At 31.9% G+C, this 62,702-nt stretch overlaps 1 protein-coding gene and 1 long non-coding RNA gene across 2 annotated transcripts; both read right to left on the bottom strand.

Moving 5' to 3' along the window:
* Positions 1 to 5,896: 5,896 nt before the first annotated feature.
* LOC126841615 (uncharacterized) lies at positions 5,897 to 12,326 on the bottom strand. Its single transcript, XM_050578199.1, has 6 exons — positions 12,196 to 12,326; positions 11,892 to 12,039; positions 11,270 to 11,328; positions 6,501 to 6,621; positions 6,063 to 6,172; positions 5,897 to 5,920 (listed from the first exon to the last, which is right to left on the bottom strand). Exons 1-5 carry the CDS (start codon positions 12,277 to 12,279, stop codon positions 6,084 to 6,086), a joined length of 501 nt encoding a protein of 166 aa, XP_050434156.1. The 5' UTR covers positions 12,280 to 12,326; the 3' UTR covers positions 5,897 to 5,920; positions 6,063 to 6,083.
* A 21,942-nt stretch (positions 12,327 to 34,268) lies between these two features.
* LOC126841618 (uncharacterized) lies at positions 34,269 to 35,538 on the bottom strand. Its single transcript, XR_007686213.1, has 4 exons — positions 35,528 to 35,538; positions 35,218 to 35,283; positions 34,964 to 34,996; positions 34,269 to 34,475 (listed from the first exon to the last, which is right to left on the bottom strand). It is a non-coding gene; the product is annotated as an uncharacterized LOC126841618 (long non-coding RNA).
* Between the last annotated feature and the right edge of the window lie 27,164 nt (positions 35,539 to 62,702).

Raw genomic sequence — 62,702 nt, 5'->3', positions numbered from 1 at the left:
GTCTAAGCAGTGTATGACATGTGGGGAGGAAGGACATCTCGCAAAAGATTGCCGAGCCTCACCGCATTGTGTCCTGTGTGAAGCCAGACAAAGAAACGCTGACCACTATCCCGGCAGCGGGAAATGCGAAGCGTATCGAACAGCGAAGGCCAAGATGAAGAAGTGAGACCTGGCGGCGTCTGAGACGCGGGGTAGAAGAGGAGCAGTCACCAGCCCGGCGGCATCTGCGATGCGGGGTGAAGACCAACCCAAATAACACAAGTCTTAACTTAGAAAATGTAATAATTGTCTAATTTAAGAGATGTATTGTAATTTCAAAACTTATTAGTAGAAATTGTTTGTGTAATAATTGTCTAATTTAAGAGATGTATTGTGTTTTTCATACTTGTACATATTTTGTATATATCGTGTTTGATTTCACAATAAACGATGTAAGCGGCCCCAAAGTAATGCTTAATAGGCGAGTTCTGGGGCCGTTTACGATTCAAACAGGGAAAAAAAAAAAAAAAAAAAAAGGTTAGATTAGGTTAGGTTAGGTTAGGTTCGAGGGCATATCGGACAGTATCCTATGAGGCAGTAACGCTCATAGCATCAATGCCTCCCATAACACTGCTAGCAAAGGAGCGCATAGCAATACGTAATGCCACAGACAAATGTCAGACTGCCAGAGATGCCCGAAAGGACACAATGAAGGAATGGCAAGAGAATGGCAAAAGGCGGAAAATGGCAGGTGGACGTACACGCTAATCAGCAATATAGAAAAATGGGCAAACAGGAAACATGGCGACTTGGACCACTTCCTCACGCAAGTTCTTACGAACCATGGATGTTTTAACGCCTACCTACATAGGATGAAAAAATCGGAAACTCCGAAATGCTCCTGGTGTGAGGCTGACACCGACGATGCCAATCACACACTGTTCGTGTGTGACGCATTCGAAAACTGGCGAAGGGTGCTCGTTGGAGAGATAGGCCACGATCTAACAGCGGCCAACATCGTGGACACCATGTTAGAGTGCAGGAGTCAAAGGAATTTGATTGTATACTACATCAATAAAGTGATGAGGCATAAATGCGATGCCGAAAGACAACAACAGTTATCGACGAGGAATACTCAACAAACAACTTAAAACGGGAAGTAAACGGAAAAACGGCAGCCGATAGGTGGCCCGGCGGCCTATACAAGGCGGGGCGAAGGAAAACAGGAAGCGCTTGGCGGCCTCTTCAAGGCGGAGCGGAAGAAAAGCGGAGGCAGGAATATTATAATTACTATAACTAGTATTCAGTTAATTTAGGTGAAATAAACCAGTGTCACTAAGCTACAATTCTGTCAACGATGAATAATTTTTTTGGGGGGTTTCAAATTTTGACAGTAGTAATAGATTTAATATCTACAAATTTAATGTATAATTTTAAAATATCAAAAAGTAATCATTTTTTTGAAAAATTCACTGTGTATTATAATAAGTTTTCTAAAGCTATGTTTTATAAAATAATGTTACGTACAAAATAATATGTCTTAACACACAGCTAAATTTAAAAATAATACCATACAATATTTTAGGGCACGTTGTTTATCAAAAACAAGTGTTTTATTAGCGTAGTTTGTATTTTTGTTTGTATAGTATGTATGGTTTGTATGGATACATATTCAAATGTTTGAACTATTTTTTATCATGACCGTAGAACCCTGATGTTCTAAGAGCTAATGCGAACAACTTCTTTGTATATTAAAACAAAATAGTATGTGATTAAATCGTCCTAATTTAAACATGTATAATTATTACTTAATATTACATTTAATAAATGTACAGCAATAATATTTTCTTAACTGCCATAAATTAAAGAATAAAGACGAATTCAATTAATATATTAGAGATATGAACACAATAACAAAAAATTGTCAACTAGAATACAAGACAGTGATGAAAAAATACTTGTGTAATCCTAACAGTTATTTGTCTTTCGTCTACATTACCAACCGTTTACAAACGATCAAAAGTCGTTGGGTTTTGAATAAATACTATAGACCTGTGACATCTACGTACCCACCATGCTTTGATCCATTATGCATTGACCCCACTGTACTGACTTACTTGGATATAATTACTTTTAAAAAACCCCTTTGATGCTAATTTTTAAACACTACACCTCACTTTAATACTTTCTTACTGTGCTTGGTTCGGACTTTACTGGTTTGAAAATACTAACTACATCGAAGCGTTTATTTGAAAGTGATGTTATCACTTACAGTTATAATAATTCTTGTTAACCTGAGACTTCCCCGTTCCTACTATACGCCGACGCCACTGTGCCCCAACTCCACTATGCCCCGACCACACTGTACTGGCTTTTTCGTGTTTCAACTCTAATATCGAAAATCGTACTTGAATGGAATTTTTTTTTTATATAATAATTAATAACCTTTATTGAATAATATAATGGCTCAACAAGAAGGTACTTTATTTGGCCAATAATAAAAAAATTCATCCCTTCCCCTAAAAAAAACACAAAATATGTACATATTTCTCAACTTATAGAAAACAATATTTTACCGGACTCACAATTTGGCTTTCGCCCCTCCCAAAACACAATCCATCAAGTTCATAGACTTATTGATGCCATTTCATTCTCTCTTGAGCAAAAATTATACTGCACGTGCGCTTTCCTAGATACAAGTCACCATTCAATAGGGTATGGTATGAAGGCGTATTATACTAACTAAAAAAATTTCTTTCTCCGTCATTCTAGCCTTGCAATTAAAGAGTCGTAATAAATAAAAAGATTTTTAAAATAGTAATTCCTCATTCCTTTGGTATGCCTGCACACGTCAGTTGTACCAAATTTAAATTATAACCATTTTCCACCCCCCTAGGGGGTTAGAGGTGACACGGCCTGCAAGTGCATGTTTCCGTTATTAGCGATTAAATGTGCGCCCGGTCGTGTTATCAACTGTCCACCGTCTCACCGCAGGTGGGAACGATAAACTACTATATCGGCCTGAGCCGGCCGTCGGTGTATGAAGAGGTCCGGGGGGTGTCATCTTTACAGCGAAACACGGCGGCGATGACCACTGTAGGCAATCCGATAATCAGTTATTGATTTAACATTGGTCCGGTTTGCCATCCGCCGCCGTCCCGCGTATTCACGTTTTACCACGTTTCTTTTCTAAGTTAAAAAAATTAAAAAAAAACCTTAACTCTTTTAAAATTCGGTTTTTTTTTTCGCTTCTATTTACTTCTACCCCCATTTCTACCGCGTCAGAGGTTAGGGGGTACAATTATTTTTTAGTTTCTTAGCCGTATTTTTAGGACCTTTAAATTGAAAATTTGTCAGTAGTTAGAACTCATATGTATCCATAATATATTAAACGGAAAAGGTTTATTAGGCACCGTATATTTCAATTCATAAATACATAAAAATATTTCAAATATTTAATTATTATAATATATCATAATTTCAAATATTGTTTAAGGTTGTGATTCATCAATATAGGAATTGAAACTTGATGTCATAGAGTATTCTACGCTATCATGTTCGTCAACAAACTATAGCATTTCCAAGAATTCCACAAAGTTTACGTTTTTAATAATAGGTTCTGCCGACTGTTCCATTGATTTTGAAATAGGGTTTAAGTATGCCTTGTTGTCGGCATACTCCTTAGGAGACAGTTCACCGTCTTTACTATCGTCAAACTCATTGAAGTCGTTTCTGGCATACATGACCTCGCTTGGACTTATCAATTATGCTAGCATTTTTTTTTTGACATTTTCATGTCTTAGCTCTGGCACATATCCAAAAAAATTATGACGAAAAAAGCGTTATCAAAAAAAGCGTTAACCCACGGGGATGGGGTTGGGGACGGGAGATAGGGGGTAGGAGATAGGGGTGAGAATTAGCCGGTACATAACCGAAAAAAAGTGCTACCAAAAAAAGGGTTACGGTGTTATCTGATATGAGATAAGATAAGATATGTTGTACGTTCAACGATCAAAATAGAAATGAATAATAAATTCAAAATAGTTTAATTCTCTATGTTAAGTTACTTTTGGCCAAATAATAAACACTACAATTTTAGCCAGAAACTTGATTGTACATAATTTTTTAATCTCCTTGGCTTATGTTGTAAGTGGAAGCTCCATGTAAATTTTTTTTTTAATTATAATTCCACAACTAATCTAAATTTATTCGGTACTTCAACGAGACATGAAAATGCTCTTTCGTGGTTGCAGACTCAGCTGAAAAACTTTTTTTTAGTTATAGGAAGAACATGAGGAAGGTGTCGCGTAAAAAATTTGCATTACCGCATATAAGCATTTTAGGAAAAATACAAATGTGCATAAAAGTATCAAGTATATTCATCATAAAATATATTTTATAATTTTATAGAATAAATCAGTATAGCTATATCAGATCTTTTGGTTTCGCTTTTATACAATGTGTAATAAAAGCATGATATTTTTTTTTTAAATCGATAAAATCTTATTTAGATAAGCTTCTCATTTGTTTAGTTTGATATGAAAACATGTTATTATTTGTTAAAAAATGTCTGCATATGTACTACAGCTTGATAATGGATTGCAATTCCTGACGCCTCATTTAAAAATAATTATAACATTAGATATATTATAACATGATTTAAAATATATATATTCGGTGTTAAATAAAACATGTTTATTTGTTAGTATCCTACCAAGAAGAATTCGTAAAGTATGTTTAGTTTGATTGGTATTGCTTTTATAAAATGTATACTAGTAATATAATATATGTTGAGTTTTTTTTTTTAAGTAGACATTGTTCGTATGACATGCATAACAATACAACACGACAACAAAACTACTGAGAGTATAGATAAAATGACAAAATAAAATAAATAAAATAAAATTACGTAATAAAGGGATTTTTTTTTTTTTTTTTACAAATCTATATCCAATTTCACCAACCAGGTTTTTTTAACAATACCCATGCATTATTTTTCTACTTATTTAATAATCTATTTAATATAACTATAACATCTTCATTTTTGATACCCTATTTCATATATATTAACACATAATTTACAAAGTGCGAAATAATATATATTTAAAATTCAAATAATAAATATTTTAAGATTATTGTAAGCAAATGAGACAATGTAATGCATTTATTTATAGTGTATTGACCAATAAATGTATGATACATTACAAAAATAATCTTGGCTACGGGCTACAAATCATAAACGCAGTAGTTGTTTTGCCGATTGACAAAACCAAAATATGTATTACTTGTTAACACAACCGTCTTATAATAAAATGTTAATGTACCTACAGTGTTACAACTACTACTTTTGAGGCATCAAAACTAATAGTTTTTAACGGTTAAGTAGGTTATTAGGTTAATACAGTTAAATACGTTGTTTCTTTTTGAATTTGAGCATTGATTTGATTTGATTTGATATTTGTGTCCTCGTTTTCAATGTATCAAGTATTTTTTGATCGATGTAATATAAATAAACACATATTCAGATTAGACTATAACTCCAGTCTAATTTTCAGCTCTTAAATTTTGAAAGAGTAACCTAACCTAACCTTTCTCGATTTTGACACTACTCTCAACTCTACAGATACAATCAAATGTTATATATATTTATTTATTATCAAAAACTAAGACGGAGCAGATAAGGTTAATTTATAATTTTAATATGCTGAAAACTAGTTATTTAACATTTTTATAAATTTATAATATTTAAAAATACAATTTTCAAATCACCCAAATAGTACAGTATTCAATTAACACAAAAAAACACACACCCTCTAAATTTTTAAAAAATTAATACATAAACCTTGAATTTTTATTTAAATAAACTTAATTGAATAATTTAAAAAGTTTAATTTTATTATTACAGCGAACGGCGATAGAAAGTTGCAGTAAATTTGTAGCCCTATAATATTAACACAAAAAAAAATTAACAATGCGATAATATTATTATCGCAATATCGCAGATTACAATATGTGAAATTATATCAAATTTAATATCCTTCAGTTGAAGAAAAACAAAAAATGTGTAAGAGTGAACATATTACTTGCTTGGGGGTTGCAAATGTTTAAATCCGCAACTGGTCGGTGTTGTAGCGTATAGATAAACTTTTAAAAACCATTAATGTATAAAACTCGTTCCATGACATATCAGTTTCTAGAAATCAATTAAAAAGTATTCACATTAAAATTTATCAAACTATACAATGCTGTAACGAATCGAGTGGTTGCAATTATTATTATTGCGTTTTTATGTACAAAGTTTGGCCATGACGGGTGTTATAAAAAGCCATCTTAAATCAATAATTTAGTTTTTCAATAATTTAAAATCATGTCGAAAAAAATTTCATGAGCAATGTTATAAAATTAATATTTTAATGTTAAATAAAACCAGTCCAACAGTCATAAAATTGTTTTGTAACATATTTCGTCGAAAAAGAAGATAAAAGCGTTTTACATTTCTAAAACTTGTTCTTTCTACGTACCTTTCAATGCTGTTGTCAGTTCGTTTTCAACCAGCTTTAGTTTCTCCCGTAAATACTCTTTAACTGCGCTCTTGGTAACTGGACGGTTTTTGACGATTCCGTTATAAATATCTTGGAGATCCTAAAATCATAAAATTGTTTTTAAAATCAGGGGAACATATTTTGTTACGGGCCAAGGAACCCCAGACGACCTCCAGCTCTTACTGGCGGAAAGCTCTAAACGAGCGAATTCAGTAAGTACGTTTTGTAACGATCATATTTCACTTGACCGTTACTTCGCGTCCCAAACCAACTGACACAGCACCCCCGACTATAGGTAGGGGAACGGTCGCACACACAGGACAATGCACGTCGCGTATCATCTAATTAACCAGTTGACTTTACCATCACGGACCGCCAATATCCTCGACCTTGCGCTCTATATTTTTGCCGTTTTACTACAAGCCGCCCATCCGACTATCTTTTGTGTGCGTCCGTTTCAACTCCGCTTTGACCAACCATTTCATCGTCCAACCCAGGTCAGAGTGTATATATATATATATATTGTATAATTTTGTATTTTATTTAGAAACCCTAATTTAGAATAAAACATCTTGTAGCCTGCAGCTGAGAGTTAGATTATTTAACAGTGTGACCGCCCGTTCTAGCTCCTCGGGCGATATATTAAGTTAATAAGGGAGACTTTAAGGCCAATTAGACGTAGACAACGGCCTAGCCAACCGTTTTCCCGTGGGGATCCGTCTATTTTAGCTTTATCGACGGCCACTTTGCCTAGTCTAGCCAGCTAGACAAGTAGGTCCGTTACAACTTGGTGGAGGCGCCGATTGCCGTTAGTTTTATTTTTTATCTTGGGGGAGAACCCATTTTGCAAGTGAATAAACTACGGCCACGACCCCATAAAACTGCATTGATTAATTTATTCGCTCTCAGTTTGTGTTAAGGTGTTTTATTTTACGGTACAAATTGCTCTGGAATTTTAAAGGATATTTTATTTAACTTAAATTGCATTATTTTTATTCAATTAAAAATTAATTATGAATATCACTCCGCAATGCTTTTCCGGTCAATTGACCGAAGATATTAATGATTATCTAGAAACTTACGATAGGATATCGGCTGCGAACGACTGGAGTGAGGCGCAAAGGCTAATAAGGTTTCCGCTATATTTAAGAGAACAAGCGAAAAAGTTGTATAAAAGAATAGAATCTAAAAGCGCAGATTTAAAATGGGCAGATTTGAAAAAGGAATTTTTAGAGTATTATAATTCAGAGGAGCAACGTTGCACACTTGAGAGTTAAGTTATTTAGAGGTACGATCGCCTGTTAAGCTCCTCAGGCGATATAGCAAATATACAAAGGAGACTTTAGGGATATTTAAGTGTAGATACGGCCTAGCCATCCGTCCCGTCTTAGGGTCCACTAATTTAACCCTATCGACTGTCGTTTCAGCCTAGCCTAGCCAACTAGCCACGCAGACACGTTACAATTAAGTCCGTTAAGTTGTAACGGACCTACTTGTCTAGCTGGCTAGACTAGGCAAAGTGGCCGTCGATAAAGCTAAAATAGACGGATCCCCACGGGAAACGGTTGGCTAGGCCGTTGTCTACGTCTAATTGGCCTTAAAGTCTCCCTTATTAACTTAATATATCGCCCGAGGAGCTCTAATTCTCATTAGATACATATGGAACTCTAGTAAAATAGGGCTTTTGACTGTTAAAACTACTACAAGTAGACCTATTATTATTGTTACTGGCATAATTAAAGTTAATATTTCTGGTACCGTTATAGCGATTTTGGGTTGTCTTATAATTCCTATTGAATACATCCCTAACCTTATTATTATTTATCCCATTCTTATAAGTAATATTATTGTTATTAATATTATTATTAGACTTGCGAGCACTATGCATAGAATTGTTAAAATTCGTACCGTGATTTGTCCTAGTATCCTGATAATTATTTTGGTTTGCTCTATGAGTCTTATATTTAAAGTTATCAACATGTCTTTTATAGTTGAAACACCTGGTATCACGATAATTATTTTGGCTACCCCTATTACTCATATTATTTTGAGTCCTATAGATATTATAGTTATTATTTCCAATTGTGTTTATACTAAATCTATTATGTTTATTTTTCAAAAAATGTATAACCATCTCTTCGTCATTTACTCTAAGAGATAACTGCAATTTACGTAAATTGATTATACCTTCATAGATTGTTAAAAAATCCATGCCTAAAAGACTATTACCTTTCAAATTTTTTACCACTGCACATTCTATTTCAAACGGCACATTGTTAAAATACACTATAATATTTGTTTTTCCTACAAAATGTAGTTGCGAACCTATCGCAGTATATAATTTTGTTTGCCCAAATGAATTAATATATTGATTTTTTGGAAGTAAAGATTCATTAATAACGCTTACACTTGCTCCTGAGTCAATAGTGAACTTATAACCAACATTATTTAAAATACCTCTAATTACTAGGTTATTACTTAGACCATTTTTGTTATTCATAAAACAGCTACTTATATTTTCTACTAACGGTGGTGGTCTTTGACTATTATCATTAGACCATGCATTATAATTATTACCATTAGGATTCATATACCCTTGTTGATTGTATAGATTTCTATTATTAATATTACGACCATCGTCGTAACTATTAATGTTATAATTACCATTATTATGCCTATTTATGCCGTTATTAAAACTATCCTTAAAATTATTGTTGTTTCTATTAACTGTTCGAATATGATTTATTCCATAGGGGGTTTGAGTTAAAGTGGACTCTGCGATTTGTTTTGTGAGTGTCTCTACTTGAATTCTTAAGGCTTCTACCTCGGGGTTGGTTGGGGTATTAAATAAATTTCGGGCTCCTTCGGCCTTTCTTAAATTAGATTCTAATTTTTTCATAGTAGAATTGTCTTGCATACAAATCATACTAAAATACTCGGGTGGTAATTTACGCATTACTTGTGTTATTTTGGATTCTTCAGACATGTCAGGGTCAATTTCATCAGAAAGGCGGTTAAAGTCACATATAAACTCATTAACTGTTTCGTCAAGATTCAGTTTTCTTTGAGTTAATTTAACTTTAAGCATGTTTTTACGGGTTACTGTATTAAACGCTTTTTTAAATTCATCTTTAATATTGGCCCAAGTTAAATTGGTATTTCTTTTTTCAAATAAAAAATAGAAAGATTCTGCAGTGCCTTTTAAATAAAATGGAAAGTACAATAAGGTTTGTTCATCCGTCTAATTATTTAATTTTTTTATCCTATCGAATTTGGTAATGAAATCGTAGACAGATTCGTCGCTTGTACCGTGAAAAGTGTCTAGGGCAAGAGGTGATAAGTTTGCTATCATAGGGGCTGTCATATTGAATTCTTGATCGTAATATTCAATAAAATATAATAAGAATTTAAAAGAAAAATGTTAACCAAATATTATAAAATAAATTAATAAATTTCAATATTAAATGCAATTTGATACTTAATAAAAAAAAAATGTACTTTACTACAACCTGAGAGTTAATTAAAAATAGCAGGTACAATTATATGGGGTCGTGTCCGTCGTCTATTCCCTTAAAAATATTGGGGTCCCTCCCTGAGGTAAGACTAACGAATATCGGCGCCTCCACCAAATTGTAAAGTGTCTGCGTGGCTAGTTGGCTAGGCTAGGCTGAAACGACAGTCGATAGGGTTAAATTAGTGGACCCGAAGACGGGACGGATGGCTAGGCCGTATCTACACTTAAATATCCCTAAAGTCTCCTTTGTATATTTGCTATATCGCCTGAGGAGCTTAACAGGCGATCGTACCTCTAAATAACTTAACTCTCAAGTGTGCAACGAAACGAAAACAGGTTTATTAAATAAGTAAAGCTATGTACATATATATTACACCTCTACCTGGATCCTAAAGCGTTCTCTGTAGTTAGTCCAGGTAATGGCGGAGTTGAACGGACACACGAGTACGGGTAAAGTTAAAAGAAATATAAAATAGTAATGTAACGTGAAATATAGGTAATGGCTTTAGAATAATTAGGTCGCGGTCCGAAGATGGTAGTATGTCAACTAACTGGGCATCGGTGCCCCTGGCATTGTCCCGTGTGTCTGTTGTCTCCCCTACCTATAATGGCTTACATGCTAATCGGGGTAAACTGCTAATAATGCATATTTGGAGGCGAGTGGTAACGGGCGGCTAAATGTGACCGTTACAGTTTATTCCCTAATGGGGATTAAACACCTGATGGAGGGCAGCAGTAACCATCAGTACTGAAACGAGGCGGAAGAAGAACCGTCTGGTACTGCTCGTTATCAGATTATTCAGAATATTATTATCAGAATACTGCGATGAGGAAAGTAAGGGGAGACTACCACATGATACTCCCATGTCTTAAGACCAGAAAAAACATTGCCAAAAGCTACGTATGGAGTGTTTTGTTGTATAGTTGTAAAACTGGACCTTGACAGTACGAGATACAAAAAACTTGAAACAATAGAAATGTGGACCTGGAGAAGATTACTTCGTATTAGTCGGACTGAAAGAAAGAGCAATGAAGAAATTCTCCAAATAGTAGAGGAAACGAGAGTATTGCTATCCATCATTAGATGATTGGAATGGCTGGATGCAACGGGTATTCACATATGAAGACTCTAGCATTAAAGAGAGAAGAGTGGAAGTCTATATTTTCGCTATGACAAGGCTTAGTCTTTAGAAAATAAAGATCCTATATTAGGATAGAAAAAAATCATAATTACCCAAAAAGTAAATTTTGATGTTATTACTGCTATAAATTCGTTCGGTGACATTTTAGTACCTAGAAAGCATTATAAAAGTGTTCACATTAAAATTTACTAAACTACAATATGCTGTAAGGGATGGAGTTGTTGCAATTTTTGATATTGCGTTTTTATAAAGTAACGTCATTAAGGGTACTACACATTAAAATGACCTAAAAACAATAGTTTTATTTGTCCCCTTGTTTAGTTTTAAAACAATCGCGTTTAAAACAAAATTCTTGGGGAATGTCGTTAAATAAATATTTCAATATTAATTACAGATTGTGTAACTTTTACAAAACGTTTCACATTCTGACACGATTTGTAAGAAACAATATAAAAGCGTTTTATATTTTTATAGTAACTTGATCTACCCAACTACCTTTACAGACATCTTCTGCATTTTTTTTTTACCCCCCGACGCCTTTTTCATAAAAGTATAAATACCCCTTAGAAATGTTGGAAAAAACGCACTACCCAATATTCCAACATACCCAACTATCGATATTTATTTATGTATAACATCGAAGTGAATATTAGTTTTCACATTTCACACATATATTTTACAATATACATTAATTATTATTATTGTTCAACGTACTCCACACTGAACAAAGTATCTTATTGATATCGAATATAGAAATATCAAAATCTCTCATCACGTTTTGTTGTTTTATGTACTCTATTACTGTTTCCTTGGTAACATCGTTGCCTTGTTCTAAAATCTTTGTATGAAGTCTGGTTAGAATCTAAAATTATTAACATTTTTAATAAACAATGTGAATACTGTTTTTTAGAATTGATGTGTCTCGAACTTTTTACTATTATATTAATCAATAGATTTATGGAGAATTGCATTTTTTTTTAATGAATCATATAATTAGATAGAAAATATTTTAAATTACCGACGGATCTTCGCAAAGCCCAGGATTTGCTTTAGACAAATGAACAAACAAAGATAAAAACAGAATACAATTTTTAAAATTCATGATTGTCTGTTTTTTTTCAACGCCTAAGATATTCGAATACTGTTCTGCCGTTGTTTAAAACTTAAATGATTCTTATTCTTTTAAATGGCTTCTGTTGTAGCGATTTCAGTGTAAAACTTATAAGACTTGTATAAACGCATATGTATTTTGTTTGTTCAATGTAGTTTAAAATTCTATTTTGAAATAAATAATCGTGGCTATAGCCTATGAATCGTAAAAAAATAGTAGTTGTTTTGCCGCTTGACAAACACTAACAATTTAGCTATTACTTGTTTACTCATCCGTCTTTAAACTTTTTGTAGAATAAACGTATTATAGAAAAATTATTGTTTTTCAAATTACTTCCAAATTGATATTGTAATTTTAGACGTTTTATTATTTGTATTATGTTTGTTTCATATGATTACAATAGGAAACTTAACCAAGTTAGGAATCCAGGATTTTAATTCTATATTTGAAACGAATGAAGCAAGGTTCGAACATACTATCTTTGAACAATAGTTTAGTATTGTACTGGTAAAAAGATATACGAAAAGTCTCTCAGAATTTTCCATCTCAATTTACCCCAAACGAGTTTTATCATTACACCGAATTTTATATTATTTTAATAAATTTCAATTTCTGAAGATTCATTTTGACACTTTAAGAACCGTTTTCATATATGTAGTTGTATACACGATTACTCAATCACTCTTTTACTCAGTTCTAGCCTGGCAGAGATGTTATTGCGATTTCAGTGTAAAACTTAACAAAATGTATATGTACAATTCTTTCAATATATTTTGAAATTGTATATTGAATTTTGAAATTGTGGCTACAGTCTATGAATCGTATAAAAACAGTAGTGTTTTTGCCGTTTAATAAAAACAAAAATGTATCTAATACCTATTTACAAAACCGTCACATAGCAATATATTAGTACTTTTTAGCTTGTCGTGAACTAACCGTTTTATAGGAAAAATATTTGTTTTCAAATCACTCACATTGATATTATTAATTTAGACGTTTTATTATTTGTATTAGGTTTCTTTCGTATGATTAAACTGGTAAATTTACTTAAGTTTAGTTAGGAATCCTTCATTTTATTTCTACTGTTGTAAAACTTTTTTTTTTAAATGAATGACATAATATCATTGAATAATAGTGTGGTATTATATTGGTGACATCATACATTGTTATTTTAGACGTTCTATTATTTGTATTATGTTTCTTTCATATGATTACAATGGGACACTTAACCAAGTTAGGAATCCAGGATTTTAATTCTATATTTTAAACAAATGAAGCAAAGTTTCGGGTTCAAACATACAATCTTTAAACAATAGTTTAGTATTGTACTGGTAAAAAGATATACGAAAAGTCTCTCAGAATTTTCCATCTCAATTTACCTCAAACGAGTTTTTTCATTACACCGAATTTGATATTATTTTAACCCTTCACTGAATGAATTTTTTTTAACCATATGCTATAATGTACTTAGTACTACTTAAAAAAATAAAAATAAATTTTTTTTTAGTTTTGGTTTCATGAAAAGTACTAATTAAAGAATTGTTCCAATTATGAAACATTGTGCATACAAAGATGTATAGCAAGAACAGATGTAAACAATACATACAATAGTTCCATATATGGAACATTGTGCAGTAAAGGGTTAATAGATATCAATTTCTGAAGATTCATTTTAATACTTTAAGAACCGTCTTCATGTAGTTGTGTACATGATTACTCAATCACTCTAATTATTTCAAAATTATAAGTATGAGCTTGTAAAAAAAGTAAATTTAAAACAAGTTATCGTTTAGTTATATCATTTGGGACGATATTAATCATTCGTTTCAGGAACAATATTACTATTTACTATACAACACATACGGTTTGAAATATATTTCATAGTATTCAACATTTCTGATACCCCATTTCTATATATATATATATATATATATTCTTTAAAATTATCACATTATTTATAAAGTGCGAAATCAAAATATTTGAAATTCAAGTAGTATATTATATGATAAGATTATTCAAGTTTTTATTTTAGAAACAACCTTCGATAATGACAATGTTTTTTATTCTTAAAAAATAATATTTTTGATTAAGACACTTAGGTCATAAATAAACAACAACAGTTGTAAAATAACCAAAATTTTATTTCAAAAAAGGACTGTAATTTTGTATTTTGGTCGATAAGACATATTATTATTTGTTTTCAGCTGAGAACAGAAAATGTTACACAGCTAAAAATGTCATTACCTACTCATTATTTATTTTTACTAAAAATAATGTTAGTATTCCAACGATAAGTATTCGTATTGTACATTAGATAAGATAATTTGGTATCGCTTCAAACTAAAAAAATCGTATTTAGTTAACTTCATACATGTTTTGCTTAATACAAAAACATATTATTATTTGAATAATACACGTGCAAAATATTTTTCTGCTCTAGCCTGGCTGTGGTGTTATTGCGATTTTATGCATATTGTTTTTTCAGTATAGGTTGAAATTTTAAAATTAATAATCGTGGCTACAGCCTATGAATCGTAAAAACAAGTAGTTGTTTTCAAATATTATGTAGCCTTAATATTTTTTTTTGTCTTAAGCACAAAAACATGTTTTTATTATTTGAACAATTCTTATGCACGCTATTTTTTACACATTTAGATCTTTAAGAAGTCTATTCAAAATAATTATAAACTCTTCAAAATTGCTGAAAACCCATTTGCTATATTTAATCTTAAATTTTAACACATTATATATAATGTACGAAATCAATACATATAAAATTTAATTAGTATATTATATGATAGGATTATTAATTAATTAAAATTTTTATTATACAAATAACCATTTGATAATAAAAATATAGTTTTCAATTCTCGAAATAATATCTTAGATATGAACACTTCGGTCATAAATAAACAACAACAGTTATAAAATAACCAAAATGTTATTTCAAAAAAACTGTAGTTTTGAATTTTTTTAATAAGACATTTTATTTGTTTCTGGCCGAGTATCGAAAATCTTACAAAGTTAAAACATACATTTTTTATAATAGCTACAAACAATTTTGGTATCCTAATGTAAAACGAGATTCATCAATACACCAACTTTTAATTATTTTTATATATTTCAAGGGAAGTTCTAGTGATTTAGGTTTGCTTATTTTTCTGTTTATGTACTATAACATTAGATCTGTAAGAGGCATCTGTATTGGAATTTTCCATCGCAATTTACTCTAAACAAGTTTCATCCATACGTAGAATTTCAATTATATTAACAGATTTCCATTCCTAACGAGTCCTTTAAAACTTTAATAGCCATGTTTATATAATTGTACCTAAATACAATTACTCTATTATTTTATTGCTTAATTCTAGCCTTGCACTTAAAGATTCATAAAAAATAAAAAGATTTTTTATTTAGTAATTTCTCATGTGACACCTGTTAATTGGCATCAAAGTAAATGAAGGATGTCTTCGGTATGCCCGCACACGTCAGTTGTTTCAAATTTTAATTACACCCATTTTCCACCCACCTAGGGGTTAGGTTAGGGGGTACAAGTTTTTTTGTTTTTTTAGTTTTTTAACCATAATTTTAGGACCTTTAAGTAGAAAATTTACCAATAGTTAGAACTCATATGTATCCATAACATATTAAACGAAAAAGGTTTATTAGACACCGTATACTTCAATTCGTAAATCCATAAAAATATTTCAAATATTTAATTATTATTAAATATTTCGATTGACATCGAATCAAATTTTTCATTATATAATCACTCATAGTTGTATTTATTTTTGAACACAATTTACTTTCTTAACTAAGTTTAAATCAACGTAAATTCAAATCAGATGATTTTTACTTTTATAAATGTGTAGGCATTCCTACAGTTTCTGTTGTTTTTCAAACCGATATATTTATACATGAGTTACCTAAATATGTTTTGCATTAAATACAAAACTGATTTTTTCCAATATTTTAACAATACCCATGCACATTATTTTTCTATTTATTTACTACACCTTTAGGTATTTAAAAGGCCCATGTCTCTAGGGAGACTTACATTTCAGCTTTAAAATAATATTGTTATTATTCATATTGAAATTTGGTTTTCATTATATTATAGAGAATATAAAACAAAAGCTACAGTAGTGCCTAGGTAAGGTTTACTTTTATAATATGAGTTGTTTAAAACTCGAAAAAATAGTTGACTGTTATGGTGGTACATTATGTTCAGGTCGCAAACTTTTACTGTAATGGAAGTATATAACATGTATTTTCTATATAATAAAATATTATTTATGTTGAGTACAAATGATTGTAGCATAAATCATTGACCATTCCAACATAATTTAACAAGTGATAAACAAATGTAACTCAGTGTTACACAAGTTTTAAAATAAAATAGTTCAGTGGTTTTTTTTTTATATAGGCCAAACTGTATAGTATGCATATACTATGAGTTCAAACAGACATTTTATTTAGCATCAACAGTAAAAGATAAAGTATCTTTGTATAAAAAAAAAGCTGGTGCGGTGGGGATGGATTATATTAGGGTTGGGAGGTTACAAATCTATATGAATTAGTACAGCTGAAAGTGTTAAAATTACTTTCGAATAAACACTCCGATGCGAATCTATAATGGTATAGCACCGTCTATACTTGTATTTAAGTATCAATAAAATAATTGTACCTAAAGACAATAATGTGCTAAAAAATGTGTTTTTTTGTAATAGGGTCAATACGATTAGGGATTTGATCGTTTGTCTGTAACAATTTACTGCTATAGCTACTCATATATCGTACCTAATTAACAATATAATAGAAATATTTTCCAATACACGTTAACTGTTGATTAACATACACATTGCAACCTAATGATTGACAATGGTCAATGTGTAAATTTTTCCCCTTTTTAGGTTTTCCTTATTAAAAAGTTGAAAAAAGTTGAATAGTAAAAGACCCAATAATTGCTAACCGAAGAAACTGGTTCAGTGACCGAGTTCAAATCCCTTCTAAGCTTTTAGATTTTTACTGGTTTTTATAAGTTCTATTACTTTAAATATACTCCATGATATTCTCTATAATTTGTGAAACCCATCATGTAGACCGAAAAAGTGCTTCTTGAGAAAACCCTTTACAAAAATGATATTTTCACACTTTTATATTGTCTAAAATATATATATTTATTTATAGATTAATTACAGTCTAATATGTAATTTTTTTAACTTCGGTAATTTTAAATTTGGGTTTTTCCTTAAACAAAATACTGGCTAAAACCATTGTTTTAATTTAGGTGAATTTAGCTGAGTATCACTCAGCTACAAGTCTGACAAAGATGAATAATTTTTTGGGGGGTTTCAAGTTTTGACTATAGTAATAGATTTCATATTTAAAAATTTAATGTATAATTTTAAAATATCACAAAAGTAACCATTTTTTTGAAAAATTCACTGATGTTTTATAAAAAATGTTACGTACATAATAATATGTCTTAACACACAGCTAAATTTAAAAATAATACCATACAAAATTTTAGGGCACGTTGGTTATCAAAAACAAGTGTTTTATTAGCGTATTTTGTTTGGTTGTTTGTACCTATTCAAATGTTTGAATTATTTTTTATCATGACCCTGATGTTCTAAGAGCTAATGCGAACAACTATTTTTTATATTAAAACAAAATATTATTTAATTAAATCGTCCTAATGTAAACATGTATAATTATTATTTAATATTACATTTAATAAATATATAACAATAATATTTTCTTAACTGCCACAAATTAAAGAATAAAGACGAATTCAATTAATATATTAGAGATATGAACACAATAACAAAAAATTGTCAATTAGAATACAAGACAGTGATGAAAAAAGACTTGTGTAATCCCAACAGTTATTTGTCTTTTGTCTACATTACCAACCGTATACAAACGAGTCGTTGGGTTTTGAATAAATACTATAGACCTGTAACATCTACGTACCCACCATGCTTTGATCCATTATGCATTGACTCCACTGTACTGACTTACTTGCCTATAATCACTTTTAAAAAAACCCTTTGATCCTAGTTTCTAACTACATCGAAGCGTTTATTTGAAAGTGATGTTATCACTGAGTTATACTTGTCAACAAAAAGGTACTTAATTTGGACAATAATAAAAAAATGTACCGCTTCTCTTCAAAATACCCAAAGTATCTCTCAACTTAAAATCGCGAAGCTCTATAAATTTTTTAAAAATATTCGTTTCAGTTTCAACTTTGTATGGTATATTCTTTAATCATAGTAGAATATATCATAAACCCAAAATTTGTATACTTTGTGATCTTACACCGTGGCGTTTCTGGTCCCCGGTTTTTTACCTTTATGTGTATCACCCATTAAATATTAAGAGTTCTACTTTCTAGGTAGGTAATTGTATGCATTCAATTCAGATAATATGATGTGACTTTTTCTAAAATGAGTAGGCGTTTTTTTTTCTAACCGATTTATTTGTTTATAAGTAACCTTATTATTTTTGTTTTTTGTGTTTAGTACAAAAACACGTTTTTTATTATTTAAAAAATACTTATGCGCGTTATTTTTCTACTTTTTTTGCACACCTTTATATCTTTAAGAGGCCCCTGTCCCTAGGAGAATTTCAATTCCTAACGAAGTTTATTAATAAAAATTATAAACTCTTAAACATTTCTGATAACCCATTTCATATATTTAATCTTTAAATTTAACGCGTTATTTATAATGTACGGATTTAATACATTTGAAATTCAAGTAGTATATTATATGATAGGATTATAAAACTTTTTATTTTACTAATAACCATCGATAATGACGATAACGTTTTTAATTTTCGAAATAATATTTTAAATATAAATACTTCGGTTATAAATTAACAACGATAGTTGTTAAACAACCAAAAAATTATTCAAAAAAAACTGTAGTTTTTAATTTGGTTAATAAGACATATTATTATTTTTTCCAGCCAAGAATCAAAAATCTTAAAAAAAGCTAAAAATGTCATTACTCATTATTTATTTTAACTAGAAAAAATGTTAGTATTTAAACGAGAAGTATTCGTATTGTTTATTAAATAAGATAATTATTGGTATCGCTTCAAACTAATATATTCATATTTATTGAATATAATTTATATCAACTTCATACGTTTTTAGTTTAATACAAAAATATTTTATTATTGAACAATACACGCGCAAAATATTGTTCTGCTCTAGCCTGGCTGTGATTTTTTTGCGATTTTATGCATATATATGTATATTGTTATTTCAATATAGGTTGAAATTTTAGAATTAATAATCTTGGCTACAGCCTACGAATGATAAAAAACAAGTTGTTGTTTTCAAGTACTATGTAACCTTAATATTTTTTTTGTCTTATGTACAAAAACAATACTTAATCACGTATTTTTTCTACTTATTTTTTAGACTTTTAGATCTTTAAGAAGTCTATTCAAAATAATTATAAACTCTTAAACATTTCTGATATATATATATATATATATATATATTTATAGATTAATTATAGCCTAATATGTAATTTTTTTTAATTTCAGTAATTCAAAATTTGGGTCTTCCCTTAAACCAAATATTGGTTATCTGTCTTGATATCTACGTACCCACCATGCTTTGATCCATTACGCATTGACCCCACTGTACTGACCTACTTGGTGTACTTTGCACACCTTTATAGCTTTAAGTCCCTAAAAGAGGATTTCATTTCCTAACTAAGTCTATTTAAAATGATTATAACATATTCAACATTGCTGATAACCCATTTTATATATTTAATCTTTAAGTTTAACACCTTATTTATAATGTACGAAATTAATACATTTGAAATTCAAGTAGTATATTATATGATATGATTATTAAAGTTTTTATTTTACTAATAACCATCGATAATGACAATAACATTTTTAATTTTCGTAATAATACCTTAGATTTGAACACAAAGTTGTAGTAGGTACAATTATTTATCTACACCAGACGGTGTAAAAAAGGTCATATAATAACGTGTACACTATGACTCATTTTTTCATGTTTCAAATAGACATTTGGTTCCTTGGCTATTTCTGAGAACATTCATTTAATTAATAATTATTCAAATTAAGTAACAGTAAGTAAATTGCCATTAAATGTACAAGTATTAAGAACTTGTTTTTTTAATACACGAATTGTAAAATTAACAGTTAGTGCTACAAGTTGTAAGTGAGTACAGTAGAAAACAATTTCCAGACTGCAAAAATGAAACTTTATTAAAATAATAGTTATAATGTATTTGGAGACTTTAACAATATTTTTCACTTATAAACAGACAGTTCGTAGTCATTAATATACGTAATTGACAAAATAAGGACATTTTTGAAATGCTTACAATATTTCATAAGTGCAATGTGAAGTCCCAAAAATTTCAATTCTATGGCTAAAAACTAATATCTTTCGAAAATTACAGTTTCACCCGATTTCAGACAATTATGCATGAATTATTATTTTTAGTTATTGGAAAAAAATGAGGGAGGGGGTCGCGCAAAAAAAATTGCATTATCGCATATAAGCATTTTATGAAATTACACTTGTGCATATAAGTATCAAGTATATTCATCATAAAATATATATTTATAATTTTATAGAATAAATCAGTAAAGCTAAATCAGATCTTTTGGTATCGCTTTTATAAAATGTGTACTAGAAGCATGATATTTTTTTTTAAATTGATAGAATCTTTTTTAGAGAAGCTTCTCATTTTTTTTTAGTTTCATATGAAAACATGTTATTATTTGAACAATACACGTGTAAAAAAACTGAAAAATTACAATTATTTTGAAAGTGAATTAATGCAGGGCTCAACCGATAAAATAATAAATACATTTTCCTACAATATACCTATAGTTATAAGGAATTGGTGTAAAATAATATTTTATAAAATAAAACACAATTTTTTTCATACAATTTATGGGTTGGAAATTAATCTTAGAAGATAAGTCTAACATATACGATTACGGCACTCAAAAAAGAAAAAGTAACACATATGTTATTTAAAAACATATTATATACTTATTTATATGCTGGCAAATACTCTAAATATAGGTACATATGTATTAAAAACGGCTTGTTTATATCGTAACTGTTATTATTGATGTTAATATTACATTTGTATCTCCGCACCATTTCAGTGTAAAACAACATATTTCTCCGAACCGTTTTTTCTAATTTTTCCTGTTTCGAAGGATTTCTAACAACTAATACAATATGTATAAATTGTATTATACGGTTTTTGTGTTGATGATCGTTGTGTTGATTGGAACAATGAGCCAATCAGGACTACATAAAGTCATTTGGAATTTGACGATGGACAGCCGCCATTTGCACTGCAGTATAGATATAATTTCCTACCCGGGTTTTGGCATGGTGTTGCCCGAAGTCAAAAACCTTGACGGAACTTCACTTATTGAATTTGGAAAACAAAATTTGCCGATCCTGCAGGTCGACACACAGGTAATAAACTTCTCATAGAAATTTAAATATTTTGTGCTTAAAAGTTTTTCCGAAATCTATTAAAATATAAAATACCTATCTCAAAAAGTTATATAAGGAAGAACAAGTCAATTGGAATTTGACGATGGACAGCCGCCATTTGCACTGCAGTGTAGATATGATTTCCTACCCGGGTTTTGGCATCGTGTTGCCCAAAGTCAAAAACCTTGACAGAACTTCACTTATTGAATTTGGAAAACCAAATTTGTCGATCCTGCAGGTCGACACACAGGTAATAAACTTCTCATAGAAATTTTAATATTTTGCGCTTAAAAGTTTTTCCGAAATCTATTAAAATATAAAATACCTATCTCAAAAAGTTATATAAGGAAGAACAAGTCAGTTGGAATTTGACGATGGACAGCCGCCATTTGCACTGCAGTGTAGATATGATTTCCTACCCGGGTTTTGGCATGGTGTTGCCCGAAGTCAAAAACCTTGACAGAACTTCACTTATTGAATTTGGAAAACCAAATTTGTCGATCCTGCAGGTCGACACACAGGTAATAAACTTCTCATAGAAATTTACATATTATTTTGTTTTTAACAGTTATATACCTACCCCACCGACCAGAACTTGTAAGTTTAAAATTAATTGTTGAATTTAACTCTATCGCTGTATTCTTCAAATGTATTTAACAGGTTGTTGGAACGACCTTTCTGACTGGCATCCGAGAAATGGGCAAAGGCCTATTCGCAAAGGTGTGTTACGGAGTTGTGGTCAGTGCAGTAGCTATTGTGCTGATTTTTGCTAGTATTGTCATACTGGTACTCTTACTCACGGCTATTGCACCGTGGCTACTTGTATTGACTTCTTATGCACTGTTGCTGAAACTTCTGACTATCATGGTATTTCTGCCGATGTTTCTAGTATGGATAATCGTCAGTGTCATTGTAATTTATATTGTTATTCATTTGAAACGTTCACATATCATATAATGTTATCATACATTAACAATTTTCCCATAACTTATATTATTATTGTATAAACTAATTGTATATACTTCAAGCAGCTGTACGCCACAGCCATGGTGCGTAACCCGTCTTATACCAACTTGGAACACAAACTACATAATATTGTAAAATAATATGATTTTGTATTTCAAAAGTTTACTGGTTCATTTTTTTATGCAAATATATTTTGTAGAAATATCGCATGTTATCGGATCGTTTTTATTAATACCGTCATACAACAGAACATATGTAGTGAAGCTATTTTTAGATACCGTCGACAATTACTTTTAGCTTTAACTCAATACTTTTACTGACATTTGAAAAAAACTACGCTTTTACATTCGTCCCGCTTAACCCTACCTGTACCACGTGGTGGCGGTTAGGTTAGTATTAATACCGTACATTAAAAAACATCTTGCCCTGTTTATATTAAAGATTTGAGTAGAAAACAACTCTATGCAAACGAAACTCGATTTGTTACAACAACTTTTTAAATCGTTGTTTACCCAAAGTAATTGCTTTTGCAGTGTGGGTCACAATATTCTTTCAGCTGTGCGGTAGTACGCGACGGCCCATGGTCTTAAGATTGTCTTAAGATACGTGATAGTAATATTATTATAAGGAAATATTGTTTAGAGGATTTTACGCTATCATCGCCGACACGACGACGTCGTGGTGTTTTTTTATGTGCTGATCGATTTTTTAAAAACAAATCGTTGTATACGTTAACTCTTCACAGGTCTTGTGCAAGTACTTATATACTTGGAAATATATATACATAAGGTTAGGTTAGGTAGGTTAGGTAGGCTAGGTTAGGTTAGGTTTACATACAAGTCTACGCGGGGAAGCCGTAAAGTCACGGAAAATATTGTCACGGACCGTACAAATACGGAAAAAAAAAGTATAGTCACGGACCGTACAAATTCGCAAAAAATAATGCTACGGACAGTAATGTGGCAGACCGTATTTTTACGGTCGTGCGCCGGTTGAATTGCCTGCCAAATATACCTTCTTAGGGACGAAAGTATACGCAGCCCTGTTTTACTTCGTATATTTGTTATTCTTTATTAGTATTAAGTAAAATTATATTATTATTTATTAAAAAATGGTCTTAACAAGGGCGGTTCTAAAAAAAAATATGAAATAACATTTAACCACTTTTTGTATCCATTGCATTTTTTTTTATAAATATATTCATTTAAAAGTTTGTTATGCGGGCCTAGGGCTCCAAGGTGACCAAAGTAAATAAGTTGAAACAACACTCGTTTCCGTATGAATTAGAATTGATTTAATAGAATTAACGCAACAAAAATAATGTTAGTTACACGATAGACATAGAATAACATTAGACAACAATATTAAATAGTATGGTTTAACTTAAGATGTAGGACTAAGACGTAGAACAACACAAGTGAATAGTAGAATTACGACTAACGACAGGGCACCGGATAACGGGGGACTTTAGTCGGGTCTCACGCTAAAACCCTTTGGTCAGCACATTCCTGTCGGCCGACAGTAATCGGACGACCATATGTGTGTTTTATACACCATACAATAATACACAAGAAATATTAAGGGGTTCTTAACAAGTATTCTTATTTTTGCGTACATATTAGTTTTAAAATTTTAACATAAGAACATTGAGAAAATTAAAAAGTAAGGGGAAAAAAATGACTAATTAGTTCTTGTGCGTGTACATTTTGTTTTTGTAAAGTCAGTCGGCCGAATGGATTTGGGAACAATGACCTCGCTACACCCTTGGCCAGAAATTAAGTTAATTTGTTGTGTGTGAATTTTATTCACAATTGTATTTTGTTTAGTTAACTGTTTGTTGCACCGGTGAGGCAATTCTAGTTTAAGTACTAATGATAACCGAAAAAGGAACTTTTTTGAATTATTAAAGTTTTCAAATTATCAACATTATACATACATTACACATTTGACACTACAGTAACTCTTTGGTATTACTAGGCAACCCCATTCATCCCTTTTGAGCTACTGTATACACCATTACACTTCCTTTGCTTTACAGCGTAATCGTTAAAGCTGATAGAATTAAATTCCGATAGTAAATATACAGTAGTACAGTGGATATAAAAAAGTAATATAATATATTTTGTAAAATATTTCAAGATTATCCTATTATACAAAGAAGTATTTTATTGGGAGGCTATAAAAAAGCCGAAAATATTTTAGCCGAAAGTATTTGGTCCGACCATAATTTTACCGAAAATTATTATAGCTGAAAAACATTAACGCCGAAAATAATAGTTCCGAAAATATTTTCATCGAACAATTTTTAAGCCGAAACATGCATTAACCGAAAATAATGTCTCCGAAAATTTTGCCGCCCAGTGCCGATCCACCGGTGACCGGCCACCGCGTCCGCGGTATGTTTATTCTTCTACCTGCAGTGGTACCGTACGGTGACTTGCTTATTCGGGTTTTTTTTAATTATTTATTTTTTTTTTTTAATATTTTTATATTTATTAGTTGGGAAAAATTTAATATATTTTTATTCACTCGACTAATCTGTTTTTTCCCTAGTTCGAGCGCATAAAAGATACAATACGTCAATACAAATAATTTGATACCAAAATCTAATTTTCAAAAAAAAATTTACATTGATCTTTTTTCCCGCAGCCCTTTATATTAATATATATACCATACTATTTATATTCGTTGGTAGGCATAATATTTGATTTTTACGAGTATGAATGTTCATTTAAAAAAAAACTTATTTATCATTATACAACACTTCCAAAATTATATGGCGTATAATAAGTTTATATGTACATTTTTTTATATTATACGTTTACATATAGGCGGAACTACAAAAAAAAAACATTTATTTTAAAATATATATTTTTGTAGTCATATTATCATTAAATGGCCATTTTTATCGATCAATTCAAACATGCGCCTTAATGGTGGGAAGAAAGAGAGTGAAATATTCATTGATACCATTTTTTAAAACTAATTAGTGTACACGTATATTTTATTTTGTATGTTTTTTATTTAACCGGGGTCACACCGTCCAACGCTCTGGAAAATACGCATGGTAAATAAATACACAGCTAAAATTATAAAAGATGGTAAATTTACTTAACACAAATGCCACTTTAAAAATTGTGTTATATGATGTTAAGGAATTAGTCACTAAGATTTTTCAAAAATAATAATATATTTTTTTTTTGCATTTTAAAGTAAATTTGTTTTATTTAATAGCCTCTGGGTTATTATAGCAACGATAACCACTTTAAAATGCGATAACTGTAAAACGATTAGAGACAAAATCTACTATATTTACGGTTGATTAAGTATATCAATTAATTTCTTCGTCGATGATTCAGCGTTTGTTCAATTTTATAAAAGTTTAGTAATTTTTTTAAAATGGAAATCAATACAAATGGTAAGTTTAATTATAAAATTTAGTTTTTAAATTTAATTCATACATATTTTTCTAATGAATACATACTGTATATATATTGCATCACTAATAAAAATCTTTTTTAGTAGTGGCTTTACATTTTAAAAGACATTATATAAGAAGAAATCTAAAATGATCATATAAAAATATATAGGTATTATTCAAAAACTTCTTATCTTTTCAATGACATAATTTTAATTTGCGTCGAGTTGCGTCTGTGATTAGCAGGGCTCGGGACTTAAAGCTCTTAAAATCATCAAAATAAGCGCTAAAAAACTTCATTTTAAGGACTCAAAAAAGCACTTAAAAACATTCAAATAAGCAAAAAAAAAGCAATCTCAAAAATGTTAACCCTCCTCCTTTCCCTAAAAATTAAAAAAAAACCGTATTCCGTAAAAAAATGTCCCCTTATAATTATAAATACTAGATATTTGTCATTTGTGCCAATTTTCCAAGACTACAATAAAACCATTAACAAAAACAGAATTGAATACAAACCCGCGACCGAGATGGACAAATCATTAATCAATATTACGTTATCCCTTACCTTTCGTGTTTATCACATTACGATGCTCTTTAGATAATATATTATGATGTATTAATACCACCGAAATACCAGGAAGAAAAAAAAACCTTCAAATAAGCAAAAAAAAGCACTTTCAAATTGTATGTGATAAGTTCCGAGCCCTGGTGATAAGCATATTTGTTATTTCCCTATAAATGTTGTTTGTTTAACGGTTATTATAACACATTTTGGTTATTGATGAAGATAACAAAATCGTGTACAATGATTTGTCTGTATTTTTAAGAACAAAAGGGCCTCTGAATTCTTAATAAATAATAATGTCTGTTTACTGTAAAAATAAAAATAAAATTTGTAATAATTTAAATTTAAATTTATTAACATTAGGAACACATATTGTAAATAAAATAATTTTGTCCGCCTTAAGTTGGATTTCCGACCACTGTGCGGCGACTAAAAGAAAAAACTGTAGCTTGCTTCTATATTATCACAAATGTGAATGGTCAATTATTTACAATACATTTAAGTATTTACAAAGAAATACGGGAAAGTCCGTTGATATGAGATATGAAACGTTTATTTTCCATTTCTTAATCATAATGTGTAAATGTAGAGTAAATCTGGCACTAAATTGTCTTACAAAATGTACAACATTGGTCGTAATTTTGTTTTATTTTTGTACAGTTATAATTTGCAAACATTAATATTGCGGTATACGCCTGTATATCTTGGTGGAAGTTAGTATTTAAGTAGAAAATAAAACACAACAATAATATGTTTGAACACAATACTATTAAACATAAAAACACACTGTATAAATATAGAGAAAAATTTATTCAACGTACGTTACAGTTATAACAGCAGCCGTAATAGAATGGTAAATCCAACACCTTAATACTATGTCTTATATATGATATAATCTAGGTTAAAAATGTAATTGGTCCTTGTTTAAAAAAACTTTTAAATATTACTCAATGATTTCTATAGTGTTCACATATAATACCATATAAGGTTATATTATATTTATTACTTATAACATACTTATATTCCATGACCCAAATAAACAATATCAATTATATTCAATAATTAAATTTTAATATATTATATTATAATTTACAATAATAAATTGAAAGTCATTGCATATGCTTGATGGCATATGTATATTATACATGTATATTTTCATAGACAATACTAGTGTTGTAAATTTGTATAAAATGGTATAACTTAAACTTATGGTAATATGCCTACATTAATAATATTTGCCAATTCAACTGTTCATAAATTTCATTATTATATTGAACAGTTGAATATTATGCCGTATAATATGGAGCTTATATAGAAAAATGCTTGTGCTTTGTTACCTACGTGTCATGAGAAGAATAATAGCGTTAATTTTGATAATAACTAAAATTATAGGTTTTGATTCAGGGACGTCATTTGGAGTAAATTCATGGGGTAGCAAGCATCTTGAATATTATTTTTAATTTAGTTGTAGTCTAAAGAAGGGAGTGAGCAGTCGGTATATCGGTGAATCCTGGTTAATTGTTCATAAAAATTAGGTAAAAATATATCATAAATCTCATAATTTATTTTTTTTAATTAAACATTTATTTACATTAATTTATCACACAAATATACAATTTCTGATTTCATATATTGTTGTAAGTTAAAATTTATTTTTCAATTTAGTGAAGAATCATGCGTCGTCCATTCTCTGTGGCATCAAATTCTTTTATAACATCGTCCTTGTTTGACTTCTTGATCTCGATGCACATAGAGTATTGCTAAATCATTTAAACGATCTTGCCCAGTAGTACATCTAAGTTAAGTTTTTATACGTTTTAATATGGAAAAACTTCTTTCGCATGTTGCAGTATTTGTCGGTAATGTTAAAAATAATTTTAAAATTTGGGAATACAGTGGGAATCCGACCTGTATATTGTTGGATAAAATATATGATATCCGACTGTTTTCTTTGTTACACATATTTTTTCATTGTTAATTAAATGATTACTTCATCATTGCAGGCGAAATGAAAACCACTGCTTCGCCAGCTTCTACACCTCCATCTATGTAGCCCCTATACAACTCCTCGTTGCTAGACGTTAAAAATAGATGCCGGTACCTCGGGTCGGACAAATTGCCCGCATATCCCAAGAGAGTCTGGGGTATCGATGGCTGAGTCTCGGCCCTGGCCCGTTCCATAGTTCGCAATAAGCTGGTGTACGCCAATTGAGTGTTAACATGGTTTAATCTAAGTATAGAATATGTAAGTCTTGAACTACTAAATAATTATGCTTATGCTGAGCTGATTGATTTGAGAACTTAATTTTAATATTAAGTGTTCTTATATTTAAAAACGGTAGGACTTTCATTAAGTATTAAATACTTTCTGTTCAATAATAATAAAACAAATTTTGTTTTATTATTATTGAACAAAAAGGCTTACGAAATACGTTTATAGGTATACAGTTATTTAGTGTTCTATGAAAATATACTAATAAGATGTATAAAATAACTTTTTAATATGCATTTTAATGACCACAAGCGTTTGCGGGCTTCAATTACAGGGGAGGCAATATATAATGTTATTTTTAAATGTAGTGACATCGGCCCAGTGCAACAATGAATACACGCATGTACGTTCGGTTGCCTATCTCTTTTAGTTACATAGTTACATACAAACATACATACATACAAGTGAAGCTAATATAAGCGTGTTAAAAAAACCTTGTCTTTTTAGTAGTTTGTAAATAATTAATAATGGTAGTCTAAAACTCTTACAACATGCTTAAATTAACCTACTTCTATTAAATTAAGAGGAATATACGGACATTTTTAAATGAACGTAGTTTACAGCATGACTTAGTTTTCAAAAGTGTACTAAGACGTACACCTATTTTATCAATTTACTGATTCAACATAAATACTTAAATTATAATTAACTACGCAATTATTTACGCCTATTTAGGTTAAACAATTTTTTAGGCTTGCTAGATTTTTTAGTTACAAATATATATTATGTAAATAACTTATGGATAAACCAAACGATCACAGATCACTATGCAACAAAATAGGTTTAAGTGAGGCAGCTCAGCTGCCACAGTTGCCTCCGCCTGTGTTTGTGAGACATCAAGTTTTAAATACAATTAATCAGCTCAGTTTAAATAATGTAATAAATAATGCCGTCATTGATATTAATTTTTAAATTATTATTAAAGGTAGGTATTACTGTGTTATTTTTTCATCATAAATGGCTTTAAGACTGGTCAATTCTGTTGAACAACGATGAAGAATTTGGCTTTTTACACGTACAGCGGACAAATATTCCATATCAGGATCATGATTATGAAGTCCGATCACCTCAAATCTATCATTCCTGATAAGTCCTTTATATAATAAAAAAAATTACAATATTGTATTAAGAAGAGTTTAATGTTATAAACTGTTTTCAGCCTTAAGAGGATTAAAAGCGGACTGGTTTTTTCGAAGTTTTAGACCTAAGATCCTGACAAAATTACGCCTACGTAGAATGTCCAATTTGAATTTTATATAAAAAATGTCAAGTTAATCGTCCTCTTTTCAAGGTTATTGTGTAAATAATTTTATATTTCAATTAAAATTGTGTTTAAATCCTATTTTAATTTCTTAAGTTTTTAGTATCCTTTATATTGTTTTATTAATCCGACTTCCACGGTAACCTAGGGAAAAAGCTCATGAGCCCAAATATTTATACAGAATTAAAATTCAATCATATTAAGTAGGCATAATTTTGTCAAGATTTTAGGTCTTAAGGGGGGATTACATGCGGTCAATTTTTTCAGTCAAAACATCATTTTTATTCAATTGCATAAGCCAACACGGTGATCCGATAAACAATCTAAAAACAGATTTGAATTCGTCATGAAGTTTACTTAGGATCGTTCAGGGCACACTTTCGGTTTTTAATTTAAACCCTTTACCTTTACCCTTTTAAAATTTGAAATTTTTTATAATATTCAAACTGGTTTTGTACATAGTAGGAATAAGATATCAAAAAAGTGCCCTGACCGATGAAGTAAACTTCATGGCAAATTCAAATATATTTTCAGATAAATTATCGGACCACTGGTTCAGCCTGTGCGATGGAACAAAAAATGTATACTATATTAACTAAAGTGGCTTTACTCATAGACAAAATGATTTAAATTAAAAATAACACCATGAAGCTTATACAAATTAACCGGTAAATTAATTGACATGGTCAAAATTTATTAAAACCATTTTTCCTAAATATTGCCTATACAAAATTCCTTAAAAACCGACCGTATGCAATACCCTTAATTAATTTCTTGTACGTACAAAATGGCATTTACTCGGAGAATAAATTGTAAAAGTTAAAAATGATGCCTCTAGCTTTTACAAAGTAACCTGTAACTAAATAAAATGTTCGAAAAGTTGCTTTTTTCTTAAATATTGCCTTTTATAAAACCCCTTAAAAATCGTCCGCTTTCAATCCCTTTAATCATTGTTATGTTTTATACCAAATCGGATTATAAATAATTATTATGAATATAAATACTAATTGCCACAAAATATTCATGATAGTTAACCCATTGATCAATTTTTGTAAATTATCATATTAAAATCTATAAATTGTGTACTAGGGCAACTCATGGTGCTGGCCTTTTTTCTTTGAAAAATAGTGTTATTTTCTAAAAAAAATCAAATAAAACGGTTTTTATTTCAAGCCTTTTAAAAGATATTTTTCTAATTAAGTGGAGTATTACCTAATTAAAAAAAATCTTCTGTTGAGTTATACTTAAATGGTACACTGCTTTATTGTGTATTCGTAAAATAAGTAAGATTACGTCTAACTACTTATTGCTTCAGTTTTCCATTTACAATCGGGTTACAAATAGTTCATATTGAGAAAAAAGATTAATTTTCTAAAATAATATATAGCAATAAATCATACCTCTCGCAGTGCAGTTGGGTTTTATACAACTTAGTGAGGTAGACGATAGCCTCACTTTCTTTACGCGGTAAAAAAAGCCATCATTACTATGATGTAGCTTACTATTTTTACGAAATCCGTCGACAACTTCGTATTCCATTTTTAACCAACGAAAAGTACAAGAAGAAAAAAAGGACAGATGTGTTGTCTGAGCTCTCGATAAAAACCGAATGAACCCAATGTAAGTATGAACTTGGTTGGTTGGTACTTTTTTTATTTTTTATTTATATATATATATATATACATATATATATATATAAAAAAGTAGGTATGTATGTTACACAATCTTTAAACATTAAAACACAAAATGTTAACAAATGGCTAACCAAACACCTTCACTCAATGGCACCTCATTATGAAGCGGAAGAACTATCAATAATTTTAAATGCTTTAACATTTACAACCATATATGGACTACAGAAAAAAGATACTTTACATGAGTTTATCACATATTAACATAATTAACCTTGAAGATATTGTTTGTCCTCGCATAGATCAATTACACTCTGATGATGGATACCCAACGTGTTTATTTCACATGATTTAAGCCCTAAACAACACTGTACTTTTTATAAAATGTTTACATTACGCAATTGGTTTTAAACATTGCATTACCTTGTATATTATTATCAATGTATTTTAGTTAAATAAAAAACATTTTTTTTTGTTTAGCAATTAGTACTGTATTTATTAACATTACGGTTATTGTATACGTATTATTATACACACATTATCAAGAATAATATGATTTTAACCAGATGGTTTTACATAATATTTTTTTTTACATTAGATATTATAACAATTTTTATTAAAAAAAAAATTATAATGTTAACTTTGAAGTTATTACAATTCAATGGGGTGGAGTTTGTATTTAAATGGCTTTTATTCATCTATTTACACCACATCACATCAGAAGTGGGAGGGTTTGCCTGCGCAAAACTGAAGGTGTGGTGCAATAGGTACGACAATACAAAAATGCTTAAAGGGACAAAAAAAAGAATACATGTATATTGTAGTATGATATTGGCAGTAATGCCCTTCAAACGGCAGTGTTGGGCGTAACCGATTAATTTATTATTGGATTACGTAATCGATTACAACATTGTAATCATGATTAAATTAATCATTAATCATTTTATCATTTTGTAAAAGTAATCAGTAATCATGATTATATTTTCAATTGTAATCATGAAAACATTATAAAAAAAAATTGTTTAACCGCCCCAGGCTTATTACAAAATAATAATAATTGTCTAGATGATATTGCAAAGGTCAAATCGTCTTAGACATCCCATATATTTTTTTTTATATATGTATTATGTAATACATAAAACCTATGGCGGTTAAAAAATATAATCATTAATCATTTCATGATCACATTTGAAAGATTAATGTAATCATAAATGTAATCATGATTACATTTATATGATTGTATTAATCTAACACGATGATTACTGATTACTATTATTAATCGTAATAATTAAACAGATTACATTTGCCCAACACTGTCAAACGGTAGTCGGTAGCCGAAATGTCGCCGGCTCTTCACACTGGCCCGGCCAGTGACATGCGAGTAAGGTTCATGAGCAACTTGTGGAATGGAGCGAGGTTGATAGGAGATCGCCACAAGAGTGTCTGCGCCACTTCTCAATGCGCCAACAAGAGGCGGCCGGAGGAGAGTGACGGCGGATGAGCTAAAGGGTCAAGTACCCAGGACATAAGCAGTGGTGGTTGGACCGATAAAACCGGAGAACTGGAGATTAAAAGCATTTGGCGGACTAGAGGTAGAGTGGTAGGAGGTATCGAAGTCGGAGAAGATGCGGCTAGAGTGGGAACCCCGGCGACCAAAATAAGGGCCTAGTCGGCTTTGATGTGCCGGTATCAAAGCCAGGCCAAAAAGTACATGCACCATTTTATACCCTGTTCGCTAAGAGAGCATGCTGGGTTTGCGCATGTAGACTGAAGACTAAGCCTGGCAGACAGGGCGGACTTCGGGGGAAACGTTAGTCACACTTGGTGCCACGGGGGGGTGCGCAGAACGGCCAATTTTCGTTGGGTTGCGGCATGTGACTAACGTTCCCCCGTAAGTCCGCTCTGTCTGCCTGCCTTAGTCTTGCTACTTAGTCTTCAGTCTACACGTGCAAACCCGGCATCAGTGTTGGGCGTAATCGTAATCATAATTACGATTATAATCATAAAATTTTAAGGTGTGATTACGATTACAATTATAATCACAGGCCCGGAGATATAATTACGATTACGATTGCAATCACAGATACCGGAGATATGATTACGATTACGATTACATTCATAATCCCGAATTTAATTATGATTACACTTGTAATCACAGAAAAAAGTATAAATACGACTGTAATCACAGAGGAAATCTGTGTATACGGCCGTAATCATAGAAAAAGGTTGTGATTACGAGTGTAATAGTAATCGTTACCATAATCATAAGTGTAATCGTAATCACACCTTAAAATTTTCATGATTATAAACGTAATGGTAATTATGATTACGATTTTGCCCAACACTGCCCGGCATGCTCTCTTAGCGAACAGGGTATAGAACGGTGCATGTACTGAGATCACTAGAGTGATCTCTAACGCCTACGGCGCCCCCTGGTTCTTCTTGCATAATGTTCGGGACTTTCTTTGGACTCCACCCAGGGCAGATGGCACTGGTGCCCGAGGTGCCCGAACTCCTTGCACCTCATACAAGCATGCTTCCTCCTCTGAAAATTATCAAAAAATTGTTTTATTAACAACTTACCAGGGTGTAATCAACTCTTAAAACTCAGGTTCCATGTATAAATATTTGATAAACTTTTTAGATAAGCGATAATTTGCTTAAAAATTTTTGAAATAACAATAAATATGTAATAAATATGGAGAGGGGAAGGAGAATTTTACAACTTTACCGCACTTAACTAATTAAAAGAGCCAATAAAATATACATAGATGTTACCATTTAAATTTTAAAAGTTGATAGAGCTCTGAGAGAAAATCAGAAAGATACATATTTGAATACGACCTCATATTGTAAAATAACATAAACAAAAGTTTTCAATTGAAAAACTACAAAATTCGAAATAGTTTAATAGAAATTGATTGTCTTATCCATAATGAATCTTCCAGTATAGTCGATTAAATGTCCATGCATTCTAGGGTCGTATTCCCATAGTATCTCATTAAACGACAAATTTTTATTTTTGGTACTTACCTCTTCTCTAACCAACATTTCCATATAACGTCGCTGAAAAAACAAAATAAAGAAAAAATTGATATAATTGTATATTTTAAATTTACCTGTGGTCTAATTTTCAGATTTTTTAAACCCCAAAAACTTCAATTTAAAAACAAAATAAAGAAAAATTATCCAACCCTTTTAAGAAAATTAGTTAATAAGCATTTATGGATTGTAAAAAGAGGGGGAAAAAAATTGACTATAGTAAACTTCTAGTATATTAGACTTACCAAATCCGGCCTTGGTCCTTGTGGGACCTCTTCGTCCTCCATATCAACTCTTCTCTGTTCTTCTCCCTAAACGCAAACAAAGCTAATTAATACATTATTTAACTATATGCAAAAAAAAGACACAAGGTAATAATATTTCTCTACTCCAGTTTTGGCATATTTATTTTTATATTACAACTATAATACAGTACCCAGCTGTGAGTACCACAGCTTATAAGGCGAACAGTCGCCAAAAGTTTATATTCCACGTAGGGATGCAATCGATAAGGCTTTAAGTTCATACAATATATTTCTAGTATTTCAGACTTACTGTGATTGGTTTTGGTTCATTTGGGTGCGGTTCCAAATTATGTTCCTCTCCCTAAACGCAAACAAAACTAATTAATACAATATTTAATTAAATGTAAAAAAAAAACCCAAGGTATTATTATTTCTCTACTCCAGTTTTGGCATTTTTAGTTATTTTTTATCACAACTGTAATAGACTACCACAGCTCATGGGGAGTACAATCGTAAAAAATTGTATTTCACGTAGGAAAGCGATTGATAAGGCTACTAGTCTGTAAGTTGTAAATTTAGGATAGTTTTAGTTCAATAGAACGAAGTGTGGTACCAGGAAAGCCAGTGGCAAGAAAAATTATCCAACCCTTTTAAGGAAATTAGTCTATAAGCATTTATAGATTGTAAAAAAGGGGGAATAAAATTTGGCCATAGTCAATTTCTAGTATTTTAGACTTACCAAATCCGGCGTTGGTCCACGTGGGACCTCTTCGGCTTCGTCTTCGTCTACTCTGTGTTCTGTTGTTAATATAGGTTCATTTGGGTGCGGTTCTACATTATGTTCCTCTCCCTAAACGCAAACAAAACTAATTAATACAATATTTAAATATATGTTAAAAAAAAAACCCAAGGTATTAACATTTTTCTTCTCCAGTTTTGGCATTTTTAGTTATTTTTTATCACAACTGTAATAGACTACCACAGCTCATGGGGAGTACAATCGTAAAAAATTGTATTTCACGTAGGAAAGCGATTGATAAGGCTACTAGTCTGTAAGTTGTAAATTTAGGATATTTTTAGTTCAATAGAACGAAGTGTGGTACCAGGAAAGCCAGTGGCAAGAAAAATTATCCAACCCTTTTAAGGAAATTAGTCTATAAGCATTTATGGATTGTAAAAAAGGGGGAATAAAATTTGGCCATAGTCAATTTCTAGTATTTTAGACTTACCAAATCCGGCGTTGGTCCACGTGGGACCTCTTCGGCTTCGTCTTCGTCTACTCTGTGTTCTGTTGTTAATATAGGTTCATTTGGGTGCGGTTCTACATTATGTTCCTCTCCCTAAACGCAAACAAAACTAATTAATACAATATTTAAATATATGTTAAAAAAAAACCCAAGGTATTAACATTTTTCTTCTCCAGTTTTGGCATTTTTAGTTATTTTTTATCACAACTGTAATAGACTACCACAGCTCATGGGGAGTACAATCGTAAAAAATTGTATTTCACGTAGGAAAGCGATTGATAAGGCTACTAGTCTGTAAGTTGTAAATTTAGGATATTTTTAGTTCAATAGAACGAAGTGTGGTACCAGGAAAGCCAGTGGCAAGAAAAATTATCCAACCCTTTTAAGGAAATTAGTCTATAAGCATTTATAGATTGTAAAAAAGGGGGAATAAAATTTGGCCATAGTCAATTTCTAGTATTTTAGACTTACCAAATCCGGCGTTGGTCCACGTGGGACCTCTTCGGCTTCGTCTTCGTCTACTCTGTGTTCTGTTGTTAATATAGGTTCATTTGGGTGCGGTTCTACATTATGTTCCTCTCCCTAAACGCAAACAAAACTAATTAATACAATATTTAAATATATGTTAAAAAAAAACCCAAGGTATTAACATTTTTCTTCTCCAGTTTTGGCATTTTTAGTTATTTTTTATCACAACTGTAATAGACTACCACAGCTCATGGGGAGTACAATCGTAAAAAATTGTATTTCACGTAGGAAAGCGATTGATAAGGCTACTAGTCTGTAAGTTGTAAATTTAGGATAGTTTTAGTTCAATAGAACGAAGTGTGGTACCAGGAAAGCCAGTGGCAAGAAAAATTATCCAACCCTTTTAAGGAAATTAGTCTATAAGCATTTATAGATTGTAAAAAAGGGGGAATAAAATTTGGCCATAGTCAATTTCTAGTATTTTAGACTTACCAAATCCGGCGTTGGTCCACGTGGGACCTCTTCGGCTTCGTCTTCGTCTACTCTGTGTTCTGTTGTTAATATAGGTTCATTTGGGTGCGGTTCCACATTATGTTCCTCTCCCTAAACGCAAACAAAACTAATTAATACAATATTTATATGTAAAAAAAAAAACCCAATGTATGCATATTTCTCTACTCTAGATTTGGCATATTAAGTTATTTTTTATTACAACTGTAATAGACTACCACAGCTTATAGGGCGTACAATTGTCAACAAATTTTATTTCACGTAGGGAAGTGATAGATAAAGCTACTAAACTGTAACCTGGAAATTTAGGATATTTTTAGTTCAATGTAACGCCAGCACTGTGCTATTACTGCCCTCATTATTTTTATAATGTATGACTGATTTCTGTACACAACTAATTTTTATGTCGACTAATAATAATACTAAGGACGAAGAAGGTTGATAGTTTTCTGTTGAGTCTTTAACTAGGGATTGTGTTGGTTTCTCTTTAGGTTGAACATTTGATGTTCGCTTAATTGCATCATAATGCAGCAAAGTATGATGGCGAGCTGAACAAGTGCGACAGTTGCTTGACGAACAACTCTTTGTATTGTGGTTAGGTGACAAACAATTAAAACAGATGCGCGATCCCTTTGCTACTTCATATTATTCAGAAACCTTTATACTCCGGAACTTGTAACATCGATGAAACAAGTGATCACCGCGACATAATGGACATTGTGAGGGAGAACTTTGAGTAATAAACACAATTTATTCTTTGAGCCGGTAGATTTGTGCTCGTCGGATTTTCTGTTAAACACAACAAGTCCTCGCTGACCACTTTCAAACGCGTCAAGTAACCTAATACGAGAGTTGAGAAAAATTTCAAACTGGGAAAATGGAACTACATCAGTTGTGCCCAACGACAGTTCCCATTGTTGTAGAGTCAACTTGTCCAATTTGCTTAACGCTAGCTCAATCAATACTGCATCCCATTTATCTACTGCCTGACCAAGGTTGTTTAATGCTTGTCGATGCTTAATAGAGATGTTATAAAACAGTTTAGCGACACAGAACAGGAAGTATTAAACACAGGTGCCTTAACGGCTGTAAAATTGGCAATTTTATGTGCTCCGTGTAGCCTAGTTTAAACGCCTTGAATAAACAAAAAAGAACCAAAGAATGTAATTTTGGTTAGGTTGAAGTAAAAAAAAAAGCAAAAGTACAATTAATAATTTTCATTGTTTACCAGTGCCGAAACTACCGGGGGCGGGCAGGGCGACGCCCTGCTAAAAGGGCACTATAAGATGAATTTTGGGGCACAATTTCTAACTTAGATACCTTCAGTCTAGGTCCTGATTAAAGAACAAAAGCAGTTATAAAAATAAATTTTTTTAAATATTTATCTATTTGTCAAACAGTTCTTATCGATTTTAAAATAGTAGATATTTATAGTAGTTCTCTGAAAATCGATATGCAGCCTAATAACACTGATATTAGTGATTGCTCTGTAGTTAAACCATGGTTACTGTATTTAAAACTGTTAAGACTAACTGAGAAAGTGATAGTAAATTACTAGCAGATTTTGATCCAGTTCTACACCAGTTGTTAAATGAAGACAGGTATAAAATAAATAACAATATATACCTTTCAGGATACGCACAGTATTAGCTTAGTTCTACCCACGCGACCACTCTGAGGCCTGCAAGTTATAGGGACTACAATTTTTGGGGTGAACAGCAGTGTAGCGACTCAATACTGTGCATACCTGTTTTTCTCCGCAAGGAATAATTATTACAAACGCTAGAGGCCGGCACGACAATCCTCAAACAATGAATCAACAACATTTGAAACCGACACAAATCTAACGACTAACCTAAAAATCAACAAACCAATTTAATATAATTTTACTGTACCCTGCTAGAACGACACCAACTTAACGTTCCCCGGACTCACTAACGCGTTGTTAGAGTTCAGCGTCTGATGATGAAAATGTATTTTAAACGTATCGGCGCGAGGGTAACTTTTAAGGGTAAAAATGTACTCTGTAGTAGTAAAATATAACTATTTTATAAGTGTTTAGACTTCTTGCAATATAAATTACCATAAGAGTTGAAAAAAAGTTTTAAAAAAATGCAAAAAGTATTATTAGGAGTGGAGGAACGGGAATTGAACCCAATACCCCCTCACTATTGGGACCGATCACGCCCAACCGCACCAAATATAGATTATGCTGAAGTCGAGAAAATAGGTCGATTTAAGATACATGAAAAAATGTGTACATTTCAAAGTAATTCTCCATGTTAGAAAATGGCTGCTGTTTTTCGTTTACACAATCAGCCAATCAGAAGGTGCCATTTGAGCGCACGCACGTGATAGACGGGCGTGCGCCATTTTGTACGACAACATCAATTAATGTTAGGTATAATAAAATACGTTTAGATTTTTTTATTATTTCTGCACGGCATTTCTCTAATAAAATAAAATGTAATAAACTCTAAATGTCAAACTTAATATTTGTACTACCTATTATTTTATTATACCAAATAGTGGATACATTTTTTGTAATTAGATCCGAAAAATAAATCTATAATAATATGTTTTTATGTATAATTATCTCTCTTATCTCTTGCAGATTAAAAGTTCTCAACCCGACCTAAAACGCTCGTAAATATATGAATATATATATATATATTCGTACATTCGTACCTAAATACAGGGGCGAAGGTGGTTCAGTAATATTTCTACTTAAGCATTGAACTAACCCCCCCCCCTCCCTTTTTAATATCACTGTTTATAAGTTATAGTCAATACTCGAGCCATTTTGTTGGATATGTCTAATCCACGATTGCGTTAAATGAAAGCGACGTCCGTTTATCTTCATCCGAGGCCAAATATTAATATTTCTGCGATTGTATTGATTCGGGCGCTGTTTGCATTTCATACCGACGATAAGAAGCTGGGCGCAGCTTGTAACATGTAACCTTTTTTAAACCAAATTATAAACGGGACGCAGTTTACCTAAAGCAAGGTAATTTGGGCGCAGTGGCGCAAAAATTCAATGGATAATCGTTTTCTTGCACCCGGACAGATCCCGGCTCGGACCCGACCTTAACACGTGAAGATTGTCAAGCGGAGTTGTGTGTGCGACCGTTTCCTTAAGTACGACAGTGAAATATTTTTTTAATTCATACGTACCGTCAATCGTGAGCTGCGCCACCAACCCACCGCATATTGCACCAGGCCGTAAGTTCCAGCTCCTGCCACGAACCCTCCGGCCACTAGCGCTGAATTTAACACCATCTTTTCCATATTTTCGCAAAATCAGTTGGATTCTTCAAGTCAATCAAACGGATAAGTTCTTGAGACTTGCTGACAAAAAATAACTGAATACTGTTATAAATAATAGATAACAACAATACCTAATAATAAACAATGATTTCTAAAAGCCAATTTAATTATTTATTCTATTCGGATAGCTTATAAATCATCTGGTAAAATTCCGAGCTTTTTAAATATCCAAAAATGTTTTTTTTTTTAATAGATTTCGTCTATTAACGAGAGTAATTGAGTCAACGGGTCGCAATAGAAGATGCCGTGTTACACTACAAGACCGAAAAAGGCCGATGGATAAATTAAAAAAATGGCCTACTGCGAGATAGTGTCGTCGAACCAATACTCTTTAATGTGTCTATACAAATGACCAGCCCATTATGGAAACTACTCGCCGTTTCCTGTATGCCGACGATTTAGCGATAACTGCGCAGGGCAAAACTTTCAGTGAAGTGGAACAGACACTCACACATGCGCTGGAGAACTTGGACAGATTCTATACACAGAACTCACTAAAACCCAACCCAGCGAAAACGGAAGTAAGTGTATTCCACCACAAACAAAACAGGCAAAACAAAATTTTATTTTACTCGTTTAGTTTTGTATCGAAATTTCTGTAAAAATTCAAATTATTCCATGGTACTATTTAACGTCAAAAAAAAAACATTGGTTTAAATCATACGATATTGAAAAAGAAAGTAAAAAAACTATGTTATAAGTACTATACTCGTCACTTTTATATAAAAAAAAACTGGTTCGTGTCGCGCGAGACACGCGTTTGGAACGAAGTCCCTTTCGTATGCAGGCTTGGCATATTTAATCATTAACGTGTATTAATAGACCTACAACTTTACAGGTTGAATTCTAAAATAGTGAAAATATACAAAAAAATATACCAAAAGATATGTAAATTTGAAAGTTGATTATCTCTGGATTTAGGACGCATTGGCACAAACGCTCAAATAAGGGTGTTTTTATTTCTCAAAAATAACATTTATTCGCAATTTGAAGAAAATCCGTCACGCCTTTACTGTGACCCCCCCTTCGCAAACTTGTCAAACCGTGTGCCGTGCACAAGCACGGTTGAGTGTACCTACACTTCTCTAAAAATATTGTTGTGTTACTTACGTTTTGTCGACCTGTATTTGTTTCAAATCACTGTCGCTCGCATCACTCTCCATATATATTATATTACAATAACACACTGGCACATATACATATTTAAACTGAACTGAAAATACAGATTGCAAATTTAATGGTCGAGAACGTTAGCGTCAAAGAGTCAGTGTTTCAAGCATCTCAGTAGATAATTGTAAAATAATTTATTAATAATTAATTAATTTAAATAATTTGGGAATAGATTCTAAATGTATATAATAATTTTCTTATTATGCTATATGTTTTTCTCCGATGGTTTAACAAACATATATCAATAATTACATAGTATTGAAGTTATGGTGTCACGACTTACGGATAATGTAGAAATAAAAAATAAATATATATATCGTCTGTCCCAACGAAAAGGGTCGCATTTCGTTTTTTACAACTTTTCAGGATGAACCAAACAAACATTCAAATTTAAATTCTTATTCTGTTTTAACATATCAGTTAATTGTCTATTATTATTAAAATCACACATTTTTGTTGTGTTTTAGGATTTTTTTCAAGATTCTATCGTTTTAGATCCCGATACTTTTCTGAGCAAGTTTTTTCATTCTTTTTTTTATGTTTACTTATTAGTTGTTACGGCTTGGACAACAATATGATGAGTACTTTAGCTAGATTTAATTTTAACAAATGTTTGACGTTTGTGTTCCATATGACATAGTACCTAATAGTATTTGTATTCAATATTTTATAAAATCTATTGCAATTAGAGGGAGACCGATTTGTCATGTCATATTATCTAGTTATATATAAATAAAATAAAAATATAGTACAAGAAATGTTATTATGGCATTAAACATGCTTTACTTTTACTAGTAGTGACTACTATATTATCAAGTCATTGGCACACGATATATTCAATCTAAATGTATTTACACCATTTCAATTATGTAGAGTACTAATTTGTCTGTATAAAATTATACAATAGGTATATAGTAGTATGACCTATTATACATCGTATAGTATAGTATGAAAAATAATAATTTTCCATTGTAGAAGACAATGTGGCAAAGGTGAAAATAGAAGAAGTTCCGTGTACAGTTACACGTCGATGGCTTCTTTCGACAGGCTATTGGATCCGCAAAACAATGTGGTCTGCAACGGTCAGGACAAAGAAGACAATCATTTAATACGGCTATGTATGGAAGATTACAAAAATGGAATCTGTACAACCAATAATTTGAAAACGGTATCTATAAAATTGTCAGATGACACTGGGTTCGACCAAATCTATTAACAAACACTTACTAACGTAATGCATTACTGTTACACTTTAAAAAAAAAAAAACATACCACGTTAAAATTACAAAATTTCGTATAGGGTTGAAAAAATGTCAGATTCTAAACAACCGTCGGTTGCGTCGAGAGTTTACAGAGTGGTTGCCCTTAATTCAAACAACACGCATTAATATTTCCCAAGGCGCATACAGAGTCTGCAGATTATAGTTTTGCATACTTAACGGTATATGCCAAAACTCGGACACGGTAGCGTTACTTGTTCACAACGTTGGAAGTACAATTTATGTTTAGAACAAACATTTTTTTTGATTAGATACACGAAGAAAAATTGTTAAAATATCAATTAACTGCTATTATATTGACGCACTGTTCGAAGTAGACGGTATTACAGTTAAATGAAAAATTAATTATCAATCTTTGTTGTGTTAAATATACGAGTTTACAAATGTCGGCTTATTGTTATATGTTTTATTGAAAAATTGCGACTAAAAAACGGACAAATTATTTTATTATTATTTGCACATAATTATTACAACTATTTTGATTATCTCAGCTTTTTGAAAGAAATATTAGAAAAAATGTTTAAAAAAAATCTTTATTTTACACAAAAAAATGCAGCAATCATTGGATATATAATATTGTCGAAAAAAATATCAGTAATTATTGATAAATTGCACAAGCACACGTCGTAAGTTCAAACTAATGGGAACTGAATACATTGTTTTAAAATGTGAATAGAACAAAACTTATAAAACTATGGCATTAGATAGTAATATCTATCGGTTTTATTTTTGTAAATCTAGATTTTAAAGGTTCTAATCCAACTAGTTGCTGCTTTCGATAACAAGCCCCAGTTAGATACACAATCAAATAGGGGTGAGAAGCTTCAGATCACTAAGGAATCCCCGCTCCCTAATTGCACCACTGCCAATAAAAATAGTACAATAAACAAAGTTGTGTACATGATTTTATTTTAGTAAATTCAGAAATGATAAGACAATTAATACAAAATGAGTTGTTTGTCGAATGAGACTCTGGCAAACGCTTGTATTGAAACTATACTATTTCAAGGTTAAATAAGCCAATAGGCATATTAGACGCAGCGCTTAGGATGAAAGAAAAAACACAAGACTTTACTCTATTGACACTACGCATATAATTGTTGGAGGTTGGGTTGAATATTTTTCCTATTGCAATTATTTATCAAATAATTAAAAAACTAGTTTCCATTAACAGTATAACAATGTGAGTATAATGTTATTTATGATAAACTTATTTGTGAAAACATTTAAGATAGATTAGTAGGTAAATTACAAAAGTGGATAACTAAACTTTTACAGTACGTTTACTATATTTTTCAATGGACAAAATATAAAATAAATATATTTGTTTATAATAAATTCATAATAAAACTGTGTTCTTTTTTCTGAATAAAGATTCTGATTAAACAGCATTTAATTGAATTTCTTCACATTTAGCTTACAGCTCAAGCAAACATATATAACATGCGATCTGACGAACTACGGAAAACACAGTTACACAACATAATATTGCACAACAATATGTTAATTATACATACTACATAAATATATTTGAAATCGGTATGTAACATAGCTGTAATGATATGTGTTTTTTTTTTAAATAAGAAATCGCGAAAATATGCATGAACGAAATAAAAAAAAAATTCTACGATTTCACTAAAGTTTCACTCCATTAGGAAACTTTTTTTTTTTTTAAGCAGAATTGATTAGATGATTTAATTAAAAGTGTTGATCAGCTACGAGTGACTTTCTTTTTTTTAAAACTTATCGTTTCAAAGCCAACAGAAGAAAGGTAAAATATAATAGTATGTAAACATGACATTTATTGTACACAAATATGTTTAACCGACAACCGGTTATGCTGAAAATAGTTACTGACTCAATTATTGTGGATTCATCATCGGCTCTTACCGCAAGTTAAGTACACGTAGGTCGTCGTCGTCGAATAAACAAAATGGCGTCACTTAAAACCCTTATGTGTAGTAGTTTCAGAGTTTAGTTATTATCGAAGACACGGTTGTTCTTATTAATGATCTTACACCGCTATCAATAAATCGTGATAGTATTATTTAAACTGGTATAATATTCTATCTTTAATATTGCGCATCTTGCCAGATACAGGCAATATTGGTTCTTATACAAGAGCTCAGTAAAGACTGGAAAACATTAAAGCTAATTTGAGAATCTAAGATTTTCAAAGCCTCCTCAACTCACACAAGTTATTCGACCCATATTTATAGCATTTGTTTCAATTCAATATCAATACCGGACGATACACGTTACATTTTTTATACTAAGAAAACACCATTTTTTTTTTATTTGTTCTTTTTATTAAGTTCTTTCCAATACATTGTAAAAATCTACTGTTAATACTGGCCTCTCATACTTGTTCATTTGCAAAGCAGTTTTTATGGGAAAACATTTGTAATTTTCCTAAAGAAATGACTGTGATAGTCTAAAAATAAAAAAATGGCAATCACTATGGTTGAAGCTATAAATTAAGATTTTTATGAAAAATTGCTTATACTTTACTATTACCTATTGATGTACCAATCACGGATGGGCCACGTGTCATTCGGTTTTATCATCCGAGATATCTTTATACGTCTTATTCCAGTGTGCAATGTACAGATCAAGTTGGATACACCGTAGCAAATATATAATAATATAACTTCATGTTAGATTAGACTTGGAGCCCGAAAGTTCATACACTGTACACGAACGACATAATATGCATAATAATGCACTTAACAATATTCTTAAAAAAAATGTTAACATTGTACCTAAAGTGCAGTAGAATATACATTTATAAATGTGTTTTCATTAATGCTGCGTTTTCTATATAAATACTTAGTATACTAATTTGGTTAGGTTAGATTTAAACAAGTATATCATAATATATTAGACATATGAAAAAAAAAAAAATTATTATTATTATAATAATATTATTATATTATATTAAAATATTATTATTGTATATTTTAATAAGGGAAAACGGCAGTTTTACAACAATTACAAACGATACAGAAATAAGACATATAAATATATACCTGTGTGGGCTAAAATTGTGATTTTGGACTTAGCGATTAGGAAATTAGTTTTTAAAAATAAAAATAATCTGTTCAGTAGACACTTCAAGAAGTGACTTCTCGTTTTAGTCTTTATTCGCCTAAAATTTGCAGCTTTAAGAGGACACTATGCAGGCCATTTTTCAGGAGTAAAGTATAGGCAATTTTTCGAAAAATCTTAATTAAGAATTTTGACTGTAATGTATACTCAACAATTATGTGTACAGTAATGAGAATGTAATGATAATTTTTTGATTGTCAGATTATCACAGTGATTTCTATAGATTTTATAAGTCTGAAGATAGGTCTAACATATTATACCTACAACAAGTTAAAATACACTTCGGAACTGTTCACGGTAAAAAGTAGAACAGATGTTATTTAAAAAAAACATTCTATATATTTATATATGCTGGCAAATACTACTAATAAAGGTACATGTGTATTAAAAACGGCTTGTTTATAACGTAACTGTTATTACATTTGTATCACCGCACCATTTAAGTGTAAAACAACATATTTCTCCGAACCGTTTTTGCTAATTTGTCCTGTTTCGAAGGATTTCTTACAGTTAATACAACATGTATAAACTGTATTTTACGGTTTTTGTGTTGATGGTCGTTGTGTTGGTTGGAATAATGAGCCAATCAGGACTACATAAAGTCATTTGGAATTTGACGATGGACAGCCGCCTTTTGCACTGCAGTGTAGATATGATTTCCTACCCGGGTTTTGACATGGTGTTGCCTGAAGTCGAAAACCTTGACGGAACTTCACTTATTGAATTTGGAAAACCAAATTTGTCGATCCTGCAGGTCGACACACAGGTAATAAACTTCTCATGAAAATTTAAATATTTTGTGCTTAAAAGTTTCTCCGAAATCTATTAAAGTATAAAATATCTCTCTCAAAAAGTTATATAAGGAAGAACAAGTCAATTGGAATTTGACGATGGACAGCCGCCATTTGCACTGCAGTGTAGATATGATTTCCTACCCTGGTTTTGGCATGGTGTTGCCCGAAGTCAAAAACCTTGACAGAACTTCACTTATTGAATTTGGAAAACCAAATTTGCCGATCTTGCAGGTCGACACACAGGTAATAACTTCTCATAGAAAATTAAATATTTTGCGCTTAAAAATTTCTCCGAAATCTATTAAAACATAAAATACCTCTCTCAAAAAGTTATATAAGGAAGAACAAGTCAGTTGGAATTTGACGATGGACAGCCGCCATTTGCACTGCAGTGTAGGTATGATTTCCTACCCGGGTTTTGGCATAGTGTTGCCCGAAGTCAAAAACCTTGACAGAACTTCACTTATTGAATTTGGAAAACCAAATTTGCCGATCCTGCAGGTCGACACACAGGTAATAAACTTCTCCTAGAAATTTACATATTATTTTGTTTTTAACAGTTATATACATACCCCACTGACCAGAACTTGTAAGTTTAAAATTAATTTTTGAATTTAACTCTATCGCTGTAATCTTCAAATATATTTAACAGGTTGTTGGAATGACCATTCTGACTGGCATCCGAGAAATGGGCAAAGGCCTATTCGCAAAGGTGTGTTACGGAGTTGTGGTCAGTGCAGTAGCTATTGTGCTTGTTTTTTGCTAGTATTGTAATACTGGTTCTCTCACTCACGGCTATTGCACCTCTGGTGTTTCTATTGACTTATTTTGCACTGTTGCTGAAACTACTGACTATCATGGTATTTCTGCCGCTGTTTCTAGTATGGATAATCGTCAGTGTCATTGTAATGTATATTGTTATTCATTTGAAACGTTCACATATCATATAATGTTATCATACATTAACAATTTTCACATAACTTATATTATTATTGTATAAACCAATTGTATATACTCCAAGCAGCTGTACGCCACAGCCATGGCGCGTAACCCGTCTTATACAACTTGGAACACAAACTACACAATATTGTAAAATAAAATGATTTTGTATTTCACAAGTTTACTGGTTTGTTTTTTTATGCAAATATATTTTTTAGTAATATCGCATGTTATGCTTTTGCAGTGTGTGTCACAATATTCTTTCAGCTGTGCGGTGGTACGCGACGGCTCATGATCTTAAGATTGTCTTAAGATACGTCATAGTAATATTATTATAAGGAAATATTGTTTAGAGGATTTTTCGCTATCATCGCCGACACGACGACGACATGGTGTTTTTTTTTTCATGTCCTGATCGATTTTTCAAAAACAAATCGTTGTATACGTTAACCCGTCACCGGTCTTGTGCAAGTACTTATATACTTGGAAATATATACACAGGTCTACGTACAAGTCTGCGCGGTGTCTGGCTGACAAAATATATTATGTATTATTGGATCACGTGTGCCACGGTGTGTCATCCGCCGTCAATAGTCGCTCAAGTCAATTATTTTTAAGATGGTATACTTACAAGTCAATCCGTCAAACGTCTTGCCGTAGGTCTCCGGTTTCGTTAAACGTTACTATATTGCCAACACGTGTTGTGATTCACAACCGCCTTGGGTAAACCGAAAAGTAGTGAGACCGGTGCCCTTTGGTCGTTTTAGTCGGTGCTGTAGTTTATTGAGGTACTGGTGTTTATTTTTTTTAATTTAACTCAATTAACAGGCGAATTTTTTTTCATTTTTTCCCCTCAAAATGTCTACATAATAAGTAGTGTGACTGGTCGGAGTCCTATTTTGGTTTTGGCGCCCAATTCCGAAACACAAACGCAATAATCATAATAACTATCACTGTAGTGCACCGGTCGGATGACCGCGTACAAAGAACCGTAAACGACCAACGTTTGTAACGGAAAACTAGGAGTAGGTTTTTAAAACTTTCACAACTGTTAGTTGTCCGATTAGTGTTTGCTGACAAATCACACCAAATTTTTAAGGGGAAACTGTCCAACTTCATTGTCAATGTAATTATCTAAAATGTAATCTGTGAAACTGTCAATTCAAATCACATCACATGGTTCACCATCAAATCTTCCGTGAAACATTCAACTATGTCATTTTCGTTTGAAAATGGAAACCCGAAAAAGTACTTGAGATATCTACTTTTCTCCGAATTAGACTTATGTTCCTTAGACAGACCCAACTTCTGAATTTTTCGCCACCAGCTTTATTTTACCAACACCATTTTTCGGGACTCAATTCAATATAGTCCGTCCAAATTCCCTACTAATAATAGCAAAGGACACTATGCTTACGATCTTATCTACGTAATAAAATCAAACATATTAAGATAATAAACAGGACTCAATTCAAATAACTAAAAGTAGGATGGATTCAATTCGATGTTATCCGTTTAGACGATCGTTTTTTCTCAAAAAAAAAATTGTTTTCCAAAAATTTAAATAAGTATTTTTTTAAGGTAAATAACGGCTATCACAGTGTGTCCGTTTTACAAATAATTTTCAATATTATACGGTAATTTTGCGTTCCCATAGGCGGCGGCACGTGGCAGGACGCCCGGCTAGGACAACGGAACGGGGCAGGCGGTCGGCGCGACCAGGCCGCGGCGCGCGCGGAAAGCTCACCAGCCCGTCGCGGCGGCAATATACTATTATCAAAAGATTTCATCGATTATTTAAAAAAAAAAATGATCTATACTTATTCTCCTAAGATATCTAATAACGACCGAAAAATAACTTTCATTTTCAAATCACATAATTTATTTTTTTACACAGCATGACAATATTAGATAGGTTATAACAATACAAATTCATTTAATACATATTAATAAATTTTACATTTTAACAAAGTTTGAAGTACAACATCACACAGTCACAAGTACAACATAATTAAACAATTGAAAATAATTATATACAAAACATAAAAACACAAAATTATTTATATCACAAAATATTATACAAGGTTAACTTGTGTACAAGAAAAAGGATTACACATTGAATTTATATTCAAAGTGTAATCCTTTTTACGATATTTAAATATTAATATATATAAATATCACTACAAAATAAATACATGGTTACCAAATATTATACGTTTACCACCACGCCGTAAATAAATATAAAGTTGGTAGTAGCTACCCATATGGAATTTATTTCGCCTTGCCGCCGCACTTTCCACTCAGTTTGGGGTTGCTTTTGGTCAAAGCGTCAACTTCGTTTTGTAGTGTTTGGACTTTATTCGTTAACATTTCCGCTTTCCTGTTATGAACTTTTTTTTCGGAGTCCATCTTTTTGCGAAGCTCAGTTTCGGCGGCGAAACGTTTTGCTTTCAGAACGAAAATCTATCAAAGAAAAGAAAAATTCAGGATGGAATCTCCTTCGTTCGTTCGAGCCCTACCGGAGCCGGTGTAAATTTCTACTTACCAATTTATCTTTCATAAAAATTTGCGCATCTTTTTGCTTTGATGACTGTTGCATCTTAGCTATTTGTTCTCTTAGTTCAGCAATGGTAGCTGTGCAAGAAGCATGCGGGTCTTCGGGTTTATGCATTTTAAACGGCGGCGGAAGCGAATAATCCGGTCCACCGTCGTCGGATCTGCAAACATGAGAAAAACCAAATCATTTTTATAATAATTTTCAGAGTTAATCATCAACCGACCTTCCACGTTTTCCAGACAACGCTGGCTTCGCTTCAGCGAGGTGTCCCTCGAAGGACTTGAAGTCACTCATTTTTATTATAGGTAAAAATGAAAAAACAAAGGATACACAATTTATATATTATGCGAATAAATTATGATATGTGAAAACACAACCAAGACTAACGGAGTTGCTTAATATGTAACAAACCGTGGTTCCTAAGACACCGGCGCCTTGACGATCCGAATAATGACAATAATTCGATTACAATAATTATCAATATATACATCTAATCGTAGGTCTTTGGATATTTCACACAAACTATTAACGAACGAAATCTAATGTCTATTTGACTTTTAAATTGACTCGGTAAGTAAATAAGTCAAACATGGCCACACCGTATGATAATAGTTCTATGAATACACCTCCAGACATTCGCCGACTTGTATACAACACCACTAGTACTTTAGTTCAGCCAAATTACATAGAAACATCTTTTAAAAAAGCCACTCAAACTTAGCCAAAATACAAAATTTCCAAGTACACTCATAACCCAGCTGCTATATGTGTTAGTGTTGGGAGAGTTTGATTCTTATTTTATAAGATACATTGTTTTATGGGTGCAACACATTTGAGATCATCTCGTCGATGATCTTTTAAATGGCAAAAACATGTTGATAAATGTACCCCTTTCAAACAAGTTGGTTAATAGATGTAGTATTATACCTTGCCTGTCAAAGTGATTTCAGAGATAAAAAACAAGATTTTCGAGGGAACTTTTAAACATCAGTCAGAAAAAAACTTACACGGCCTTAAAAATTGTATTTTTACATTAAATCATATTGATCTATGCATCATGGATAATACAAAACACATATTAGGTTTCTTTTGGAAATGTTGTCCTCTATCAAATTTATTTGAAAAATAAAAATGCGTATACACAATTTTACTTTTAGAACTTGTAAAAGTTATTCTTATTTTCAACAATGACAAACATTCGTTAAATATTAAGAATATTTTATTATCACTACTTATATAATTTGGTTTAACACCTTGTCTTCTTAAATATTAAAAAAGCAAAAGACCTATTCAAAACTGCTAATTTTTTATTTTTGTAGGTATATATATATATATACTTATAATTCATTCAATTTTGTTTTTGTCAGAAGAACTACATATAACCTTTTTTTTATTGGGCTTTTATCAATTATTTATTTTTGTATGATTCAATTTATTTACTTTACCAGTATCTAATATTTAAGTTAACGACGCTCGAGTTCTCAAATATTAAAAAGTTAAATAAAACATTTGAAAACCTCTAGTGTACTTTCTATATTTTCTTAATAACTAAGTCATTGGAATCTGAATAATACAATATTTAATTCAATACTTACTTGTATTATTACAAGTATTTTTAAAATAATATACATAATTGTTATCCAGAAAAAAAATCTAACACTGCAAAGGGTCTAAGTACAGGCAATCTTGTCGGTCCCATACGCTCTGCCTTACACTGTTCTTCTTGTTATTATTACACACACACACACTGTTCTCAAACGAATTAAGGCGATGAAGTTTATGATGTACAGCTGCTGTCTCTGCGGTCCAAATTCAAACAGGGACGCTGCGAAAATCTCGGTAGTAAAAATTACATTTTAATATTGCCGTTTGAATCTCTCAAACTTTCAATAATAATCGATTGTTTACTTGTAACTAAGACAAGTAGCGCAGAGATTTCCTATTAAACGATTATTTATGTCAACCCCTACGATAATACCAATAAATAATGTCTTAAAATATATCGAAAGAATAACGACAACAGTTTGGCAGAAAAATTAAAATCTTAACAACATTTATTAGTTAATAATTATTACAGCATTCCGAAGCCAATAATGTTTAATATCCCAGACAGCAATTAATTCTTTACAGAACTTTTTAAAAACGTTTTAAATATAAAGTGCGTCTTCTCCAAATGTTTTACAATCATTGTTCTTAAATTATTTAACTTTTCAATAACGTTCCTTCAAACTTATTTGGCCACAAAAATAAGGCTCAGATAATATTATTTATAAACGTTTCTCCAATGTAACCGTTATAACATTTTTACAATGTTATCTCAGTACATTTTAGGAATATTGTTTATATGAAGCTATTAAAACATTAGACCTTCAAAGTTCTTATAAGGTTTTAAAACAAGATAGAAGTAAAATAATAATTTTTTTTTTTAAATCTTCAGTAAAATAATTCTCATCACCATGATAACTATATATTATATAGTAACGCTGTGGGCAATTTTATTTTTTATTTAGCCTGACAGGCCACCAACAGACGTACTACCTGATCAACTCGTCGGCGGACTCAGGCAACGATTTCTAGGCGCTAGTCCGGCGGTACCAAATTGTACCGGCCGAACACCTCGGCCACTTCGTCCAGGCGCTAACTCTTGTTCCGCGCAAACGGTACAAGCACGAGTCCAACAACACCAGGCGGTTGCACGTGCTGTCGTCCACGGACGTCGTCGAGTCATAATCGCCCACGTTTTTATTGCGCAAGGGCTCGCCGTTTTGGCACCGGATCGGCGTCATCATTTCGCGCCTGTCCTAGACGGGCATCTTGCTGCACTGGGACCGGGACAACGACGTGACGTCCCGAGGAGTGATCGCGCCCGGAAGTGTTCGCCAAAACGACCGTGTTGACTACGTCGCAAGTGTACAGGCCGATTAGATAAGTGGATGATCCTGTGTAACTATTAGATGAGACTGACAGAGCTAGCATCATATTTTTGATGTGTAAGCATCTTCACGCGCGGTACGATGTTTTGGGTAGGAGTAAATTTGTGCAAATACCGGAAGTAGGTAACGGAAGTAGAGCTGGCGGTGAATTCGACCGGTAAACGGAAGTAACCATTTCGGATATATGTCCAAAGGTACCAGGGGTGTATGTTAAATGTCCACATCGGACAATGCCGCACCATACGAGTGGCTGTACAACAAACTCTTTACCGACAACATTTGATAGCTACGCTAGTCAAGACAAGGCTAAGCTAGCTTTTTTGACAACTTCGAGCCATGCGCCACCCGTGGTTGATCGCTGTATATTATAAATATTCTATCCGCGCATCTTACCCTATTACCAACAATTTACAATCTGTATATTGCCCTGACGGAAACAACACTGATATTGATGACAAATAATCAACGTGCCAGTAGAAGTAAATACAATGGTCAACCGGCTACATCGTGAGCTGGATGATGATTATAGTATCAACGTTCACATCAAGAAAAAGAAAATTCACCGTTCAAGTTACCTAATAGGGTTTGTCCGGAAACGCGTAGTAAAAGATTGGCTCAGCCATCTAATTGACACACCGCTATATAAATAATATGGCATTAACGTTAATGAATCTTTCTTTTTTGCAGAGGCGCCACAAATTTTATTGAGTGACCGAGACGAGTTTAGCGAAGAGATAGATTATAGATATTTAGTTATAGTATATTGTTGTTCAGCGAAAATTGAACAACTTACAGTCACGTGTTTATGTATCGTATTATAGTTATCATAAACCGATAATATCAAGTATATAAAATAATATTAATCGTATCTCAATAAAGTTCATGCACATGATAAGTTCTGCTCTTTTTAAATTGTATTTCAGTAGAACCCGTTATAAGATGTTTACAGATAACTATTGTGAGTAATTTCCACGGCTTACTCGGTTTTTTTCCATAAAATTCCATTTTGATTCTAAAGAAAAATGTATAATTTATATCACTTACAATAAAATAAAATAAATTTGAGTTGCAAATTTTATATAATTTATAAACATTATTTATACAATTCTAACTACCTAAACTATAAGTTTTATCGTTCCCAATAATGTTTTTAATTACTTTCTCCAATCCATCTGGAATAAACAAATAAAGGTTTGAGCTATGCAAAAAGTATTAAACAAAATCAAAATAAATATATAAATCAAGCATATAAGCACTTCCTGAAACCTTATTAGGTTGAATAGTAACTTCTTAAAGTCTATAAATTTAGTAAAACACACAGTGCTTAGATGATTGGTTCCATGTTATACCTTGTGCACTTTTTTGAACAGTTTATAGAAACCATAATTTTTAATTTAAAAATAAATGTTCTGACTCAATAGTCAGACAAACATAAATAAACAATAAGCACACAAATAGATTTTCAATACAATATATATGTATACAGATTTAGCTAATCAGTCAGATATCGTACCACAATTTAACATAAAGTTTAAAACGATGCGATCAATATCCTAAAATGTATTATCTACTACCAACATACTGCTTTGGCTACTGATTGTGTTTCAAAAAAATATTACAATAACCGAAAACCAGAAAAATAAAATACAATAAAAAAATTCACCATTGTGTTTGTCGTTTCAACATGCACGTTTCCAGTGAATGTACATCGTGTGTAAGCAATCAAATATCAAACACATAAGGCGTATGGAATTTCGTCACTCACAAAGTTTATAACTAGTCAATATATAAATCGGTAAAAGCCATGGCCATTGACAAATGTATTTGTTTTTCAGTTAGTTTGATATTTTGACTTTAGTGGTAATAGTCGTTCTATTCTACACGTACTTCATTGGATTTCAATTTTTTTTAAAACTATTATGCAATTTAAGAGTGTTGTGATTCTCTGCGCGGTGTATTGCTTTACAGCAGTATGGGTAAGATACTAATTACTCTAAAATAATATTTCCTAAAATAAATATAATTATATACTTAAACAAGGGGACTTATGTAATTTAGTCCTATAACTTTTACATTAAGCCATTATGACCTTAAACATTTAAATGGTAACGCATAGTATATTTGATAAACTATTTAGTTAAAAAAAAAAATTACTAGTTTTAAATAATTACTTCTTAAGGGCATTGCATGAGGTCTGCATTAGGGAGTTTTGTAAAGCCAATATTTAAGTATTAAAAATTTCAATATATTTCGACCATTCAATTAATTTATCAGTTAATTTGTATATGATTCAAGGTCTTATTTTTAGTTTAAATAATTTTTTCTATGAGTAAAAGCCATTTTGGCTTTAGCAGAATTTTAAAAAATAAAAAAAAACAAGATCCTACTATATGTAATTTTTTGAAAATTGACCATATAAATTTTTCTGGATAAAAAATTGAATTTGAAAAAAATTTTTTTAACTAAATTGTAATTAATAAATCGTTAATAATTATACAAATGCTTAAAATATAAAATGCGTTGACATTTTTTATACGGCTTACTTAAATATTTTAACCTTTTTGCTTACACTTTAAGGCAATGGTCTAAGCCAATATCAAATAAAAGAGCTCATTAAATTGTATACATCAAGTATAACTAAATCTGGTAGCATTGATTCCTTAAAAGTTCACATAATCTTTAACGGGTTAGGTTGTAAAATAATAATATAAATGTATGTATTCTTTAACTAATAACTTAAGTTAGAATAGTATGATTATTTTTCATCATTTATTCAAATAAATTGCAATTAAATTATTCAAATATAAATATATATATATTTTTATTTACCTTTCGTTTTCAATTCAAACCTAACACTGACCAACAATCATGATTGTAGCTCTGACACTGTTCGTCCCAAAAGATATCGCAGAACATCTAGGTCAATGTCACTTCTGTCTTAAGTAACCGTTCGTTGTTATTCGCCCGGTCCACCAACAAGCTCGTCAACATGTACGTGGGATCTCAGTCTGTTCGTCGACAAGACGGTACGTAGCATATTGGGCCAGCAACTGTTGACAGGGTTGGTGCACCTGACAGGGACCCGTTTAAGGGATCGCACGTCAAATTAAAAAAAAAGAAACATGGGGAAATAATAAAAATAAATAAATAATTTAACACAATATTTGGTCCGTGGTACTGGGCGTAAGCCCATTTATTAAATGATCTCCACGAACACGAGAATAAAAAATAAATAAATAAAATATATATTGTTGGGAAATGGGACGGTGTGGGACAAGGGGGGCGGAAGCGTGATTCCGCGGGCGAGGCGAAAACCGAACAGGCCGGGCTAACGGCGTTAGACGTCGGTCGATCCGTCCGGGTGGACGGACTTTGACACTGGTCGCACAGGTGGGGTGATGTTCGTCCACCGGTTATCGCATGGGTAAGCAGAGGGTGACGAGATCAAAACGATGCGGCCGTTGACCAAGTCAACGGTGTCGTGTCACACCCCAGGCTATTAATATCGCCCGAAAACTTGTCACTGGCCAACTAACTAGTGTATTTGTAGGACGCGCAGGCCAGTGGACAACGCACCGGTATTAAGCAAGCTGCCGCTCAGCGACCACTCCTCGATCCTGTGCAACGACCGGACGAACCTGCACCATATACAAGTGATATTCGAGAGTTTCTAGTAGTATCTGCTCATGGACATGGCCGTCGCAAAAAGGTAGCGTACAGGTATACCTACGCGTTCAATCCATACTCGGAGTCCAGGTGTGACCAAGCCGGTCCGCCGATCATGATCCACTTGTGGCACGCCGGGTTCAACGTATTCATTAATGAAAACCCGGTGTTCGGGCTCAACAATGAACTTGCACAGGTGAGTTTCCCTATAAGTAGGTGCCATGACAATCTCAATGGTTTCCCGAAAGATGCCTTTGCAGCCATGTCAAATTACCAAAAATGCTGGATTAAGATAATTGGCACCCTTAGTCCCTGAATAAAATGGCACCCTTATTATTAAATTTTTGTCTATGAACGTGCGACGAGAAGGTTTTGCTGCCAATTCTGCAAATCAGTGAAATTTTTTATGTGCTACGTCCAACAGTACTAGGGGTGTATGTTAAGTGACCACATCGGACAATGCCTCACCACACGCGACAAATTTCTATCCACGCATCTTACCCTAGTACCTACAATTTATAATCTGTATATTACCTTGACGGAAACAACAACATTGATGTGACAGATGTGATTAATTTGTGACAGCTTGTGAAAAAATGACAATGTAAAGTAATATACTAGAAAAACTCGCTAAAACCAATTTTGGCGGTACTTCTGTAATAAAAAATGCGCGAACAATTGTCATAAGACGGGCTAAAATCTGTTTCAATACAATTTTGTAATATTGTCATCACCTAACGCGACATGGGTTAAGTGTAAAGTTTTTTTATTTAATAATTTTATTATTAGTACAATGTAAAAATTATAATATAATAGTTATATTATATATAAATGTTATATATATTCAAATAGATTACAAAGTTAGAAAAAAAACATTTAGACCGTAACAAAACAAATTAAAATCGTTTTTGTTGAATATAATTGATATATTGTACTTAAGTATTATAATTGTAAATTAAAAGCATGGACAAGTGCGTAACGCAGTACTGTAGGATGCTCATTGACCAAAGTTTTTTTCTCTCTCTTTTCTATCATGTTATTTCATTGTGTGATTAAATTCAAATAATTTACAACTACATATTATAAGATGTTTGTAAGATTTTTTTTATTCAATTATTTTTAGAGCATTACTTTTTATAAATACAATACATACCTATAAAATTTATAAAATATATAAAATCAGTAAATCAAGGAAAACTATTTGTTATTTGAATAAATTTTAAATAAAAAATTTACAAAAAAATTCAAATGTCTTTAAAAAAAATGTTTTAAATATTTTAAAACTCTTCATAAGCCTTATAATAATATATTGAAAATTTTTCATTGGTCATGCCCATATTATGCTGTATTTAGGTCTTTAAAAAATAATATCTAACAAAAAAAAAATTATTTATTTGTAAATTTAATTTAATTTTTGCATTTATAAATTTAATTAATGTCAAAAATCTATACACAATAATGTTGTCAAGTTCCAGCAAAAGGAACATTGTTTGGAAAAACACTGTACAATACTTTAAACGTATTAAGAAGACTTCTCAGTTGGAAATGTTTTCACTCAAATTAAAATACTTGTAATAGTAATTATTATAAAAATAGAGTCAAGTTAAAAATGATGGACCAGCCTTAACGTGCACAGTGGAATTATTTTGTACATAAAATTGAATTTAGAGATTTCCGTTAAGTGTTTGGGCGTCCATAGGCTGCCGGTGTCTATGGTGATGCAGACGCCGACCGGATGGGCATTGACCAGATCCGGGTTGCGCGTAGTCTGTTCCTCCAGCAGTAAATGAACTGCACCAGTTTCCGGCGTCTGTTGTGAATGGCCGCGTGGGACTGAGCGGTGAGCATGGCCACCGAAACACTGCTGTTTGACGATGATATCCATGATCGCCAAACAGGTTAAAGTCCCGCAAGGCTGACTTGGCATTCGGGCAATTCATCCAGATGTTCGACGGCGATTCCGAAGTGGACTTCAACAAGAAAGCCCAAATGGAATGCTTCACTTGGGGTCTGACCAGCGCCATCGACGTTCCTGTTCTACGACCAGCCGTCCGTGTTCTGCGACCGGCAGTCAGTGTTTTTCTACGCGTTCGGCACGTTGATCGGCTGCGGAAACCGCAGCAGGTGTTCCAATCCAACAGGCGTACCTGGGCAGCCTGATCACCATCACGCAGGCCGAACCCATAATCGACAACCAACAGTCACTGCTTGTAAATATTTTTAGAATAATATAATATAAAAAGGCCAAACACACCGCACTAGAATAGTATATTATTAAGAAAATGTACTAGGGTCCTATGCATAAAATGTGTAAATATATTATTTATTAAGAAAAGGATCACTAAAGACGACCGCTGCTGGTGTTTCTATCCAACTGTCTTACCAGGGCAGCCTGATCACCATTCTGCAAGCCTAGCCTGAAATCGAGGACTAACAATCACAACTGAAAACCGACCTTAGCCTGACAGGCCGCCAACAGACGTACTACCTGATCAACTTGTCGGCAGGCTCAGGCAACGATTTCTAGGCGCTAGTCGGGCGGTCCCAAATTGTGCCGGCCGAACACCTCCGGCCACTTCGTTCAGGCGCGAGCTCTTGTTCCGCGCAAACGGTACAAGCACGAGTCCAACAACACCAGGCGGTTGCACGTGCTGTCGTCCACGGACGTCGTCGAGTCATAATCGCCCACGTTTTTATTGCGCAAGGGCTCGCCGTTTTGGCACCGGATCGGCGTCATCATTTCGCGCCTGTCCTAGACGGGAATCAAGCTGTACTGTGACCGGGACAACGACGCGACGTCCCAAGGAGTCGCTCGCGCACGGCCAAGTGTTCACCAAAACGACGGTGTTGACCATGTCGCAAGTGTACGGGCCGTTTTTCGGACACTCGTTTGCGCTGTGCGCGTTCATCTGCTAGGCCGTCAGTGGTTTGAAAACCCAGCTGAAATGGGTTCAATTTCTACATTAAACTTAATGAATGGCTTCATGCAAAAATAGGCTAAGCCCATAACATGTATTAATTCTCGTTTATGGTATCGCAGTTTCAAACGCCTGATTTTAACCAGTTAGTACACTGGTCTTCTGAACCGATATGCACTACATTGCCTATAGCAACAGCCGTTTAGTTGGTTCGCAAAAAATACCTTTGCCCACAAAATTAGTAATATTATTTAATTTCAAACTATCTAAATTAAAATGATAAAAATTAAATCATGTTATATTTCTGTTGATAGTCTATGAAAAATTGTAGGTTGAGATTCTAAAAAGCTTATTTCAATCCGTGTAGATTATACCGTGTTGTAGTAATTGATTTATTTATATCAAGAGAAAAACTACTATTCAAGTCGACGTTATAAGAAACGATTATTGTTATTTATATCCAGCCGATTTTAAATTTTATGTTGCTAAGCCATATTACTATGACAGACAAACATTGTAATTAACTATTTTTAATAAACGAACCTAACCTAAGTTATTATACCTACATATTTTTTCAACCAAATAAATTCATAATTAATGCCAATAAAACCCAGTCGGATCGAGTTAAAATTCAAATGAAATATTTATTTGCTATGCCCGCATACGGCAGTTGTATAAAATTTAAACTATACCCATTTCCCACCCCCCTAGGGGGGGTACAAGTTTTTTTGTTTTTCGGGGGTTTTTGCCGTAATTTTAAGACCTTTGGGTTGAAAATTTGGCAGTAGTTGGAACTCATATGTATCCATAACATAATAAACGGAAAAAAAATTCGGCACTGCAGTTTTTTTTTAATTGCCGGAAAAGTGTGTTTTCGTAAATTGCGTTTATTTTAACAAAAACACCTAAAATCTTTAAAAAAAAATTATCAAATCTTTAAAAGAATTTTATGTTTATCTATGCAGAATGATACTATTAAGTTTTGTGCTCAAGTACCACTTTTGACTTTAAGTTTGAACAAATTCAATTTTTTTTTTTTAAACTAAAAAACACGGTGTACCAGATATGAGAAACGAACAGACACTAAAAACTGTCAGGAGGACTGTTGTTTTTTGGATTCAGATTAAGTGTTGGTTTTTATGCAGTATACCGCCCCAAAATGTATTTTTTATTACACAATTTTTTTAAAGGAAAACTAATGTTTTGCATATTGTTATACTGTTATTCATTTAAAGAGATTCACGCTTCATTGTTTAAATTATCTTATATAAGATATGTAATCTGCTTCGTGCTAGTTTTAATTTTTTAGTTTATAATTTTGTAGCTCTAATTTTGTATAAAATATTTCATTATTTTATTACTGTGTTCAAGTTAAGATAGATTTAATAGTATTTAAAAGTGTTGAATGATAGTACTTTATTTTATGACTAGATCAAATCTCGTGAACATTTAACATCATGATACTGCTCCTATACTATTATTAAAAAAACACAATTTTTAAAATCTCCGTAAAAGGTTATTGTTAAATTACAGGCAACAGCCGACCGCTAGTGACTATACACGTTAGTAGTATGTAACTAATAAGTAATAAATGTAGGTAAAATTTTTTGTTTTGTCCATCACAGTACCAGTATACGATTTAATTTTAAGGATGTATGAAAAGGTTTTTTTTAGTTGCATTTTATTTTGTACATTGTCCATCTAGTAAAATAGAAGTATAATATAACTTTGAAATAATATAATCTGTGAAGTATAAATAGTTTGTGTGAGATTGCTCTAATGGAAGTATATAATACATAAATATTAATTTTATTGAGAATAAACAATTATTATTTAAACTATGGAGTACAAACAATTGAAACATGAATCGTCGACCATTCCAACAAAATTTAACAAGACATTGTATATGACGTGTTATTTGGTCCACTACGTTTTTGCAAAAAAAAAAAAAACCAGTACAGTGGGGTCGGGGCATAGTGGGGACGGAGCATAGTTGGTTCGGGGCATAGTGGGGACGGGGAGGTTACAGATTTACAGGAATTTTTAAATCTGAAAGTGATAAAATCACTTTCGAAAAAACGCTTCGATGCAAATCGGTAGTTAGTATTTTCTAGCCAGTACAATCCAAACCAAACACAGTATAAACCAGTTAAGTTAGAAAGTTTTAAACTGAGGTTCTGTATTTACCAATAAGCATCAAAGCGTTTATTTGAAAGTGATTTTATTCAATTTTATCACTTTTATTTATAATAGTTCCTGTAGACCTGTGACCTCTCCGTTTCTCATTGTTTTGATTCCATTAAGCCTATACTCTACTGTACTAGTCCTCTCGGATAAAATCACTTATGCCACGACCCCACTGTACTGGTTTTTTTTTACTTGCCTTTTTCTATGATACCTAACTTTTTATGAGACCAAATTTGAAGTTTCTAATATTTTAATTTTAATATTTTACTATTATTATTATTGACTAAAACAATATCCCGCTACTGTAAAACTTTGTTTGACACTGTGACAACTTTTATTTTTCTGTTGTCAAATTTAAACCACTAATCAATTTAAAAT

The sequence above is a fragment of the Adelges cooleyi genome, unplaced genomic scaffold, assembly GCF_023614345.1.
Source record: "Adelges cooleyi isolate 19-005CV unplaced genomic scaffold, UGA_ACOO_1.1 ACOO_flye_CR_arks_rails_tigmint_CR_PRNA_399, whole genome shotgun sequence".
NCBI lineage: Eukaryota > Metazoa > Arthropoda > Insecta > Hemiptera > Adelgidae > Adelges > Adelges cooleyi.
This window is presented reverse-complemented; position numbering and strand designations above follow the sequence as displayed.

What these genes read in the sequence shown, in the direction of transcription:
- LOC126841615 (XM_050578199.1), bottom strand. Translation starts at nt 12,279, where the DNA reads ATGAATTTTAAAAATTGTATTCTGTTTTTATCTTTGTTTGTTCATTTG. An exon ending in GGCTTTGCGAAGATCCGTCG is followed by an intron (nt 12,040 to 12,195) that starts GTAATTTAAAAT and finishes TAATAATTTTAG; the next exon opens with ATTCTAACCAGACTTCATAC. An exon ending in ACTGACAACAGCATTGAAAG is followed by an intron (nt 6,173 to 6,500) that starts GTACGTAGAAAG and finishes ATTGATTTCTAG; the next exon opens with AAACTGATATGTCATGGAAC.